The sequence below is a fragment of the Ostrinia nubilalis genome, chromosome 2, assembly GCF_963855985.1.
Source record: "Ostrinia nubilalis chromosome 2, ilOstNubi1.1, whole genome shotgun sequence".
In the NCBI taxonomy this organism is placed as follows: Eukaryota; Metazoa; Arthropoda; class Insecta; order Lepidoptera; family Crambidae; genus Ostrinia; species Ostrinia nubilalis.
Genome location: NC_087089.1, coordinates 306,750 through 367,479, shown reverse-complemented (window position 1 = coordinate 367,479; position 60,730 = coordinate 306,750). Strand labels below are relative to the sequence as shown.

The following is a 60,730-nucleotide window of genomic DNA, read 5'->3' as shown; positions in this document are numbered from 1 at the left end:
CGTCGGAGACTTAAATCACATATTTTTTTACTGTTGCCTATATGATCGTTCCTCTTTTATTAGTTCTCTTTTAGCCATTAAAATTCCTTTTCCTACATCCATCACTTGCCTATTATATACCAATAACATTGATGTTTATAATATCCTAGCCGAATTTATTACCCATAATAATATAAAATTGTAAATAGTAATGTATATTGTACTTATGTAAATATTATTTTATTTTTATTATTTTGTACTTATATCACACCTAAATTGATCCTATGAAAACCATCCTTTGTTCCGTTTCCTTCCGTAATTGATTCGTTTCCCTACCTTTTAACTTTAACCCAATCCCACCCTGTCTAAACGCAATGTCCGCAAAACTTATGGCAAAACTGAACGCAAAAATCAAGAACCCCGTCGTGGCTAAACGCAATCCGCGAGAGCCATAAAGAAGAAAAAAAAAAAAAAAAGTATTGGAATTTATCGACTGAAGTCGCTGTTTGGAAGCAAGTTTGATCGTAGTATGGAAGTTTCCGTACCCTGCCCATGAAGCTAAAGATAAAAATCACAGATTAGAGAGTTGATAAAAATGGAGGCCAGGCCACACCTGGAACAAAAACTTGAGTCAAATACCTACTTATCTTTATCTCGCTTTCTGTGGGCCGACCTCTCTTTTTAGTGTGGACTGTAGTATTGCTATCTCCTTATTTAAATCTCCTAGTAAATTCTTCGAAATAGCCAATTCACTAATCAAATCAGAAGTTAAACTAAATAAATAATTAAATATATGAACTACGATTACCTAGTTAAATTAAAAATCACAAAATTGTCGGCCGTTTAGGCTTAATGTGTTGGTGAATCAGGGAATGAGGATCATTTCGATTTTTAGCTGTGAATGCAGATTTATAGGGCTAAGAAATCCTTAATACACAGTCCAAAAATTTTTGTTCTACGACAAAAATTGACGAAGTTATGGCCAAATTACTAAAAAAGTTCACTGACCGCCCGGCGCGGGGACGATGACGTCATTATATCCGATCCGAACGCTGCCGGCGTACTGCGTGGATAGAAAATATTTTTTTCTAGCCAAACTATCAGTTTTAGAGAAAAACTTTAAGTTTTTGGACATAGCGATACTTATTATTCACAATTTTTATTTTTAAAAATTACTGGTCGATAGGTTACTTTAATCTGATGAATAAATGTTATTAAAAGTTTTTTTCTAAAACGGATAGTTTAGCTGGAAAAAAATATTTTCCATCCAAATAGTACGCCGGCTGCGCTCGATTCGGGTATAATGACGTCACGCGGTCCTGCGTACAGTCTAATTTCTTAGAAATCAGCAGAAATGTCATCAAATATGGCCAACTGACATAAAAATATTTTTAGTCTGTGAACTAGTGATGCGACAAAACCTCTCGTTAATCGCGAAGTGAAATGTTGTAGTACTTGCGTATCATCGCCGGGTGATCGTCAAAATACTAAAAATATGCAACAAAGTCGCAACATTGAATGTGAACTGATTATGAAATTTTCGAGAACAGGAAACTAACTGTATGCACAGATGTAATCAAAAAACACACTGGACAGTAAAACAATCAATGATATCCGTAAAGTTATTAAACTTCTGTTGCTTGCTGCGTGATTGGTGGATTTTGACATATCTGTCAATGTCATGTCAAAAATAACCAATCATGCAGCATTTGGACCTCACGTCTACGTATTGCCATCTGGCGGATTTTTCAATCGCGAAAACCCTCATTGAAAGAAGTTTTTTATTTTCTTAAAAATAAACAATGTAGAGATGGGTTATACTAGGTAAATTTGATACTAGGTGCACCTATTCTTAGTATTAATAAATACTCGATGCACACTTTTGTGGTGAAAATAAAGTTGGTTTCATGGGCTTGTTAAATAATGTGTATGATATTATGAACACGTAAGTGATTATGGTGTAATTGTGTATGAAAGTGTTTGTTTACATCTCTGCTGGATTCTAAAAAATCAAGGTATACGTTGACTTTTAGCGGCAAAAACGGCCTATGTTTATTACTTAATATGTCTTAAAGATTAACGTAGATACTAGTTTTATTGAATTTTCTACAACAGTACTGAGCCCCGATTACGGTAATTTTTAACGTCAACAATCCAGACACGCTTCTCGATTCTGCGATACGATTGGTCGTTCAACAGCGTACGTCAGCTGTTTTGACCAATCGTATCGCAGAATCAGAAACGCGTCTGGATTGTAGACGTTAAAAGTTACCGTAATCGGGGCTCTGATCCTCATTACAATCCCAATTCCTGAGGAATCGGTACCATGTAGCAACATCGGCCCAATCCGGCCCATCATGGCGGTTGTTTACTTTTTTGTTTACTATGCAGTTAATTTCGTTTGAGATTTTTGTACAGGACCTAATCATTGTTTTATCACAATAAATGGTGCAAAATTTTGTGGTTCGTGGTTGCGGTAGTAAGTGGTGTCTCCGGCGCATAAAGTTAATGGAATATTAACTTTATGCTCCGGCGTGCGGCGGCCATGTTCCTTTCCCAAATCGTTTATGTATGTACCATCGGCAACAGTGTTAACTATCCATTGCCTGTCATGACGTCTCGTTCTATCGCAAAGAATCACCATTTGATGAGAGCGAGAGCAAAAACGGAAATGGATAGTTAACATTGTGGCCGTGTGTACTAAACTAAGCACGTATGTTTTTTATGTAAGCACGACCCATAGTATAATAAATGTCAATGCATTTTTTTTATTTGGATCTAGCGCCCCGAAAAAAAGCGCGGGAAACGTCGGTTTCGGTGGACGTCATTTTTTTGGAGAAATTATTTTTTCATTATTTTGCTATTTATAGGATCAGTTAAGTAGTGCAGTGTAGTTTGTTAACTTAATTTTTATTTATATATCATTTAAGTGTATCATATCTCATCACATATTGGGTAAGTTTTAACTTTTTAACTTTCCATCTCGTCCAATGGACGACGATCCTCATGACCCGGGTGGGACAGCCCCCCCGGTTTCTAATTACATTACTATTTCACGTAATAGTTCATGTCTGGACACTGAAGGATCGGTAACCGATAATAATAACAGTGAGTCAAATGTTTCGCATGCAAAACGCAAACGAACTTTAGCTAGAAAAGTTTGCAAACATTGTAACAAAAAAAGGAGGAGTCGTCATAATAAGTCTAATGTGTTCGATTCAACAAACGTTTTTGAATGTCAATGTGTTCCTAGTAGCAGTACTAGTGAATTACAGGATGCGCCCATAGTTTCTTCATTAGATCCATCCCCATCCACTGCGAATTTGTCGGCCAATGAAAACGTATCCAATTCTCCAAGTGCCCCGGTTGCTAGACCTTCTTATGTAGCTTCAGATTTGGCACCATATGTTGTTCACATTCAAAGAGTTCCATCTGACCCCAATGAAAATTGCACCATCCATCCTATTTCATTTGGATTTTTCTTAAAAAAGAATGGCATTAGAAACATCATTGATGGTAGTTTGAAAAGAATTGGACGGAACCGAATATCAATATCTTTTTCCAAATTTGAAGATGCTAATTCATTTCTAGACAACGGGAGCTTAAAGTTTAATAAATATAAAGCGTTCATTCCTTCTTTTAATGTGACACGTATGGGTGTGGTGAGAGGTGTGCCAACAGACTGGACTGAAGAGGAAATTGTAAACAATATTTCAGTACCAATAGGTTGTGGGAAAATTTTAAAAGCTCGGCGACTTAAACGGAAAAACATAGTTAATGGAGAGGCTCAGTTTGTTCCTATAGAAACGGTGGTGTTAACTTTTGACGGTCAAGTCCTCCCTAAGAGAGTGTTTTTATGTTTTAACTCCCTACCCGTTGACCTGTATATCTACCCGACTATTCAATGTTTTAATTGCTGTCGATATGGGCACGTAAAAAGCCAATGCCGCTCAACTCCCAGGTGTTTCAAGTGCGGTCTAGGCCACTCAGGTCATTCATGCTCAGTGGAGGAAGATGATATAAGGTGTTGTTTGTGTTCAGGGCTTCATATGGCCACTAGCAAGATATGTCCTGAATATAATAGGCAAAAGAACATAAAAGAAACTATGGCTAAGGACTGCATTACATATGCTGAGGCACTTAAATTACACCCTCCCTGTTCTAAATCCTATGCAGATGTTTTAGCATCTCCCACCCCTCAGACTCTTTACAATCTTGATTCATCAAATTACTCTAATAAGACTTCATACAAAAAAACTGTTTTCTTAAAGCCAAGATCTCCTCCTAGGTTCTCTAAAGGGTATGACAAATCTGCTCATGATGAAATTACTAAAGGATATAACTCTCCAATATTTCCAAGTAAAAGTATTTTAATTAATAGTGATGAGAAAAACTCAAACTCTTTAAGTAATTTATCATTAAAAGAATTAATTGTAGCTCTGATCAATTCTCTGCAAACTAATTTGTCATCCCTACCGTCCAACGTTGCCCCAATCAAAGATAGAATATTAGAAAAAGTTTCACATACTGAAGAAAGCATCAGCAATTCAGTGGAATTGCCGCAGCATTTTAACTAAAAAAAGTGACCTTTTACATTTAATAAATAAAGAAGATCCTTTTATTATTGCTCTACAGGAAACATGGCTTAAGCCTGTTTCCATTTTCAAAGTACCTAAGTTTTCCTGTGTTAGAGAAGACCGTAGTGATGGGTATGGAGGCGTGGCTATTCTCATTAGTCACTCTACCCCATTTTCCCATGTCCCAATTCCTCAGCACAGTAGTGATTTTTCTATTATTGCAGTTTCAGTAAACCATACAACTTTTGTCTCAGTTTATATCCCGCATCCCTCTTCTCAGATTTATGATGAAATAGATAACATTATTAGCAACCTTCCTTATCCTATTATTATTATGGGTGATTTTAACGCTCAACATGAAGCTTGGGGAAGTAGTAGTTCTAATTATTACGGTAATAGGATTTTAGAAATTTTAGATAACAATCAATTGTGTATCTTAAACTCTGGTGTTGCAACTCGCAGGACTGCGCCTCATGAGGGAGTGAGTGCTCCTGACTTATCTCTTTGTTCTACTAATTTAGCTTCGTCATTATCATGGTCAACATTAACTTCATCGTATGGCAGCGACCATTTCCCAGTTGTCATTGAATTTCCAGATATTAATAGGAATGTAAATAATCGCGATCCTCGAATGAAATACAGACTTGACCGAGCTGATTGGAGCCTATTTAAGGACAAGGTAGAACAGGGTCTTTCATCTCTACCGGTTGTTAGTGAAAACAATCAATCAGCATGTGCTGATGCTTTAGCCTCTTTATTAATCGAATCTGCTAATCAGGTATTTCCTATTAAAAACGGTCGGCATACTAATAAAATCCCCTCACCACCTTGGTGGGATAGCGAATGCTCAGATGCTGTTAGGAGAAGAAAGGAAGCGGAAAGGAATTACTGCGCTTTTTCAACAGAAGCTAATTTTAATTTATTAGTTGAAATAATGTCAAACACCAAAAAATTATTAAAACGTAAGAAGTGGGAAGGTTGGAAAAACTTTTGCTTATCTATCTCGCCAGATGTTTCCCCTTCCTTTGTTTGGACTAACATAAGAAATTTTAGATCTGCCTTTAAAGAATCTCAGCCGCCGTCTCTTAATGATACTTTAATCGAAGAATTTTTAGATAAACTTGCTCCTCCTTCTGTTGCTGAGAATCTTTTTATCCCCAATGATGCCTTATTATTTACTAATATTGAACATTCAGTTCTTAGCGATCCTTTTTCACTTTCTGAGCTTAAAGGAATTTTAACTTATGTTAAAGACTCCGCGCCGGGTGGCGATGGGATCCCCTACTCATTTCTCTGTAACCTTAGTAATTCTAGCTTATTATATTATCTAACTCTTGTAAATTCTATTTTTAATTCTGGTTGCGTTCCACCGTCATGGAAATCTCAGGAAGTAATTCCAATTTTGAAACCCCAAAAGCCTCGAGAAGACCCCAATTCTTACAGACCAATTGCACTCTCATCCATTCTTATGAAAGTAGCTGAGCACTTAATTAAAAATCGGTTGGAATGGTTTATGGAAAGTAAAGGCCTGCTTAGTAAGAGTCAATACGGTTTCAGAAAAGGGAAGAGTTGCGCAGATAGTATAGGCATTTTTTGTACTGATATTAGATTGGCATTTTCATGTGGCACTTCAGTTCTTTCGGCTTTTCTTGATATAACAGCAGCATATGATAATGTGTTGTTAACTGTTCTCAAAAGTAAACTTTTACAACTACAAGTTCCCGGTTTGCTCGTAAATTTCATCCTAAATATCTTATCTATGCGCACTATAAATGTTATTCATGACAACAAAATCGCATCCAGGTTATTAAGCAAGGGCCTTCCTCAAGGATCCGTCTTGAGTCCTTTGTTATTTAACATCTATAGCTATGATTTAGAAGCTTCTATGAATAACAGTGCTCATATTTTACAATATGCTGATGATCTGCTCCTATATGTTAGTGGAAATAATATACAGTTAATGTGTGAGTCTCTTACATATTCTCTCACCCTGTTAAAATCATGGTTAGATCAAAATGGCCTTAGCCTTTCTCCTTCTAAAAGCTCAATAGTTCTGTTTTCTAGAATCCGTTTTCCACCCCCAATTAGTGTTTATTTTGATAATCAACCAATCCCGGTTAAAAATGAAGCCAAATTTCTAGGAATCATTTTAGATTCCAAAATGACAGGTCTTCCACATTTCTATTACATCAGTTCTAAATGTGAGCGACTATTAAATATCCTCAGATGTCTAACTGGTGTCTGGTGGGGCGCTCATCCGTTTTGTTTAAAGCTCTTATATAATGCCCTTATCAGGAGTATACTCGATTACGGAACTTTCTTTCTTGAACCCTGCAGTATAGTTGGACTTCGTAAATTGGATTTAATCCAAAGTAAAGGTCTTCGGTTAGTAACTGGTGCCATGAAGTCGAGCCCTATCATTGCTCTTCAAGTCGAGTGTGTCGATCCACCTCTTAAGCTACGTCGTCAATACTTAAGTGATAGATTTTTATTCCGAGCATTACAGTTTTCGAATCATCCTCTCCATTCAAAACTTCAAAATCTTTTAGAATATGTAGAATCTTCTTCATACTGGTATCACAAATCTCCTCCGTGTCTAGTAATCAGTTATCGTAAATACATATCTCTGCAAGCTCCTACCCATAGTTCCTCTTATCTGCCAATTTTTAGTAGTAAATATGAAGAGTTAATGTTCTCTCCAGAGATTTATTTTGATTTAGGTGTTTACAAAGATGATCGAAATGCCCTCACAAACTTTAATTTTATGATTGACAGAGATTGGTCTAACTGGCATCATATGTATTGTGATGCATCTAAGCATTCTAATAGCCAAGTAGGCGTTGGAGTCTATCATGAACAATTAAAAATAGTTCAAAAAATCAAATTCCCCCCAGAAACATCTGTATTTACAGCTGAATGTTTCGGCCTTTTCAAATCCCTTGAATACATCTTAATTATGAAATTGCAACAAACTATTATCTTCACTGATTCAAAAAGTGCTCTTCAAGCTCTTGTTAAATTCCCTTTTAAGTCAAATACTTTCTATCCTGTAATCATGGATTGTAGACGGCTACTATTCAATTGCTTCTTAAAAGATTTAAAAGTCGTATTTGGTTGGATTCCTGGTCACAGTAATATTCCTGGGAATGAAAAGGCAGATCGCTTAGCTAATGATGCAATTTCTTGTGGTGACATGTTTCCTTATAAAAATTACAGTCATGACTTACTTTCACTTCCCAAACTCTCTCTTATGGAATCCTGGGAAAGTCAATGGACTGACAGCAGTCAAACTAAAGCAAAACACTATAGGAATATTCAACCACATGTTCCTCTCAAACCGTGGTTTTTCAAACTGAAGCTGGATAAGGCAGGGACTAGTAGCCTCATTCGTATGCGACTGGGTCATGTTTGCCTTCCCTTCCATTTGGCTAGATTAAAGATTGTAAACAGCGACAAATGCGACTGTGGAGACGGAAGTGAAGTGGGTGACATAAACCATTGTTTATTTTCCTGTCCTAAATATGATCGCTCCTCTTTTATATCTTCCTTACTTTCCCTCCGTGTCCCTTTTCCTTCTTGCATTAATTCTCTTTTATTCATGAACGACCTAACTATATATAAATGTATCTCTATTTATTTATCTAATAATAATATAAAGATTTAGTTTTTATACATTTGATTGTTTATTGCTGAAGTAATATTTACATTTCAATTTCCTATTTTCCTATAACTACTGCCTGTTCCTACCTATACTGATCCTAGCCCTAAATTCCGAAATTCCGTTTTTTATTGATCCGTTTCCCTACCTTGACATTGGCAAATGCGCAAGCCGCGCGAGCCATTAAAAAAAAAAAAAAAAAAAAAAAAAAAAAAATCTAGCGCCCCCTCTACTGTCACAAACACCTGACGTTGAATCGTGAAAATATGTGATGCCAAAAGTCAAAATGTAAAAAATGTGAGGTTACTTTTGGATTTATAAAAAGATCTAATTTCCTTTATTGTTTTATTCGTAAAAATGGCTAAAAGAACTAATCCTTTTACTGATGACTTCATGCCACAAAGTAAAGTTCATATTGGCGCAAAGCAGTTCAACAACAATGAAGATAGACTTAAAAAAGTGTATGGTGTGTATGTTTACAAATAATAACAAAATCTTTTACATACCTATTAAGTTTTCACTCTGTATTTAAATGTATTTTTTCAGAAAAAACATTGAACTTACTCTTTAAAGGCGCTAAGAAACAGTGCGCAATAGAAGAAAGTTCAGAACTTCCTAACATTGTGCCTGAAAGCAAGGAAAGAATGAAACAGTTGTTTATTGGGAAGGATGGTTCACTCATCCACTCCGGAACAATGGTAAATAAGTTAGTTTAGCAAAAAATATATTTATTTATTGACGTATTTAAAATGATTAATTTATTGGAATGTTTTTGTAGGCACAGAGTAGTTCGCTTGTTTCCCTGGAGTGTGGCTGCGGGGTCGCGGCCGCCGGCGCGTGCTCGTACTGCGACAAGGCGCTGTGCGCGGAGTGCCGCCACTTCTGCGAGTGCTGCGATAAATTCTATTGCTCTTGCTGCTCCTTTACAGGGTGAGTTAGAAAAACTACAAAAAGGGTTCCAGATCAAATAAAGCTATCACATTTTTTTTTGTGATTAATAACATACTTGGTATGTAATGTAATAGTTATTTAATTTATAATATTATTCTAATTTTGCACCATCTAAGATAATAAATAAATCCTTTTAATATTTCCAGATCTGAGGGCTCCAAGATATGTGTCTCCTGCTATGGTTGAGGAAGTGCTCAGCACTGTTTTAAATTGAAATAAAATATAGTATTTATTAGTTAACAAATGTTTGTTGTTACCTTATAAGATTTTACTAAGACTGTTAGCTATTTAAGTTAAATAAGGTTTTCTAAGAAGGCTCAAAATAATTGGTAAATAAAATAAAATATTACACACATCATGTCTTTTATTTATAAAATATAACAAATTGTTTAGCCTGTTCAGTTCTGAAAACATAATATTTCATAGATTAATGCCCAAAATAAATAAAATTATTTAAAAAATGCTCTTTGAAGTACAAATATGTAATAACAGTAATCACAACAATGAGGCCATTCATTTCGTCACTTGCAAGCTGGGACACTTGTACTATTTCCACCATACATTTATACATTATGTGTATGTTCAGCTCCACTACCTACGCCTGTGCTAAAGTATAACTTGACATTTAGACCAAAAACAAAAAAAATACATACTTGTACCATATTAATTAAGAGTGCCATGCCATCAGACATCAAAAAAAAGATTTGTGCTAAAAGTACAAAATATCATATCAACACAATCAAACAATATTATAAGACAGCATAGAATCATAATAATTGACTAACACTCCTGGCGATTTCCACACAAAAGAGCACCTATAATACCCTCATCCAACGTGCAAATGCACGTAAAATATATCTTAAGTCATAAATATGAAATTAACATTAGAAAGTTATTGGGTAGTATAACTAAATTAACAGGTCCGCTTATCTCTACTGGTTATGTAATAGTATACTTCAACTAAGCGCGGCCACGCAAGCGCTGGCGCCGCGAGGCACTTTTCCATCCAGAGGCACCAAGCCACCTACATTTCCAATTTTTCGCTATAGTTTAGTGTAATTATTGCTAAGCAACTCGGCTCTAGCCCTCAAATATTATATAATAATCACAAGTAGTTCATACGGACGTTTAAAAAGTTCAATCACATTTATGCTAACTTTTATTATAAAGGAGAATGATGATGTAGATTGCTACGTCCAGCGCTATCATAAAAATATTAGTTTATTATTTATTAGCATCTCTCCATCAAAATACATGCTAAAGATGTAAAATACAATATTAGAATATCGTCTATGTACGGTGTAAGTACACATACATAGATTAATCTAAAGGTGTACATATAAAATGTCTTGTTTAAAGCAGTATATTGCTGTGTATAATTATTAATTTGGCGACTTCTTTCTTCTATATTTACAAAAACATTACATTATCGGTTAGCTGTAATGGCTCCAAGGAAAAAAGGTAGACTTCAGTAACCAAACCTTTCTGCTTCAGAACTATTCAGCGCTGAGTAGAAGCGAGGCGACTTCGTTTGTCTGCAGGTGGTCGGTCGGGCGCGGACGGCGGGGCGGCGGCGGAGGGCGGGGCACTACGCGAACAGGTACCGGTAGATGATGGTGGCGGCGATGCCCAGCAGCAGCGGCGTCAGCCACGAGCTCCACGCGCTGCGCAAACATAGCCCTTATTACACATAATATCCAGCTACCACACTCTATTATAGGGTATACGTATTATAGGGTGAGGAGCACCCAGTACACACGGCCACACTGTTAACTATCCATTTCCGTTTTTGCTCTTTGCGATAGAACGAGACGACATGACAGGCAATGGATAGTTAACACTGTTGCCGATGGTACACACACACAGTATATTTTTCATTTTTCTTTTGTTGGAATGATGTCGACACATTGTATATGGTAATTATTTCTCAACTGCTAAGTAGCGCTAAAATATACAACTAGTTTTAAAACGAACTCTTATTCCTGATGTTTGTTTGCACTAGTCGGTTCCAGAAGCCCTGTGTATTATTGCAAACATAAAAATGGGCTCGAACCCACGACCTCGATGACTGCAGCTCTTACCACCGATCCATCCACCACGATACTGGTTAGGCTAATGTAACATTTGACCCGGGTTCGTCATTCGATTGGGGTAATAAATAACCCACAGGGCTAACCAATTAGATTATTAGAACATTGGTCATTCACATTACATTTAAAGATAGGTTGAAATAAGGTTGGTTATATTGTGTGCGGAGATTTGCGTGCACTCCACATTACTTGTGACATTACTGCGTGTGTATGTGTGTGTCTCTACAGGCTGTATGTAGGTAATATACACTCGCGAGCAAAACTATGGAATCACTTACATGAAGTTGTTTCCACGCGATCTTGTGTACTAACGAATTTGTTAGTAACAAAAAAAGTGGCACCATTTTAAAGATTAAACTTTTACCTTTAAATTGATATCAAATTCATTTAATTCACACCGGTATTTAAAAAGATATCCCGGCTGATGTGAAGAAGTAAGGAAAAAGACATGTATCAACTGTTTTATGCGTCGCGAGTTGCGGCCTACTTACCTCCTATAAAAACACGTGTTTTCGGATTTTTGCTTTCACACGTTGATCCATACACATCTCCGCTTTTTTGACACTTTACATGGGATTCTACACCTACAGAAGCAGCACAAATCGTTGCACTATTGCAAGAAGGGCTCAGCCAGCGGGCTGTCGTACGTCAGCTCCACATAAGCCAGTCCTGGGTTTCGAAAGTTTTAAGACGCTTTCGGGAGACTGGTGGCTTTATCCCGAGACCAAGTTCTGAACAGCACCGGTGCATATCGCAGAGGGATGACCGTTTTTTCATGTCAACCTCTCTATGAAATCATCATTTGAGTGGTATCGACGTCCAGCAAGAGCTCAGAAATGTTCGTAGGATAGCTGTTAGCGTGTGGACAGATCGTCTAAGATATAAGCAATAGAATCTGACTCCAAAAAGGCCTGCCACAGGTTCGAAACTGAGACGGCAGGTCACCGACAAGCACGCTTTCAATTAACTCGCACTTATTTTGATGGGTAGGCGAGTAATGGAGGCGAGTTTTGTTCTCCGATGAATGCAGACTGTGTTTGCAGTGCAGCAGTTGAAGAGGTAGGGTCTATAGGCAGCCTGGGGAGCGATTTGTGCAGTGCTGGTTCGCAGAAACAGTGGCTTATGGGGGTGGCGTGCTCGACTTCCCATCGAGATGTGTACGAGCAAATTGAAAGCGTGGTTATCGGTGACCTGCCGTCAGTTTCGAGCCTGTGGCAGGCCTGTTTGGAGTCAAATTCTATTGCTTATATCTTAGACGATCTGTCCACACGCTAACAGCTATCCTACGAACATTTCTGAGCTCTTGCTAGACGTCGATACCAGTCAAATGACGATTTCATAGAGAGGTTGACATGAAAAAACGGTCATCCTTCTGCGATGTGCACTGGCGCTGTTCAGAACTTGGTCTCGGGATAAAGCCACCAGTCTCCCGAAAGCGTCTTAAAACTTTCGAAACCCAGGACTGGCTTATGTGGAGCTGACATGCGACAGCCCGCTGGCTGAGCCCTTCTTGCAATAGTGCAAGGATTTGTGCTGCTTCTGAAAGTATAGAATCCCAGGTAAAGTGTCAAAAGAAGCTGAGATGTGTATGGATCAACGTGTGAAAGCAAAAATCCGAAAACACGTGCTTTTATAGGGGGTAAATGGGCCGCAACTCGCGACGTATCAAACAGTTGATACATGTCTTTTTCCATACTTCTTCACATCAGCCGCGATATCTTTTTAAATACTGGTGTGATTTGGTATCAATTTAAAGGTAAAAGTTTAATCTTTAAAATGGTGCCACTTTTTTTGTTACTAACAAATTCGTTAGTACACAAGATCGCGTGGAAACAACTTCATGTAAGTGATTCCATAGTTTTGCTCGCGAGTGTACATAGAGATAGTTATGTAGTCAGCATAAGGAAGGCAAGTTGGCATGTAAATGTCCTGAATATATTCAGGAATATTGAGCATGAATGACATCAGATATGTGCTGTCTATCTACATATGTATATCCTACACATACAGTGAACACGTTATTGACAATATTATGCAAATATTTACGAATTTACATACGTATAGAGCTCGAGACTTTATTGTTATATTGAACGTTCTTAACAAACAACAATTGTTAGGTATTTATTTCAATGAAAAATTAATTACTATGTATGATGTGTGATACTGACACTTCCTCATTACAAAAATAAAACATAAGAAATATTAAATTTTTGTAATGAGTAGTTAGATTTTAACCACAGTGTTAGTTATCGCCACCAACTGGTCACGAGCTCGTACGAGTATTTCACTCGATACCTACTCATTTCAAATTCCTTATCTGGTCAATAAATGTGCTGCATGCGGGTTATCAGTAAAAATAAATATATGAACGTGATTAATATAGGATGGAGAGTACAGGGTGTAAGGGATCACACCTTTCAATGTAGAGTTTGGTAATCTTTATTTATGGAAAAGAGACATTGAATTTATGATCCTATTTAACTATAGGTTAGCACTTAGCGTGTGTATCACTGTGTCCTTTACACCTTATGAAACGATATTTATGTCATACATGACGTGAAAGGAATAAAATAAAAATGGAGGGCGCATGGGTCTGTGTAATGTAAACCAAAAAGGGGTATCGGATAAAATGAGGAATCAATATTTTCAGTAAATGAGATTTATTGATCAACACACAATATACATCGATTAGCGTAAAAATACTTGTTATATAGAAAACAAAGCACCGAAATAGACTAGGCGATATCTCTTATAAGTACTTATTTTTTGGGAAAATATTTTTATAAGTACATCTAATGTATTGCCTGCCAAAAGATTTATATTTTATACTGTTTGTGCTAAAAATAATAAATAAAAATACTTTAATTTACATTAAACAAGATGACAACTGTAGCATAATATAGTTTTAATAAAAATAATTCAAATAATTATGTGCACAAACTAAGAAAATTATGTATTTTTAGCACCAAAACAATTTGTGCATCTATTTTAAGCTTATTATAGTGTACACAAAAATATGAAGGAACAATTTTATTTATAGACCTACCTAATCCAAATATTCATACATAATAGAGATCGTATATTATGTAACTTAATAAACATGTAGAATACATGTGGCTTTTGCTTAAAATAGAATAAGACACAGATCTAAAAGGTAATCACACATATTTTCAATCTAATTTATCATTTAAGCGCTTATTCATTACACAGAGCCATGTGCTTACGTGCAAGTGTTACCTAAACTAAAAGGTGATGCAAAAGTGCAAGAAAAACGATTGATAATAGAGCATAGTAAACAAAACATTAGTCTAATTTGGATTTACTTTTGGAATGCGATATTGAAATGATTCTTTCTTACTTAGACTAATGGAGGAGTGGGCAATGATGAAACTGATGAAAGGTGTTATGTTTGTGAGAAGAACTGTAAGTGTTAAGTACGGCATAGAACCGTAGCACGCCTAATGTAGAACAGTCCTTTGTTATGGGCATCTGATATTCCGATGTCACGGCAGGTGAGCTCAAAAATCGGAAAGAATTGATCATTTCACAAGATCACAAACAGTAAAATTGGTGGTTGGTTGCTTGATTTGTGTGAAACGTTTTCCCATCCTGGGGTTGTCGATCGTATTCAAAGAAATGCACAGAATCTATTGGCTAGCCTAACGACGCCTCAATGTCTGGCACACATCTAATAAAAATTTTAAAACTACACAATAGAAAACAGCCGGTAAATTTTGTTATTATAAAAATTACGCTATCTAATTAATTCAGTCTGGCTCTATTATCAGATAAGAATGTAAATTATTCTTTTTCATTAAAGTTAGCTAAAAACTAAATAAAACATGTAAAATAGCCGATAAAAATATGAAATTCAGGAAACAAGTACCCACCGCAAAATCCTACTCTTAAGCAGTTCCTTATTATAACCTTTTATCTATTAAATATAAGTATAATCAATCAAGTGAATAATCATTATTGTATTGATTGGTTCTGTTCATCGGCAGGACTGAACAAAGCTGTGCCTAGGATTTAGCGCGCTACGACTAGAACGCTACGCTACATGCCGGCCGCACGCTGCACGCTACGTGCCGGCTGCACGCTACGCTACGTGCCAGCCGCACGCTACACGCTACGTGCCGGCCGCACGCTACACGCTACCGGGTTACGCGAGTACGCACTTGCCCTGCTCCTGCGGCTGGTCGTTGCTCCAGGTGGCGTCGTAGCCCGCCTTGCTCTGCGTGCGGTCCGCCTCCACCAGCTCGCCGATTTTGTACTTCTTCATCAAGGCCCTGGAAAAGAGAATAACAGTTATACTTTGTCATAAGAAAAGCACACGTTGTTTGCGCGTATAATGTAGGAGGTTCTGATTAAAAGTTTGGTTTCAACAAATGGGCAAGACAAAGAAAATGAGATAACAGGAAAAGTTCAGGGTAGGTAGGTACAGAAAAGTGTTCTGCTGCCCGTCTTCAAAATCTTTGAGGTTTGAGATTCCACGGTACTCTGGGTGATCACTTTGTGCTCGTTGTGTTTCGTAGTTCCAAGTAACCACGTAGTCTAATCTAATTGAAGATTTCTAGATAGAAAATATGCTATCCAGCTCACCTGGCATCGGAGCTATGGCTGACGTCCTCGAAAGGCTCCGTGGCGTCCTGTCCAGCCTTCTCCAGCAAGACTTCTTCTCCGCCCGGGTGCTGTTGGAGTATAAAAATAACATTAGCTGTTGTTTTCACATAACTAAGCAAGCCAAAGTAAAACCTATTTGGAACTTATTTCGGGTCGGGTTGGCCAACAATTGAATCTTTTCTTTCAGTCTGCGATTTCAATAGCGATTACGCATTGAATCAACAGAAATCAACTACTAAACATAACGTCCTTCAGAACTACTCGTATTTAGGTGACAATTACGCAAACTGAACCAAGTTTGGTTTTTGTCTTTACTGCCACAATAATTATTGTGTTAACTGTAAATCGTCGCGCTATTATCATCAACATCTAATCTAGAGTTCTGTATCTGTGCGGTTCTTGACGAATTGTTTGACTTTGTCAGTGGGCCCAGTGACCTTAGCTTTTTACTTCTTGGCACGGCCACAAATGGTTCGGTTCATCTTTGCGATGTATTTTTCAAGCAATTCGAGATCCAATGCTTGCGAATTTGCGCCATTCGTAAACGATTGAGTATGCGAAATGTCCGTATTACAAAACAACGCTTAAATGTAGACTTAGTCTGTCCTGTGAATGGTCTAAAGGTTGAAATTTCAAAAGCCTCATTAATGCTAGAAAATAATTACGAACGGGATTTTTTTATGTGTCAAAAATTATTCGCCTTTAAGTATCTAAGTGAGTACAGAAGGTGATTGTGAATAGGTACTGAAGTCCACTGGAAAATCATACCAGCAGAGACAAAATCGCAGGCACAGCAACAACATTAAACATCACTCCAATAAAAAATCATTCGAAGGTAAAAAAAAGACACTAACAAGTCACAAGTACCTACAAAGCGACAAAACGAGACAAATTAGATCGCTATCTGACCTCGGGGTGTAAAATGCTTTATCATTGGCAATGACCCGCGACATTGTGATTGCGATTTGCGACCACCTCAAATCTTCTCTGCGGCGCCGCGCCCAAGGCAATTATTAAGGCCGGGTAGCAGTGAAAATGGCGAAAATGAGGTTTTCATTTTTCATTTTTGAGGTACTAAACAGTAAAATTAAAGGCTAAGATTTTATTTGGGCATAGTTGAGGATATTTTCTAGGGCTATTAACGGATGGAAACACGATTTGATGAAGTTGACTCGATAGAATAAATTCCCAAAGTTACCTCTATTCGTTTTCTATTTATGGTTTTATTTTTTAAATAAGCGATTTGAGATTCTAAATCTTTTACTAAACTAAAGTTCAGAAATAACTTGAGGGCTTTTAACGGATGAAATTTTTATATTGGCTCTTATTTAGTTACTATGTTAAAAAATGTGGAAAAAATCGCCCATGACGGCTTGGACAATCTCAATCAGTCGCGCGGTGGCGCTTACGGAGGACGGACGCGTGTCAGTTTTTTGGTCGTGACAGTTCGCGATTTGTCAATATTTTTGACAATGATGACTTTGATGAGTCACAGTATAATAACATCAGTGTTACTGGAGAAAGCTAAAATTTTTGATAATTAAGAATTATGAATTTTGTCTACCTATTGAAATTTAAATCGTTGGCATCCTTTTAAACTAAGACCCTACTCATGATACATAGTACATTCCTCAAATATGAGACAAAACCAATGAGTTAAAATTACATTTTTATAGTACCTACCTACATATAATCGTCTTACACTCTTTAGAAGAGCACAATGACACAAATAAATAATAAAAATTAGGTCAAATATAGGGGCAGCTGCACGTCACTGAAAGACGATTCTGTACTCGGCATCTGGGCTGGAGAACATGAATCCTTGCTTACAGATGCAGATGTAAATAGAGTTATAACTGGACAAATTTTACATGAAATGTTTAACAGAAATCAGTTAAAAGACACATACATGGAATACCAATAAGGTTGCGGAGGGAAAGCTACCTATTATAAACTAGCGGCAGCCCGCGACTTCGTTTTACCCCCGTTAGATATGATGTTTTACTTCGTTGTTGATAGATGGCGTTTCACGGCTTCCCCCGAATGAATATTTACGAACGTCATACCGTAGTTTGTCCAGTGCTGTAGATTTTAACCAATGACGATAGATGGCGCTTTTTAGACACGTCTTATTTATTTATTGAAATTTATTTGCCACATATCGTCATAATGTTAATCTGGGTTATAAACAATAATACTGTGAAGTTTCAACAAAATCCGTTCAGTAGTTTTTGCGTGAAAGAGTAACAAACATCCAGACATCATGACATCTAGACACCCAAACTTTCGCCTTTATAATATTAGTAGGATATTTCACAATCCAAACTAATATTTACTATTTAGCATTTACTTACAGTAAATATTAGTTTGGATTGTGAAATATTTAAAATAAAAAAAAGAATAAAACAAAATAGGGTTTCAAATTACCTATCTATATCTAATATTATAAAGAGGTAAAGTTTGTGTGTTTGTATATTTGTTAAATTGTAAGGGGTAATCTCGGGATCTACTGAACCGATTTTAAAAAAATCTTTCACCAATAGAAAGCCACATTATATCTGAGTGTAATAGGTTATATAAAAACCGAAAAATTCCACGCGGGCGAAGCAGCGGGCGGAAACCTAGTTTATTTATAATTATGTAAGAGCATAATTATTAAAGTCGAAGTCAAACATTATTTATTTGTGTGGACCTATATTAACGAGAGATTACAAGGCGTCAAATATTTCAAGAAAAAAATTAAAAACTATATTATAATGCTAAATTTTGCTCTCATGGAGCCTTTACCTACTCTGACAAATTAAGATTTAGAGAAGAAACTAATAATAAAACCATTTAACTGTCCTGCAATGAAAAGCTTGATCGGGTACAACACCTCAAGTTATTTTAGAACTTGATTTCATTAAAAGACTCCGAATATCAAATCACTTAGGTATCTAAAGTCAAACGATTCTGAAATGTCAAGTGGCATAAAGTTGGGACTAATGAATAACCCATTAAGATAGTAGCGCCCTCCTGTCAATGACATACCTGGAACGATAGAGTATTGGACAACTAATGAAAATGCTTTGTCCTAAATGACTGACGGATATCGTAGAGACCTGAAAGTTGGAAGGTGTGTTCTTTGTATGACGTAGGCATCTCATAAGAAAAGATTTTCCGAAATGGGGTCATGAAATGAAGGGGGTAAAAAAAGGGGGCAAAGTTTGTATGGGACAAGTGATTCCTTGGTTCAATCTACTTGAAATTTAGCTTAACAATTCCTTAATATAATTCATGAAAGACGTGTGGAACGGGTAGAAAGTAATTTTTTTGGCAGTCATTTTCTTCGAAGTTGATATCAATACTACTTAGTGCCTTTGATTTAATTACTTTTTATTTTTACAAGTGTTTGAAAACTCCATGTCAGATTGTGTTCAATGTCAAGTGAAATCTCAAATTGAAATGTCTCAATCTCAATGAGGAGACTCTGTATTTATTCCTAGAATTCCCCTAACACCGTCAAATTGCCTTTTCGAATTCAAGCCAGTGCAGTTTCCCATCAGTCTGCTTCGTAATGACTATAAACAAAGCTCAAAGTCAAACTCTAGGGACCTCTGCTTAAACTCCCATGAGTGCACAGAGGTAAGCAGGTAACCGCGTGTGATGCTCATAGTAATTTTAGATACAGAACCCCGTACATACGTCATACATATTATAGAAAGAAAACACCCAGACCAATACAAACAAATATGTTTCTGCAATTTTAGTATGATATTTTTATTTATTAATAAACAAAGAGACTGAACAAAATTAATGCGTGTACTGATTAATGTTATTAACCACATGCAAAGCTTCGTGAATTGCAACAACTATAATTTATTATCCAAGCTCTAAATAATCGCTACTAAGAGTAACTTATCATAAAATGTTTTTCCAGTCGCTCAAGCTTCCAAGGGCCTACCGATAGGTCGGGTGACGTAATCTTGAAATTCTTTAAGCCGGCGCAGAACTTCCAGAAGGTCAGGCGACGCCACGGCCACTTTGAACCGTGTTTACTTCTGCAGTTATATTTCATATTTATTCGATTCTAGAATATATTCCCAAAAAGTCTGTAAGGTGTTTTAATTTGTATCACTTGGATATGATTTGTATTAGAAAGTGTTGTGAGTGTGACGCTTGAAGGGAAGGAAGTCGACCTAACCTAACCAACTGCGTATTTCTATACTATGTAGCTGGAAATTGTGGCGGGAGCTCTTTGGCGCGCTGTCTTCGGCGAAGAATTGCGCGCGCAGATTTTGACAGCGCGAAATGCCTACTTTAGCAGAAATACCAAGCCTTAAGTCATATTTGTATTTTTTAAATAGTTCTGTTAATCCTTCATAGTAGGCTAAATAAGCTTGTGTAATGAGTGGGTTCACCGCAGTGAATAGAACCAGCCGCGGCGGAATTCAAACACACGCTTCTTCTGTTTTCTTTACACGGCCGAGTGCCCGGCTGGGTCCATATTCCTTACTATTGGATGAAAAACTGCTGTCGGACATCAAAGGAAATATTAAAAACATGTGTTAACATCTTGAAAATGGTGAGGTATGCACATAATTACATAGTATTATTTTGTTGTTGTAGGTACTTGGGTCAAGGTGAAATACACAAAAAGTTGACTTCAGCTAAAGATAAAATGGAGGTTCTCCTGCGTCATTCATGATCTTATCCGCTGTCATTGACGCTGTGTCAGCGGTGGATAAAGAAAACACTAGAAATATGCACCATGTAACCATACGTAACTTTAACTTTGTTGTGCTGTTAGCTTTTCAGTTGTTTTAAGAACGAACTACGATTCTATTCCATTACGTGAATGATGGTAAATCTTAATAAGCTAGTATGAAATCAAAATAATCATAGGTAATTTGGTCAAATCGGCGGTCATGAGGAAATCAGCAGTAAAGTCCGCGCGCTGCGTCACACGAACACGTTTCCGTGTGGTTGACCGCCACGTGTTTGCGCAATCACTCGCGCCCGCTGAGATTTAAACATAAGTTGTCGATTGCACGTGCAAAATGATAAAATTTAATGGTGACAATTTTTTGGCTGTTTTATAAAAGCAATTTTATTTCGGAGAGCAGCCCGAACTGAGCAGAGCGAATGAGATTATAAGTTCGTCATTTTAAATTAAAAACATGTTTAAATTGAACAAAGGATTTACAGATGACTTGGGGAATCACTTCATAACCAGCAACTATCAGTCTCGATTAATACTTATCAGATTGTTTATTAATAGCCTTTGTCGTAATTGATTGGTTTTGTCTATGCAAGACTTCAGCGCAAATGGAGCGATGATTCAACCAACTTTGTATTGTTGTTTTTCTTCGCAGTATACTGATCGCAATTTTGCAAAGCTGTAAAATCAAAATGGACATGGATCATGGACAGAGTTCCGTACCAATGTGTCCATACTCCAGGAGCTCGGTGTCACTCAGCGTTTATCAAACGTAGTACAGTCGCGCATACTGCAATACTTCGGACATGTTTCAAGGCGGGATGACAACTCCATAGAACGACTGGTTGTCCAAGGAAAAGTCGAAGGAACCCGATCGCGTGGCAGGTCACCAATGCGCTGCACCGACCAAGTGAAATCGGCAGTGGGAGACGGTGTATGTGACTGCAGTACTGCACCAGACAGTCTGCCAACAGAGAGAGATGGCGGGAGATCGTGCGGAGAGTTGTATCCGCCTCTACAACCGATGTGAACAACGCCTCAACGTGACCACGACCGCTCTGCCAAGAGCGTAAAGAATAAGAAGAAAATCTAAATAATGTTAAATTTAAATCTTTGGATGACACAGAATGGACCACATAATCTACGTTCATTCGCCGATCATTTATTGATCGGAGGTGGCTATATATGACCTATGACCCAATGTTTTCTTTCTGGACCAAACCCGAACCCATTCAAGTATGAAGTACCTACTTGCATAAAACGAATTTGCTTTTGTCTATTTAGGGCGGGGTCTCATTGAGTTGCGCAAAGTAGCCAAAGTTATGGATGGAGAAATACAACAGTGGCAGTTACTTCTAATTTGAACGAGGGCGTGAGTTGCTGTGAGCTGTGACGCAAACGCAGCGACAATCGCGCCAGAATGCCGGCACTTAGCAGGACTGCATAATTCAATATCTGCCCCCGCCGCTAAATGAGAAATTCCATCCCTCCCCGACCGAGGGGCGCAGTGAATAGACATTCCTTTATAAAACCTGCCAATATCGGATCACAGTCACGATCACAAACAATTCGATCTAATAAGATGCGGATGAAGTTTATGTGTCTTCTTGATTGAGCGTTAAGAAGATGAAAAGTGGGTAATTGCTAGTTAGTTTGATGAACATTAATTCGTCTGATCCAATCAGGCAAAAAGAAAGCTACAACTTCGCGCTAACGACGACGATGCGCCTTACGTTGGCATTAGAAAAAACCTCGGAAACCGATATCTAACGAGTTTACGTAATCTAATATGTAAATTAAATTGTTAAATGAAAAAAAACGTAACTATTAACGCGGTGACCTAAAAGCACATAAACTCTAGCCAAAAATGAAACCTAATAGTGTATCCTCCTACTAAATCCGTCTAAAAGGACTTAATTATAGATCAACTGTCAACGTTCTCAATCACAGGCACAGCCAGAAGTCCGATGTCGACACCGCGGCACCGTTGGGCCGTCGAGGGCTATTAGAATTTAAAACAAATACTTAAACTACCTACTACATATTTTGAAAATGTAAGGGGATAACTCTTGCTTCGGAAATATAAAGTTACGTAATGCATGACTAATCAATCATAGAGCAGCGTAACTAATTAAGTGAAGTGACCGAAGCCCACGGCGGCACCGACCACTAAAGTAAAGAGTATTAACAACTAATTTGTTCAGTCGGTCACCTGGGGGTGGCTAGCAGCTGCTTCACTTCTGCTGGGGGAAAATTTTAATTATCATTCTGATTTTAATTAACATTAACATTCCAATTTATAAATCAATTATTATTCGATTATTTTTAACGATTTTATTATCTACGAATTTAATTGAGTAATTATGGTTGGTTAATTAAGTAATGGTTCACAAATTATGTGTCCTGCTAATGATATTTTAAGTGATTTGTAGTAAGTCGTAAGCTGTAGTATTCTTTGTCTTTCGAATCTCTGGGTTTTTTTTTTCACAATGACGCACGTAGTCTCATCTTTACTGTTGTTCTTGTCAGCCATAGCTTTCAGTGGCGCGTGCGTGTATAGCGCACATGCGGGATGCCGTACTTTGAAGGCACCTTAGGCGCGAGGCAAGCCTGAATTTCGAGCTTCAAAACAGTCAATGGCAGACTCCTATCCTGATTAGATCACAGCCGGTTTAGATAATTCTAATAAGTATTTGTGCCTATCAAAATGGTGGTGGCTCTCAAGACCTCTCAGACCCAAAAATATGTATTACTTGACTATGCTGTTGAACTTGACCTCAATAATGGTAATTGAAGTCTAACAAACATGAGAAAAAAATGTGCTTACACAGTTCATGTACAGACCACAGCACATTAAGCTAAACACTGTAGGATCTTATGCATTTGTAATAGAGGCGATTTTGCAACAAAAATGAATAGTCTAATGTGCTGTCTCTGTACATCTGCTTGCAATTTAAAGATTTCTTACAAAAAGATACAATTCAGAACAAAATTCATATTGTTGTAAAGCAATATGTGTAGGTATAATAATAAAAAATCAATAGAGCAAACAGATCCTAATACTTTGTCTCATAGGGCCTTGATCACTTGTTTAAAATGTGTGTTTACCTTATTTGTAATAAGGCCCATAATGTTTTTATTATCTTTAGATGGATAAATAATTTAATAACTTGATCCTCAAAGTCTATTAGCCCTAATGTCATCTGATGTTTTTTTTATTTTGCAATGTATGCCATAAATGTAAACATTATTATTATCATACATTTAAAAAAAGGATAATAATAAAGATATCAGTGATGGGACATAATAATAAATAGGTATACATAGTTGAATTTTGAAAATATTGGGAAGGTAGTGTTGTTCTCAACTCAAACTTCAACAGGCTTGTATTCTTTAGTTAGAGTGGTTCTTAACCTATAAGTCACGAGGGACCATTTTACCAAATTTCTGTCTTGTCAGGGACCACTATTTTTTTTTTCATAATCCTATGAAAGGGGAGGTCGATTTCTCTCCCACTGTGCGCCGTTTGCGTTGGGTTGATTCAACTCATCACATCACGTCACTTGTTTATTACGATGTCTTCGTGGACCACTTGGAATGCCTCCAGGAACCACCGGTTAAGAACCACTGAGTTAAAACATTGATTAATTCTTATTGCAGCTGATATAAGTTCTATGACAATATTATTATTTGTAACATATTTAAATTAAATTAAAATATTTTACGCAGACAATATGTACCATCCTAGACTTCATCCTTGCCTTGTCCTGCATAAAAAAGGGTGACCTACATTCTAAAACAAATGATTATTTCATTGATATTATAAAATTAAATTATTGTCTTCTTTATTTCATTGTATGTTTTTGCAGAAAGATATTTACATTTCTGTTGAGATGCTTTTGAGAATATGTTTTTCACAAAAGTATATGACATTATTAAGGAAAGTACTATTTATTACTAAAATAACTTTAATAGTAAAGTACTTGCTTCTTATTTCTCACAATATTAACTGAATAATATTAGCATACTATTATTATATTTATTATTATTACTGTATACCATGTTATATGCAAATAAACAATTATTCTATACTATAATTACAATAGGTCCTAAATCAGTGTGTTCAATGAGCACTAAGTGCTCATGTTAATTACTTACTACTCCACAGTTATCTCCATGACCTCTTATCACCAATGTACCTACTTGTAGTGTCGGATTAATAAATTGTGTAATATCTTATGTACAAATCCAACTATTTTAAAAATAACAAGCAACAGAAAAAGAATATTTTTTCCACAATTTATTGTTAATAGCAGTGAATCAAAAGCAATCAGTGTCCATAAGTTATGACTGTGCAAGTTTTGATGTCATTAGATATTAGTTTAGTGTATACTGAATAAGCGGAAACTAACCTCCTCTAGGAACTTGGTGACGTCGTAAACTCCGTTGTGGATGATGAGGATGGCGTCGTCGCCTTTGTTGCGGCACTTCAGCTCCTCGCGCGTGAACAGCTTCACTTGGGCTTGGTCTTCCATCTCTGTAGCTCCTGACTCGCGACCGCGTTGGGCTGGGGCAGGCACCGAACTGCCTCTTCAACTGCACGATAGTACGCACGACACCGCGACGATAACGCGTACAACAAACAATACTTTGTTCTGGATGGAAGTGTTTTATATTTTATGCGTTCACGTTATGCTATCACGTTTTTATTAACACACTGTTTCGATAGGTAATGGTGATAGCCAATATCTCAAGAATTATTGTAAAATAATCAAAAATCTCGCCGCTCCGTCTAAACTTCGAATAAATTTGACAAATCCAGTGTTGCCAGTCGGGTCTTGTCAGAAATTACCAGAAATATAAAAAAAGTAACCTTCACACGGGGGGGGGGGGTGGGGGTGCAGAGCGATCGTGTAAGGTTGTTCATGGATAGAAAATGAATACAATTGATCATCAATCGTGTAACTGAATTTGACCATACCATGAAAAAGTGACCGGTCGTATAAAACCGTTTCATGGATTTGCGTTTTATTATCGAAAAACATTCGCTAGAACTCATTTTCTTTAACAAATAATAAATCAAATTCATGTTTAAATGCAGTTTATGACATAATTTTTAAATTGTCACTATTAATATTTTTTACTGAACCTGTAAAAGTTAATTCTACAATTTCTGAAAAATCACCTAAAAGTAACCTTTTCATTAGTGTAACCTAAAAGTAACCAATGCAGTTCAAAAGTAACCTAAAAGGTTACAAAAGTAACCTTCTGGCAACACTGGACAAATCACGAAGACGAAAGCTGACGTCACTATTGACGATGTCAAATTTGACGTAACCGCTAGTGATGTGTATTCTAATAGAATGGCCATTGGCCATTAATACATTAGAAGGCAATTGAATAATCGATATAAATAAGTTAATGCAAATACCTAGTAATATGTAAAAAATAATTGTATTCTTGATAATTTAGCAATAATTAAGTACTTATACTAATACTTGATAAGTATCACTTTAATATTAAAAAATATAAAAAAATTGAAATATAGCAAACAATCACTTAGGTCATTAATGTCATTATAGGTCACAAATTCCATGATTTCTCCATGTAAGAGCTCAACCGCCTCGTCATATAAGGCTCCAAAACTATAGGCTAATAATTGGTAAACTAAAGTAGGTATCTCATAAATTAGTTTAATATCAGCAGGTAGTACTTGGGGATCTATGACTATGGAGCTTTTAATTTATTTCAAAATTTGAAAGCTTTCTGAACTCCAAAGATTATCCCTTTTTTGTTCAATGCTCAACACAGGCTATATTACTTGCTTTGCTGTTAACACAGGATCCAAATAATATTACAGATGTGTATGTTTAACAATATAATAACAATCTTCACAATATTCTATCTATTTTATAAATTAAGCACTAGGATGATCTTTTAATACATTAGGTCTTAAAAGAAATTCTACTAAATTATGCAATGCATGCTAGCCCACTTTGACATTGGTGGCTTCCTGCACCTCTTTGGACTTGTGTGTGCCGTCACAGAAGGGCCTGTTCTTGGTTTGCTTGCAGTTGCACAGCCAGTACTCTTTTGTCTTCTCCACAGTGAATCTAATTGGTCTGAAAGAAAATATTGCTAGTAAATAATGTGTGGTAAGCGCATAAGTCAACAACACCTGGCCCAATTTTACCAATTCTTTTTTTTAAATGTTTGTTGAAGTTCAAGGATGGTTTTTACAGCGAGAAAAGTTAGCTGGGAAAACCCGAGGCGAAGCCGCGGGCGGAAAGCTAGTATATAAATATTATACCTTTGCGTGACTTTGAGGTAGATATCTTTATGTGTGCCATCACAGAGCGGATTGTTTTTGGAGCGGCCGCACAGGCACCAGCTGTAGGTCTTGCCGGCCTCCAGAGTCACCTTGAACGGCTTCCGGTCATACACGATGCCGTTGCTCGACTGGCTCGACGCCGAGTAAACATCGCGAAGCGGATTCTTCGGAATCTCCGGCTTGGCCGCTTTTGTTACATAGTTAACCTACAACATGAAAACATATTAAAAAATCTAATCTGACCTTTGGAAGCCCCATCATTATTCTACTTATACCATATATATAAACTCAAAAGCTAATATAAGGCTTGAAAATTATCAAAACAATAAAATAATCGAAAAATCACTTTGGAGAGTTTTAACCTTATGTTCATTAAAAACATCAATCAAATACCTTTTGAAGGGAATATGGCTTGAGTGTTGGAATAAGCCTTGTAGTAAACATTACTTTTGTTTTCAAATATTCTTTATTTGTGTAAATAACTTGGAAAATACAAATTTAATAAATCGCTCTTTCGTGACCACATTCGTGACAGTGACAGCTGTCAAGTGAGTGTTTGAGTGTTCCTTTTTTTTTCACGGCTCTAGGTTTACTTTTGATTCCGTGGAGGGTAGTTGAACGGGAAGCATGGTCGATCTATTTTAATGGTTTCAATTTATTATTTAATGGACTTTAGTGTACAAATTTGGTGTTATTTTGTGTTCTAAAGTGCAGTGAAGTGGTAAATTACAAATAACATTAAAATACTTCGAGTTTGAGCGCGCATCGAGTGTCGAGTGGGTTGTCGTATGAACAACCCGCTTTGGACCCGGTGGCGTCTTGAAACCTGCTTACGGGCATACTTAACTCCACGGAATCCATGAAAAATCAATAGAACTGAAACACCCACGTTCTATTGATAACTATGTCAATTTTCACTCGACATTGGCAGAAATAAACCTCCCAGAGAGGTTTAGTTGCCATAAAAAAAAAAAAAAAAAAAAAAATAGGTTTACTTTACTTTTAAAACGTGTGTAGCACAGATATCACTACTTAAGCTTTACATGAAAAAATATAAATTCTATATTCCCCTATGATCCATATCTGTGCCCCTATGCGTTCTTCTTGACGCGTATTGCTTGAAATATCTTAAACCGCCTGTATCTAATCGGTCGGGGATTTCAACATTCTCTTTCTATTCTACCTACTTAGCACTCACAGCGTGGTCATCGGCCAGTTCGAAAGTTCGAATCACGTCGCGGCTGTAGGACTGTTGTTATTGTGAACCCTAATATTTTAAGGGTGATGGTGAACCTTCTCATAATATAGGATAATTAATTACCTTAGCGAGGGGTTCCAAATTACTAATATTCTTAAAAAAACTTATATTTCAAAGTCCAAGGTTTATTTCAACAATAACATAAGATAAAAATATAAATCTAATAACACTTTTTAACTTAATCTAAGTATTTTACAACAACTAATGAAGGCTTTAAAATAAAAGCAATCAAGCAAATTATACTACACTGTGGCGTCGTAAATGGGAGCTTTTTTGCATCAAAATGATGATTTTAAAAATGTTTTTCAACTTATTGGTTCTTAACATTAATTGTTTTATGTGAACCATCACAAAATGGTATATTTTTAGTTTTTCGGCAGGTACACAGAAAATAATCCTTAGACATATCTACTGAGAATTTAATGGGCCTGCAAAAAAAAATTAAATAATCAACAATAAACAGAAAAAATATTATAAAAGCATAATATTATTAAAGTGCTAAGCAAGTTTGAATTTCAGGATATTACAACAATGCTTTTCTTGTAAATAAATTTTAAGCTAAATATTTAGCTTTAAAAAACAAGAAAGTTATCAATATTGATTATAATGACTTATTTAATGAGACAATATTATGAATAAATTAGTAGCTGTTTATCATTTTGTAGTAATTTAAACAAGATGTTATTACCTCTCTTTAATATTGAGGGATTGATCCTTGTGTGTGCCGTCACACAGCGCTGTCTTGGCGTGGCCGCACGCACACCAGCTGTATTTCTTACCCATTTCAAGCATCACCTTGTATGGTTTTGTTTTTGATACAACCTCATTTGGAATGTCCGGCTTAGTCCCATAATTTACCTGAAACTACATAATATTACTATGTTACTCGCTATGGTAAAAACTAGTTAATTACATAATATAATAAGTTTTTATTCGACCATGAGTATAAGTAGGTAAATGATGAGTAGTCATGTAAAAGTAAACGATAGATTGTGGTTATCTATTTACCAAGTTTATTCGTAGAGCTCTAGCCAGCTTTTTGATAAACATCACACTTTGAGGAATTTTACAAATATTTACAAAAATAACGTTATTTTATCAATGGTCTTTACCCTCTGACCCTTAATTTTAATGTTCACAAAACATCGTCACACAGTGTTTTTGTGGTTTTCTGAAAGTAGAACGGAAATATAGTTCCAAAATACTGAACTGTCCTATCGATGACATTGACAGCGGGGCGCCACCGTCAATACCGAATCGCTGGTTCCGATTTTTGCCATGTTGGAAACCATAAAGTTGAACGATGGTAGCGCCCCCCTGTCATTGAGTTTGGCGGGACAGTTCAGCGTGGGTCATCTATATGTCAATGTCAAAATCAGCTGATCAATCAATGAATTTTCAGCTGCTTCTATAATTTCTATGTGAGTGGTTATAAAACAATATATTTCAAGTAATTTCTACATAAAATTAATTATGAATTTTTCATCAGAAATTCAGCTATAATTATAAATTAATTGTATAAATAAAGTTTTGATGAAATCTGAATCTGACTGACGACGTAAACGGAACGCTGAACTGCGTTGAACGAAGTAAAGTGTCACGAGACGAGTGTCACTGTCATTCTTTGTGCTTTGTGTCAGATTGTTGGATTTTTATTGTTTTTTCCTTTTTGCTTTCATGGAGAAAGGTTATGTTATATTTGTAGGCTGACGTAGAAGATGAAATTAATCTAGGAATTTCACAAGGAATGTCTAGAATTAGAGGAATTGAAACTCGGGCGCCAAAAGATGCGCTGCAAACACGTAGTGGATGTAGCGACATCGCCAAGAGAGCTGCCTGCAATGGCGATCAGTCCTCCAGGTCCAAAGATGACATAGAAAGTATGTATTTTAATAAATGCAGCCTTTATTTATAAGTTGGGTTGCTTGCTTAGTCCATCCTGAGTAATGCTAGAATTGTAATATTGTGTAAATTGGCAAAAATAACCTATTTTGTACAACTTTTTCTAAAATAGATTATAACAATTAAGGTATATACTTTTCCAGGACAGCAGATAAGTGATTTACTCTTGAAGCTGCCAAAACTTGATAAAATATTTGAGGTACACCGTAAGATTGGGGAAGGCACATTCAGTTCAGTGTACTTGGGTTCCTTGCGTCAGCATGCCCACTTGGACGATTCGGAGAAGAGATGGTTCGCCATCAAGCACCTGGTACCCACCGCGCATCCCGCCCGGATAGAGCACGAGCTGCGGTGTCTGCAAGACATGGGGTAATTTTTAATAAGTTACTTAATTGAAATTAAAAATTATTTTATTTAGTATTTTCATAATATTATTATGAATTAATAATATGCCTAATATTATGAAAATTAAATATGATTATTGCTTTCAGAGGGAAAGACCATGTCATCAATGTGGAGTTGTGTCTTCGTCATTTGGACACCATCGTTTTTATAATGCCCTACATACCTCATAGAAAGTTTTCCGTAAGTTGACTGCCACAACAACCACTATTTATTGCATGAAACTGGTATGAAAGAGCAAATTTTAGTCTGGCATGTTAAGCAATGTAAGCAAGCCACCAGCGTGACGAGGTGCGTGTGCCGGCAGGAGTACGTGGGCGCGATGGACGCGGCTGAGTTGCAGCGCTACATGCGCGCGCTGCTGACGGCGCTCCGCCGCGTGCACTCCTTCGGCGTCATCCACCGCGACGTCAAGCCCAGCAACTTCCTGTACGAGCGGGAGAAGAACAAGTGAGTACGAGCCGTGAGAAACTGTCGTGTTGCCAACGGTTGGTAATGTGTACGGTTTTGTTTGGCAGCTACTTCCTGGTGGACTTCGGGCTGGCGCAGCGCATATGCACGCGGGAACCCGCCCCTCCCGCGCCGCCGCCCGCGCACTCCAACGGGCTGCGCAAGAGGCCGAGAGAGGACGTGAGTGCTCTTTTACTCTTCAATGTCTCCTGTCTCTTTAAAAATTAAAATTCATAAAATTCATTTATTTTTGCAAATAGGCTTTAAAAAAGCGCTTTTACACGTCCCAATATTAACCCTACCACTGCTTCGGGACAATAAATGGGCCAGTGCTGAGAAGAAGCAGCGCAAGAAACTCAGTCACTATTGTCAGCCTCCTTTTCAAGGTTTTTCATGTCTATAACTTGTCTGTCCCAAACGCTACTTATCATTAAGGTTCGGACAAACCAACGCGATCACAGCGCGATCAGCCGGCGTGCAGCGATGGCGATCAATGCATTTAGGTCTGGTCGCCATCGCTGCACGCCGGCTGATCGCGCTGTGATCGCGTTGGTTTGTCCGAACCCTTACTAGTTTGTAAGTCGTATTCGGCTGTGCCGTGACCGTGTTGTGTCGGCAGCTGGGGTCGCCGCCGTCGGCCAAGCGCTCGGCGCTGGACCTGTCGCTGCGCGCGCCCGCCGCCCGCCGGACCGCCGACAGCGCCGCCAGCGTGGCCGCCGACATCGTCGCCAGCGTGGCCGGCGGCGCCGTGGCTCCCACGCACACCGTGCCCATAGCGAGGGCCACCGCGCCCACCGCTAGGGTCTCCGTGCCGAAGGTAAGTTTTTTTGTAATAATAATAGTCTGACCTACATTTTATTTGAATACAAAACATCAAGATCTAGAACATTATTATTAATTGTTTAAAATTCAATATACCTTTGTTTAACAGTGGACGTTAAAACTAACTATTTTATGTATACAGAATTATGCAAGTTATAAATACATGCAGATATAAAGACGTGTATAAGCAGTGGCGGCGTAGCATGGGTTGGGACCCGGGGCGGTCACCCCCCTCCCCCCGTCATAAGTCCTAAGGCACCCCCTGGTACCCCCCAGGATTTTGGGGTTACCTACCGATTCAAAGATCGATAGACAATCGCACCCCCCCCCCCCCCCCCCCCCATATCCATGGACATAGACCGCAGATTTGCCATACAGATGCGCCAGTGAGTACTAATCTGCGCGATTTGTGTCACCCTCTGATGCTTGGCACCCGGGGCGGACCGCCCCCCCCCCTTACGCCGCTACTGTGTATAAGTGCCCTGGAAAGGGCCTATGTACTGAACAAACTGTTTGTATTTGTAGAGGAACATGGCGGCGACGATTGCGGGGGCGGCGGGCGGGGCGGGGGCGCCGGGCGCGGCGTGCGCCTGCTGGGGCGCGGGCGCGGTGTGCGCGGGCTGCAGCGCGCGCCCCGCGGCCCGGGCCCCGCGCGCCGGCACGCAGGGCTTCAGGCCCCCGGAGGTATGGTCGCGGGCGGGGCGGGCGCGTGCTGGGGCGCGGGCGCGGTGTGCGCGGGCTGCAGCGCGCGCCCCGCGGCCCGGGCCCCGCGCGCCGGCACGCAGGGCTTCAGGCCCCCGGAGGTATGGTCGCGGGCGGGGCGGGCGCCTGCTGGGGCGCGGGCGCGGTGTGCGCGGGCTGCAGCGCGCGCCCCGCGGCCCGGGCCCCGCGCGCCGGCACGCAGGGCTTCAGGCCCCCGGAGGTATGGTCGCGGGCGGGGCGGGCGCGTGCTGGGGCGCGGGCGCGGTGTGCGCGGGCTGCAGCGCGCGCCCCGCGGCCCGGGCCCCGCGCGCCGGCACGCAGGGCTTCAGGCCCCCGGAGGTATGGTCGCGGGCGGGGCGGGCGCGTGCTGGGGCGCGGGCGCGGTGTGCGCGGGCTGCAGCGCGCGCCCCGCGGCCCGGGCCCCGCGCGCCGGCACGCAGGGCTTCAGGCCCCCGGAGGTATGGTCGCGGGCGGGGCGGGCGCGTGCTGGGGCGCGGGCGCGGTGTGCGCGGGCTGCAGCGCGCGCCCCGCGGCCCGGGCCCCGCGCGCCGGCACGCAGGGCTTCAGGCCCCCGGAGGTATGGTCGCGGGCGGGGCGGGCGCGTGCTGGGGCGCGGGCGCGGTGTGCGCGGGCTGCAGCGCGCGCCCCGCGGCCCGGGCCCCGCGCGCCGGCACGCAGGGCTTCAGGCCCCCGGAGGTATAACATAATAATATTCGTTCTTTTTACTATTGCCCGTTTTGAGCTGAGACGGAAGTGTGATAAGTGAAATGTAGATCGTTTCATCCATGAAGATGCGCTACCATTCTTTCGCTAATGTTTGAGTGTTATCAGTACACGCTAAATCATCCATGAGTGTACATGCACACTACAATGTTCAGATTACTTATTTATTTATTTATTTATATTAGGAAGACCAGGGTTTACATAATTGATTATTTTACAGTTAATAACACTTGATAACCACTTATAGGTCCCCACAGATAGAATTGTGGTGGATATTTAAAGAAATTATAAAAACAGATAAAATTTATACGATACACGATACACCTAATGTTGTAACAAAGAGATAGCAATTTTACCATATTAGAGTTCCCGTTACCTCATATTTATAATAAACAACATGATAAAAAAAAAAAAAAACTTACATGATAGGCTTGAAAAAACGCTCGCTCAGCAGCCGCCTAAGCGCTGGTATGCTAGTATAGAATAAATCAATATCTAGTTCCTTACTCAGTCTGTTAAATCTGTCGCCAGCACGCCATATAAAGCTATTCTGTCTATAGTTAGTGGTCGCCTTCGGAAGAAAAATAAGTGGATTAAATCTCATGGGCCTTAGAGGCGCCCTCAGAGATATTTTGGCTAGTAGGTGTGGGCAGTCAATTACACCTGTGGCAATCTTTTGCAAATATGTGACGTCCGCTATCTCGCGCCTCAGTTCCAAAGGAAGAAGGTGGTGTTTTCTGCAGAGGGGTAGGTATTCTGAGGAATTATAAGATTCTTTCATGCGAAAGCAGAGAAATTTCACAAACTTCCTCTGAATACTCTCCAGTCGAGATATGTACACCTGATATCTAGGGTTCCAAACCTGTGACGCATATTCTAAGTGGCTACGGACAAAGGTGCAGTACAAAATCTTCAGTGTTTTAGCCTTAGTAAAGCCAACAGAGCTACGCATCACAAATCCGAGGGCCTGACAGGCTTTGGTTGCGATATTATCGATATGAGAGTCAAATAATAGCTTCATGTCATGCGTTACACCGAGATCTTTAATACTGGTTTTGCGTTCAAGTGAAGTCCCTTTGAGTGTATATGTGGACAAATGAATGGCTTGTTTACGGGAAAAAGTGACCGCAAAACATTTAGAGGGATTAAGATCAAGTTGGTTGCAAAAGCAGTAATATTCCAAGCGCAACAGATCGGCCTGGAGAGCATCAGCATCTTCTTTTGACGAAATTGTAGTAAAAATTTTCATATCGTCAGCGAAGCAAAGAAGACGAGATGAGTGGAGGCACGAGTTTATGTCATTTACGAAGATTAAAAATAATAAAGGGCCCAGTAGCGATCCTTGGGGCACACCACTGGGTATGGGCACCCAACTGGATATATAGTTGCTGACTACCACAGCCTGAGTACGATTTGAGATATATGAGGTTAACCACCTGAGTAAATCACCTCTAATGCCGATTTTTTGTAATTTCGATAAAAGGATACCGTGGTTTATACGATCAAAACATTTGCTGTAATCTGTATATATGACATCGATCTGTTTCCCGTTGTCCATTGCCTCGGTAATATAGTCATTAAGAACGACCAAATTCGATACTGTCGATCGTCCCCTCAGAAAGCCGTGTTGATAATCACTAAATGCGGTCTTAAGTGAAGCATAGATTTGGTCGTACACTATTTTTTCAAAGGGTACTATTTAAACGAGTGACTGTAAATTTATGTTGTAAGTGTCAAAAATAATTAATGTGGGCTAAAGAATTACTAAGTGAGCGACTGAGTGCGAGTGACGAAAAATCAAAAGAACAGCAACTTACAAAAAAATATTGAGTTCCTTAAAATACAAAATGAGAAGCTTCATAATATTTGAGCGACCTAACGTAAATGCGCCTATTACCGCCAGTTTAAGCTGACTTTGGATAAACGTTAGAAAAATAGATGTAAGACGTGGTGATAGAAAAGACACTTTAATTTATTTATAACAATGATGAAGTAATCTTTGAATTCAAGTAGTAACAATGAGTATTCAATCACACAATAATTAATAAATAGCAATTTAATCTGAAAAAGCAGTTGTTTCTATTACCGACCTATAGACGAGGTGTGTTTCTATTAACGTTTTTTCTGTTTCTATTACCGACCGCTAAGAATATTGCTCTTCAATTGGGTATATTCCAAAGGGCACGGGTTCGAATCCCGCTCAGAGGCTTGGGAACCACTAGATTTTTTCAAGTTAAATTTGTTTTGCTTTTAGTTTTAGTTAAATTTGATTTTTTTTTTCAAGTTATTTTCTTTTATTTATTTTTTTATTATTAAAAGAGAAAAGACACGCTTCTCGAAAATAAATAAATAATCAAGCAAAAATAGTAGAATAATAAATTCCTCTATTATACACTGATTACGCGGTAACCCGGTGTCCTAGTGAGTGTAGTGGGGGTCATTATCTATACTTATAATAAATCTGTAGAGAGGTCAATTCTGTACATGAAATATATTTTCAAAATAACTATCAGGGGGTGATTAGTGATCAATACTGATGCCAAAAATGAAATCAGTAAAAATTTTGTCTGTCTGTCTGTCTGTCTGTCTGTCTGTCTGTCTGTCTGTCTGTATGTTCCTTATAGAAACAAAAACTACTCGACGGATTTTAACGAAACTTGGTACAATTATTCTTCATACTCCTGGGCAGGTTATAGGATACTTAGGAATTCCCACGGGAACGGGCATTAGCGGGAAAATCCTTTTGTATGAAAAATCTAAACCGCTTAAGTTAGACGCTTAAAATTTGGCATGCAGGTACCTTAGTAAATTTAAAGCTTAGTTACAACAGGATATTGCAAAATTCCCACGGGAACTGGAATTAGCGGGAAATTCCTTTTGTATGACTGACTCACTGACATACCCACGCACAGCCTAAACGGCTCAACGTAGGCACTTGAAATTTATAAGGGACGTAGCTTAGGTACCGTAGAGGTGCACTAAGAAAGGAATTCCCGAAATTCCCACAGGAACAGGAATTACCGGGAAAATCCTTTTGTATGAAAAATCTAAACCGCTTAAGTTAGACGCTTGAAATTTGGCATGCAGGTCCCTTAGTAAACTTAAAGCTTAGTTAAACAGGATATTGCGAAATTCCAACGGGAACGGGAGTTAGCGGGAAAAAACATTTTTATGAAAAAATCTAAACCGCGTAAGATAGATGAAGGGGGTAAAACGGGATCCACGCGTACGAAGTCGCGGGCGGCCGCTAGTTTAAACTATATTTGAGTTTTAATAAAATTTAATTTTCATTTAATATTTTATTTTTATTAGTTTTTGACTTAAATGTTTTTGATTTTAATTATTGTGTGTAATTGTGTATTTTAATTTAAACTATGGACACTGTCTGTATAATTATTTTAAATTATTTTTTTATTATTCAAAAGATCTTAAAAAGTTACATAGCAGTTGTGATAACGCATGATTGGTTTGGTGTCATGTCATAAATGTTATAGTCCAGTCAATAAAGCATTATAGATGGAAAACTGTAGAACACAATTTCTGACTTCAGGACTTTATTTAGACTAGTTAGGAGGTGAACATAGCAAAAGTCCCCGCCCTTAGCCCTTGAGCCGGCGGGGAGAGGGGGGTTTAAAGGTGCCACTTTTCGGTTTTTCGCTTAATCCTCGGAAACTATGCGTCCTAGTGACATGACTACTTTCAACCAAAAAAAGCATATTCAATTTGCTACAGATGAGATCGACAAGTTTTTCTATAAATTGTATAGTATTCGTGGCATCTGCTCTAGAAGGTCTGTAATATTGGAAATTTTATTTTTGTCTTACATGTTCCCATCAGGAGAAAATCGACTAAATCAACATTGAGCAATCATTCTAGACATGCGGGAGCATGTTAAGCCTAGTTCCAGCGAGGGGACTACACCGTGCGTATATTTAGACGAATCACTTTGAGCCACTTTTGAATCCTCATCACTCAAAAACTACTGTGCATTAACACTTCAAATTTGGCTCATGTGTTGAGACTTACAAGATATACATCAGTTTCAAATTTCATAAATATGCCTCAAACGGTTCTTTAGATATTGACGTCCAAAAATCTACATGTCTGACCTATAGACCAAATTCTAACCACTTCCAGATGACCTCGAAGGTTCAAATTTGGCATCCAGAAAGGTAGTTATGTAAATACAAAGGAACAAATAAAAAACCAGTAAATTTTAACATTTCACATGTGATAGATAGATAGTAGTGCTCTAAATATCGATTTTTGAACGTCAATACCTAAATAACCGTTTGAGGTATATTTATGAAATTTGAAGCTGATGTACATCTTGCAAGTCTCAATACATGAGCCAAATTTGAAGTGTTAATGCACAGTAGTTTTTGAATGATGAGGAGTCAAAAGTGGCTCTAATTGGTTCGTCTAAATATACGCACGGTGCAGTCCCCTCCATGGAACTAGGCTTAACATGCTCCCGCATGTCTATAGTGTTTGCTCAATGTTGATTTAGTCGATTTTCTCCTGAAAGGAACATGTAAGACAACAATAAAATTTCCAGTTTTACAGACCTTCTAGAGCAGATGCCGCAAAAACTATACACGATATAGAAAAACTTGACGGTCTCACCTGTAGCAAATTAAATAGGCTTTTTTTGGTTCATAGTAGTCATGTCACTAGGACGCATAGTTTCCGAGGATTAAGCGAAAAACCGAAAAGTGGTACCTTTAAACCCCCCTCTCCCCGCCGGCTCAAGGGCTAAGGGCGGGGACTTTTGCTTTGTTCACCACCTAACTAGGCTAAATAAAGTCCCGAGGTCAGAAATTGTGTTCCACGGATTTCTCTCTACACCGTCGTTAAGGCATTCATTGACTGGACTATAGTTATACAGGGTGACTTTGTTATCAGTATCCAAATTTTTTTAATAAGCTCGTTAGAACAATTTGACAATACAACTTTATCGTAATTATTTTTAATTGTGGTATTTTTCGCAAAAAAAAAATTGAAAGTCTAATTCGCGGGTGCCCATATCTTAAGTTTTAAAAGTTATTGCTTATTTTCGCTCACCATTATGTCTATTAAGATTTGCAGTTAACTGTGTGTACATTTTTTTCCATGAACGAAGCAAATTTTTCACGTGAGTCAATTTGGGAACCGCGCGCAGCGGATGATAATAATTAAATATGGAGAAAAAAGTTTTGTTTTCTTTACGTAAATCAATTAAGTTACTGATTCTGAGTCGATCCTGAAAATTTGGATACTGATACAAAAATCACCCTGTATACAAAATAAAGGCTTATAAATCTTCGCAGGTGGCGTTATAGTTATGAGGCGGTAATAGAATTAAGTATGAATATTACTTTATTCTATTAGCGACCGTAAAAAAAAACAGTAACCAGCTAAAATATCTACTTTAATGAAGACATGATCAGTGAAGTATCATGTTTATAAGGTTGTATTTTATATCAAATAGGTACTAATTAGAATTTAACAGGTTTTTATAAAATCTATTGTCATACATTATTAGAGATATTCTTTAATGTTCATTGCAGTTTTATGCCAAACCTATGACAATTAACGTATGGCGTTAATTGATTTAACTATGTGAAATATTATTATGAATCGATCAAGACAACAAAATAGAGGTTAAATGCGTAATTAAAGATATAAATACTAAAATAAAAAAACTTTATCAAAATTCTAACAACGCCATGGGTCGTTATTAGGAACCAAATTATGAAAAGTGTTTCTATTACCGCCCTTATTTAAAATTGTATTTAAGCCACAAAAATACAGCGAGAGGGCTATATTGAGGGTTTATTAAGGAAACTAAAGTACGAATTAATATTTTTATGCAAAAACATGTTGGTATACTCATTTTAAATGTGTTAAAATCGCTAATTAATAACAAGGTGCACCTTAAGTAGCTGGGAGCGCGTCAGTATGGAAAGTGCGTCCGTTGCGGGTGCGTCCCATTTAATGTCAAATAACTCCGTTTACTGGTTATTTACGAACACAAACTTTAATCGTTTTGATAGTCAATAGACATATCTAGATATTTTTTAGGTAACGTGTTTTCTGGAACCTGTTATTATGTCTTTTATGAAAGAAAGAAAAATAGGGCGGTAATAGGATACAAATTTTGGGGGGTCGTTAATAGGCGCACTTACGTTAATATTTCATTGAGTGTCAACGTTAGGTCCTGCATTTTTTTCAATATTTGGCAAATGCTTTTTTTATACTGAGCGGTATTTTTAACTTTAATGAAGTGTTTCGAATGCAAAAACTACTTTGAAAAATACTATTATGAGCAGCGTATTATGAGCCCACATTTAAATAAAAAATGATCTTATGAAATAAATATTTGACGGAACACTATTCTAGTAGCGAAAAAAATAAATCATTAAATTTAAGGGTAGGTAATCAAATGAAACAATGTATGTATTACGAAAAATGAAATAAATTTGTATTTTCTTAAATCGAATCAACAAAAAAAAAACAAAATAAAATAAGTCGCTTCTGTCAACCCAAAAAAAAGTAATCTTATTAATAAGGTTCATTGATTGGTACCTATGAGGATTGAGGAGCTCTACTAACTCATCGTCACTGTAAGATAAGTGCTGGCTTGGACTTAGCGGGCCGACCTCGTTTTCTTTTTTGTCCAATAGGTATCAGTTTTGCTCTTGGTTTGCTTCCAGTGGCGGTGTTGTTAGTTTGAGCCGAATTGCTAGACTCAAAACGTGTTTGCATACATATATTTTGTTAAAAATTCGGGACAATCGCCCCGCCCCCATTCGAATACGCGCGCTGTAACAATCTGTAGTTTTCATTAATAAAGCGTATCAAAATAAAAAACATGAGACCTCAAATATAATATCAGTAACCAATAATCATTAATAAAGCAGCTCACAAAACTTTGCTTAGAATTAACTTTTTTGTAGTTCGTTCAATAAAACCTCAATTAGAAAAATCTAATGTATCTTCATATTAAAGTTGCCCTCTCTGTATTTCTAGTCGCTCACTTAGTAATTTAGTCGCCCGGATAGTATTTTTATGTCTGAAATGTAATAATCAAAACCCACATTTTGTAAGCTTGTTCTGGATTTTATTATTGATCAATATTCGTCGTTAGTTTGGTAAATTTTTCGCTTACTCAAATTCATACCGCTCAAGGTATTAAAACAGTATGCCATCATCAGTCGCAAAGTTATTTTTTAGTCGCTCGTTTTATAATTCCCCTTTTTCAAATACCTTTGAAATTATACAGAGTTTAGAGATCGGCCTGTAATTTAAGACGTCAACCTTGGACCCCTTTTTATGAACTGGTGTGATGAAAGCTGATTTCCAAATCCCAGGCACTGAGCACTCGAGGAGAGATTTTTGAAAGAGGAGACAAATTGGTAAAGATAATGCCTCGGCACAGTTAATTAAGATCGGTGCGGACAGAAGATCAGGGCCAGCCGATTTGGAGGGATCCAGTTTTGAGAGTAGCTTCTGAACTACGGTTTGGTCGATCTCTATTGAGGAGACATCGCACGCACTACCGCCAGATAGGTCATTTGGGGACATTACATGTTGGTCTAGCGGTGACAAAGGAATGTTGGGGTCTAAAAAAGTAGATTTGAAATAATCCGAGAATGCATTACAGATATTTTCACCTGTGTCGACCATGGCATCCTCATACTTCATGCTGCTGGGCATGGAGTTACAGTTGCGGCGCGACTTAATGTAAGACCAAAAATGTTTGGGATTGGTTCTAATAGAATCTTCTACAGATGAAATGTAATTATTATAACAAAGCGATTCGATGGTTTTTACTCTTTTACATAATACTTTATAGGATTCAAGGTCGCATCTGTTTTTATAAATTTTGTATTTATGTTGATACTTGCGCTTTTCTTTAATGGCTTTAATTAGTGATGGGGAGTACCATTTAGGGTTTGAGTTGCTATAGACCAACTTGTGAGGGATATATTTATCCCGTAGGGCATTTAGAATCGAGTAAAAAGAACTAACTGCACTCTCAAGCGACACATCCAGAAACTTACCAGACCAATCAATGCCAGATATCTCCTCATTCATGGAATCATAATCAGCTTTATCATACCTGTAGCGTATTGATGGCGATGTCTTAAGAGGGTCATAGGCTGAAAAACATAAAGAAACCGTCAAGGCGCTGTGGTGGGGATCTATAGGTACCAAGGGGTCGTCACATTCACTAACTATTACTTCTTCATTCGACAATACTAAGTCTAGAATTCTTCCGTACGAATTAATAATACCATTATATTGTCGGAGGTGACACGTATTGAGTTCGTCGATTAATAGTTGTTCATCCGGAGTACGATAGTTGTTAGGGGAAAAAGAACCCATGGCATCGGGGAGCCAAGCTATACCACTAAGATTAAAATCACCAATAATAAGAAAAGTGTCGAACGGGTGAGCTAAAATAATGTCACTTAATTTAGTTAAAAAATTAGATAGTTGCAGAGAGAAGGTGTTGCCACGGTTTTGATTACACAAATATAATACACATAGGTGAATTCTATTAACTTTTTTGGTATTTTTACATTTAACCGTTAATGTTATCCACAAATCCTCAGCGGAGGACTGGAATTGCTGTTGTGTAACAACAGATAACTCTTTACGCGTTGCCACCAACACACCACCGCCGCGACCCTGTCCCGTAAGGGCATAGTCCCGGTCCCGCCTCCAGACCACATACCTACTATCGAATAACTCCGTGTCATTACACGGATAAAACTCCCCGCTTCCCTCGACCAAAAACGGTGGGGCGCGTCTTCTTGGATGAAACGAACAATAGTTAATTAGTGTTTTGAATATTTGTTTATTGTTTGCCACACTTCAACCACTTCAACTTTGCACTGGAACAAATGAATTCTGAACTTCATAACTGTGATACCTCGAGAAGAGAGTGGATCTTTCCGCCCGAACTGTCCGCCCACCGTTCAGACTGTGTTAGCTGGATGTAAGAGCTCTTGCCCACGGCGACTTTTTGTCGCGCGTTTCGTAAACGAGCGACAGCATCGCTACTAATGCGCGTTAGTCACTACAGTAGTGATGCCAACGCGCCACAGCGGCGCGACTGCATCGCTACAAAAAGTCGCCGTGAGCGAGGGCCCTAAGACTGTTTATGTGCGTCAGGTGCTGCTGAAGTCGCCGGCGCAGAGCACGGCGGTGGACATGTGGGCGGCGGGCGTGGTGCTGGCGAGCGCGCTGACGGCGCGGTACCCGTTCTTCCGCGCGCCCGACGACGTGGCCGCGCTGGCCGAGCTGGCCGACCTGCTCGGCACCGACGCGCTGCAGGCCGCCGCCGCCAAGCTGGGTCAGTGTACTCCACACACCGATTCAAGCAATGTGTACACACTTTAGGGACTCCCACTAGTGTCGCCGCGACGCCAATGCTGGGCGCCTGTCGAACGTTGGACGCGGCGCTGGCGTCACGTTATTTAGTTTAAAGAAAGTTGGTGCGCCGCGTCTACGCTAGCAAATTGGCGACGTTCGTGAAACGCTAGTGTAGGGAAGGCCTTAACCCGTTCGGCTACTGCTACGTACGAATCCGCTCATACACAGTGAACGGACGTTTTAACTTAAGACCATCCTAACGATACATCGTAATATGACGAAGGAGCATAATTACTTGGTAAAAAAAATATTGAATTTGGATTGTTGGTATCCGACTTTTAAATAATTGGTTTTAATTACAAATTTTATTTTATTTTACAAGCAGCTGGATTTGAAGACAGTATGTATGAAGTATTATTCTTTCTTTTAATATCTAGTTCTAGAACTTCCATTGTTTATTTATTCACCACATTATTTTATCTGTACTTCTTCCCAGCACCGTCCCATTCCCATAATGTTGTCTCGAAGTGGTGGTAGGGCGAGCTACATTTGGGACGCGTATAAGTGCCCCGAAAAGGGCCTAAGTACTGAATAAAAATGTCGACTGACTAGAAAACTGAAGATGCATCGCTTTTCTCCGCATACGATTTTGGAATTTATAAAAGAGTATCGAGTACCATTATCGACGAGCGCAGTAACAGAAGGTCGTGGGTTCGAGTCCCGCCTTAGGCAGTTCGATTTTTTCAAGTTGTTTATTTAAAATTTAGTTTTCAATAGATAATTTCTAGTTACTTCAGTCGCCAAGTCTTCACTCCACGGTTCCGTTATTCCAGGCCGGCGCATCATCGCGTCGAGCACGCGGCGCGGGCTGTGCCTGCGCAAGCTGTGCCAGCGGCTGCGCGGCGGAGCGAGCGCGCCGGCGGCGGCGGGCGCGGGCGGCGAGCGCTGCGGGCCGTGCCAGGCGCCGCGCGCCGCCTGCCTGTGCCGGGACGACGGGAAAAAAGTATGCACTCTACAACTATGTAACTACACTCGACATCAAATAAATCGCACCTCCCGCGACAAGCATTTTCAAACGTATGCATCCCCACTTCCCACCAATATTGGCACCATTTAAAAGCCTAGTTCTAACCTTCATTTCATTAAATGAAAGGTTTTTACCCCAAAAATGTGTCTAGGGAAGGATCCAGAGTCACTTCTTAAAAAAATAGGTAGTTACGCTAAAGCCAACTTTTATGGCTATAAAACTGTTAAGTTGGGATTAATCGCTATCAATCTGTTAAAGAGGACACGTGAGATCATTATTTGGTTTTATAACCATAAAAATTGGTCTAATTGATCCCATAGGTGGGCCCAAAGTGAGGTATTTTTTCAAGTCACATTTATGGTATATGTTAATCATTTATAAAGAAATTAAATGTGTTTTTCTTTAAGGATATTTATTGGGCTTTCAAATAACACCAATATTGTTGGGGCACCATGATTGTGTCAGAAGAAAATCGTTAAAGTTCGCGTCGCGGAAGGTGCGGTTTATTTGATGTTGAGTATATGTCTAAAGCCTGGTCTGTGAGCACGTAGAATTTTGTCTAATGACCCCAACCCCAAGCTACCCATCCTTATCGCTCGCGCGTAATTATATTGCTGTCGCGACTGTGCGACGGGCGCGGGCGCCCGCAGTGAGTGTGCGAACGCGACATCAACATACTTAATTACGCGCGAGCGATAAGGATGGGTAGCTTGGGGTCATTGGCCAAATTCTACGTGCTCACAGACCAGATTATACCTTTATCTGCCTTTGGGGTTCGTCTTCAAACTTAGGCCTCCTCTTCAACCTTCCACCGACTTCTGGTCTCACATGCATCTAGTTTATTCCAGCTTGTTGCCGGACATCATCTGTCCATCTTTTAGGCAGCCTTCCTCTGCCGCGGGTGTAATTGCGGGGTCTTCGCTTCAAGGATTTTCTGGCCCAGCGATCGTGGTTCATCTGTGCAATTAATGTGTCCTACCCGTCCCCGTGGCTCTCGATCTCTTCCACCGCGTATATTTTTAAAATCAAATAATACTTCCTAGCTTTTACCCGTCAAGTGGTTCGTTCAACAATAACGTTGCAACATTGTGGTGCGTCCGGCAGGCGTGGGAATTCGAGGAGGGCCGCTGGGTGTGCGGGTTCCCGGACGCGGCGTTCGCGCTGGCCGCCAGCCTGCTGCAGCCGCTGCCGGCCGCGCGGCCCTCCGCTGCTGCCGCGCTGCAGCACCCATTCCTAGCGCGCGACTGGGGCCGCCCGCCCGCCGCCGACCGCTAGCCCCAGCCTGCTGCAGCCGCTGCCGGCCGCTAGTCCCAGCCTGCTGCAGCCGCTGCCGGCCGCGCGGCCCTCCGCTGCTGCCGCGCTGCAGCACCCATTCCTAGCGCGCGACTGGGGCCGCCCGCCCGCCGCCGACCGCTAGCCCCAGCCTGCTGCAGCCGCTGCCGGCCGCGCGGCCCTCCGCTGCTGCCGCGCTGCAGCACCCATTCCTAGCGCGCGACTGGGGCCGCCCGCCCGCCGCCGACACACGCTAGCCGCCTCTGTCTCTCCTTCACACAACAAAAGAGACGTAAAACATGACTCTGACCGCTTCGATACGATTGTAGGATCGCGTTCGACGACTTCTGTGCTTGACTCGATTAAGAGGACCAGTGTCATATTTATGGTTCGTCGATCGAACTTGGACCCTGTGCTTTTAAGCTTGCGCTGCAGATAGAAAAGTGACGCGACGCGATGTGCTGCCTTAACCAGGCTCTGGTATCCACAGAGCCCACATCAATTTGAACTTTATGCCGTGAAGATACAATTGAAAATCAATAACTTTTTTTAGGCCTGGTTAAGGGTTAAATCATCATCACACCTTCAATAACTACAGAGTTGGTGATGCTGAGTACATCAATGAAATTTTATGCTGTGGTAAATTAAGATCTATATTAATAATAATAAGCAACATTATCGGTCTTCCATGCCACTCTACAGTCTAATGCAAATGAGGTATTTGAAACATCTTATTTTATTTAATCATTTACGTACAGTCACCATTCATTAATTCGAATGTTTAATTTCAAAATATTGATGAATTGGTCATGTCATGATTGAGACAGCACATGAATTTAGTATAAAAATGATATATGCAAGTTTGCTTCTTCTTGTCGGTATAATTTACACACAGCTGCCACTCAGCTTTGATTTTTTGGTTACCCCGTTAGTCTTAGTTAAAGAGTATTATTCTATTTATCACATATCGCCCTAGTGTAGTAATACTATACATTTAAATAAAGAGCTCGCCTAAATCTTACAAACTGAACAATGAACAAGTGTTGCCAAAGTAAGTTAATATTTTAGGGTGTAACTTAATTCTGTGATCTGTTGTCTCTTTTTCTCGTTCATAAATGAAAGGGACAGTGTTATTTTCATTTTACAATTTTATAAATGCTTTGTGTAATGTTTTTTAAAGACTAACAGTAATAATACACATTGGATCCAATTCTGTGAAGCCAATCTTATTTAAATATATTGAACTTAACAACGCATTGTAGACTGCTCTACATGGTTGTATTGTAACATTTGTAACCAATGTGCATTTTATTGTGCAGCTCTAGTCGGGCTCCTCACTGAAGGGACGCTCGACCTACGCGTCCACTCTTGCGCATAGGATCTCAATTATTTATTGTAAAGAGTACAAAGTAGTTTAGTAACCGAGCCTGTAGCATGAGTAAATTGCACCAACAGTAAACCTAAGGTAAATTTTATCAGCGCTACTCCTGTTTTAGGAAATAATGAGAATTTATAAACAAGTGTACAGAAGCTTGATTTCAAAATTATTCCTGCTACAGGCCAAGACTTTATCTTAAGCCGCCCGGCACTAGCTGACCTTATTGTTATTAAGTGCCTTCAAGCTGTGTTCAGAATTAAGAACTTTTGTTACCATTGTTAACCAATAAATAAATAACATACCTGTTATTTTTGCAACCAAGTCTTTAATTTCATGTTATTCTATCTTCTACCTCACAATATTGTATAAAAACTCCAAGAGAGACAAACATATAATTTGTTTATGTCCCAGGAGGCGATTTATCATCATAAATACAATTCTAAATAGACTACTAGGTTCTATTTCTGGTGTTCATGACTGGGATGGATGGATGAATAGATCCTTGGATGGAGCATTAGGGGAGTGGTATTACATTTGTAATATGCATAGGTAAGTAATTTAAACCCAGTTTAAAAATCTTAACGATTTATTTTAATAATTTGGTTTAAAATATAAGCAGTCTTTAACATTTATAAATATAACCAAAAATGTCATAATGTCACAAATTCGAAAAAAATGTTGAAAGCTTAATGTATTCTTCTCTGTAGAAACACTAGCGAAGAGTAATTATAAACTAGTTCATGTGCGTTCCCTTCGAGAGGCCACTGTGGAAAACGAAGGTTTCGTATACATAAAGATTTAGCAGGACCTCTAAAACAAATGTAGCCAGAATGATAAATTTGTAGGTGTTGTAAGTTGGACGCTACAACCTGCCGAATGTGGTCCCTCAGATGAACTATGTCAAATACGAAATTACTGAATCTGACCAAATAAGATGATTTTGATGAATGGTAATATTTAGGAGGTAAATCGTAGGGCTACATACGAAAATAAGAGCTCTGGATAGTTACTGCTAATAAAGAAAATCCAATCAAACGATGGGCCCTCAGTTCTCCAGTGCACAAATTTTACTTTAATGCTACAAATTGGAACTTAAGACTAAGTTTCTTTGGTAAGGTTTTAATTTTAGCAGAAGTAGCCACAATGCTACCCTGAGAGTACAGGGTTTATATATTCTACTAGTACAGAATAAAAGCTCTAGTAAAGTGAGCCCTCGGGCCACACGTTTTAGAAAAAAGTTATCATATTTAGAGACAAGGTGGAAGGTGTAATAATATAAAATAATATTATAAAAAACGTAGTCATTTCGTAGTACAAACTTAAGTATCTGTATGGTGTGTAAATATTTCCTTTCTTGAAATAAAAGTGACTCATTTATGTGTGAACAAAATATTCGTATTAGGGTAACCACACATCAGAAAATTAATGGATAACTAGAAAAAGTGTCCCTACACAAGTTATACCACGATTAAAAAAATTCTAGTTCTAAACTTCGTTTCATTATAGGAAAGGTTTTTACCCCAAAAATGTCGCACGTTCATAATCAAACTGTCACTATACAAAAAAGTCGATTTTTCAGGAAAAGCATTTAAAATACTCAAATTTTAAGACCTTTGCAAAGTGTGCAAAATGTTCTTAAATGTTTTGTTTTTTGTTAAATACCAGTAGTGGCTTGTTTGGCTTTTACGGGAATATAATTATCTTTCAAATTATCATAATGGTTTATTTAATATTTAATTTTTTCCCTAAAAATAGTGTCACTTTTCCACTAAAATTGAGACAGTGACAGTTTTCAATTAAAAACATGTTAATGTTGTATTATTAATTCCGGTAGAAATGTCACTATTTTCATATACATTTGACGATGAAAGATTAAAAAATGATTATTATTAAATAAAACTAACATAGAAAAATCAGTAATTTTAATGAACTTAAAACTTTATAATTTGGATTAAGTGGTACCTATGGTAACAGTAATAAATGTAAATTCTCGATCAGAAATAAATACGTTACACACATGAAATTACTATAAAATTACATCACATAAATCAACTTCTTAGAAAATAAGGTACTCTTTTGTTCAGGCAGCCTTTAAACAACAAGAACTTGATGACCTCGATGAACTTGACGAACTAGATAGTGATTTTTCATGGGAAAAGGGCTCAGAGAAGTAGGTTTAAATTCTGGATCATTATCCAGCGACCATTACCTCTGCGAGCTATGTGCCCCGGCCACTGCCACTTGATTTTAGCGATTCTGCGGGCTATGTCGGTCACTTTGGTTCTCCTGTGGATCTCCTCATTTCTGATTCAATCACATAGGGAAACTAACTGAGCATCGCACGCTCCATCACCTTTTTTGTGACCTCTCAGATCCATAAAATATCACTGGCAACACACACTGATCAAAGACTTTTGTCTTGAGGCACTACGGTATTTCGGACGTGAGAATATCACTAAGCTTCCCGAACGCTGCCCAGCCGAGTTGGATTGACGATTGACCTTTTTCTCGATGTTGGACCTACGTAACTGGACTGTTTGTCCCAGGTATACATAAATTGTCAACAAACTTTCGAGTGTAGTCTCCAGATGAGTGGATACTACATGGACATTTGACATGTTTTTTGTCTTGTCCATATTCATTTTCAGGCCCACTTGTTGAGAGGCTCTACTTAGGCCATCGAGCATTATGCCTAGATCTTCCACAGTCTCAGCCATGATTACGACATCGTCCGCAAATCGAAGGTGGATGATGTACTCGTTGATATTTATGCTGAATCCGCTCCAGTCCAGAAGCTTGAAAACATCTTCCAGGGCGGTGTTGAACAGTATCGGAGATATTATGACGTCTCCCTGTCTCACCCCTTGCTGCAACTGGATGAGTTTCGAGTCCTGATCCTGGAGACGAACCGACATTGTGGCGTTTTCGTACAAGCCTTTCAACACTTCGATGTACCTATAGTCAATTTGGCACCGTTGGAGAGACTGTAGCACTGCTCAGATCTCGATCGAATCCAAGGCATTTTCATTTCTTTATAGTTACTTTTGTGAAGCCTCAATGTAACCTTGTTAGTGATCGAATAAATAAATAAATAAATAAATAGTCCACAAACGCTAGATAAAGTAGTAATTACCTTGATAATTTCTTTGATTTTACTAGTGTTTGGATTGACTGGTGGCATTTTTGTTAGCTGTTAAAAAAAATTATAACTACTTAATCATTTAAAAATCTTTCTTGTTGTTTTAATATTACACAATTTGGATAAACACAATATTCTACGAAGTGATGGAACAATTTTCTTAAAAATGTAAGAGAAATATTGTCACTTTTTGTTTTAAGGCGTTTTTCGTATTACTTTATTGTGACTTATCTTAATGATTTGGAGTAAAAGCGTCTTTATGCTAAAAATGACGTTTTTCAACACAGAGTCCACATAACTATCACGGCGTCCCGTCCAGTTCCCGTCACTACTAAAAACGTGTCACTGTTACTCACAACATATGCCGGTTTCCCCATTAAACTCCATAACGACACTAGTGATATATGCCGAACTATTTGAGTTTTAAGCGTGGGATTTTTACAGCATGCACTTTTCGCGGAGCTCTGATTGATGGCGTTGTTAACTCAATTTCTGCCAATTTCGTATAGTGACGGTTTGATTATGAACGTGCGATGTGTCTTTAGAAGGATCCAGAGTCACTTCTTCAAAAAATGGCCAACTTTTATGGCTATAAAACTGTTAAGTTGGGATTAATCGCTACAGTAGGGAATTTAGTGCAATGATTTGTATGGAGACCCCTCCACTTTGGTATAGAAGGCTCATTTTGGCAACAGTGGTTCTTTGGATGCTCCTGAGTGGATTTCCGTCGGTAGACATCGGGAGCCCCCCCTGTGGTAGCAGGGGGAGGGGGGGAAAGTTTCCTTCCGCCGCGCTTCACTTTAAGGCCCATATCTTCAAAACTATGGCTATTAGGGCAAGTGTGGTATCATTTTCAGATAATAAAAGTTCGAGTCGCCGAAGGTGCGGTTTATTTGATGTTGAGTGTATTTCTATAGATAAAGCATAATAAAAAAAAGTGTAGGTACTGATAACAAAATCACCATACAGAGCGATTTTCACTCAATCGTCGAATTCAACTCGGCTGGGCAGCGTCCGCCGGGAAGCTTCGCGATATTCTCACGTCCGAAATACCGCAGTGTCTTAAGACTGACCAGTGTGTGTTGCCAGTGATGGTATACGGATCTGAAACGTGGTCGTTTACTATGGGCCTCATGAAGGCTCAAGGTCACCCAAAGGGCGATGGAGCGAGCTATGCTCGGAGTTTCCCTACGTGATCGAATCAGAAATGAGGAGATTCGTAGGAGAACCCAAGTGACTGACATAGCCCGCAGAATCGCTAAAATCAAGTGGCAGCTTGGCTGAGGCACATAGCTCGTAGAGCTGATGGCCGCTGGGGCAGGAAAGGTCTTGAGTGGCGACGACGAGCTGGAGGACGTAGCGTGGCCAGGCCTCCCACTGGACCGACGATTTGGTGAAGGTAGCGGGAGGTACCTGGATGCGAGCGGCACAGGACCGGCCATTGTGGAAATCCTTGGGGGAGGCCTTTGACCAGCAGTGGACGTTTGGCTGAAACGAACGAACGATTCACTGCTATTGATTAATGAACCGCGGCAATAATCGATTTTGTTGTATCACAGCTCTAAATCTATTCCGTATCACACAATGCGTAGGCACTTTAAATAAAATAATTTTTACTTACGTCGTATTTAATTAAAATTAAAATAATCAATAGACTCGGATTTATCTCAAAATACCTCTTAGGCAATCGTACAGAATCTAGGTATTCTCGTACTTATACTTTTGTTTTGAGTTTCCTAAAAAATCGACAATGTGGTTAACATACACAAAATCATTACGGAGAATTTAAGAAGCAAGATATTTCTTTAAATACTTTATATAGCAATAATATTTGAATACAATTTTAAACTGCAAATTTTGTACATATTAATGCTGTAAACTATTTTTATTAAACAATGAGTTGGGCGAGATATTTCTCATGGAATTGTTTTTTAGCGTGTGTTCCGAGGGCTCACTTTACTAGAGCTTTTATTCTGTACTAGTAGAATATATAAACCCTGTACTCTCAGGGTAGCATTGTGGCTACTTCTGCTAAAATTAAAACCTTACCAAAGAAACTTAGTCTTAAGTTCCAATTTGTAGCATTAAAGTAAAATTTGTGCACTGAAGAACTGATGGCCCATCGTTTGATTAGATTTTCTTTATTTGCAGTAACTATCCAGAGCTCTTTATTTTCGTATGTAGCCCTACGATTTACCTCCTAAATATTACCATTCATCAAAATCATCTTATTTGGTCAGATTCAGTAATTTCGTATTTGACATAGTTCATCTGAGGGACCACATTCGGCAGGTTGTAGCGTCCAACTTACAACACCTACAAATTTATCATTCTGGCTACATTTGTTTTAGAGGTCCTGCTAAATCTTTATGTATACGAAACCTTCGTTTTCCACAGTGGCCTCTCGAAGGGAACGCACATACTAGTTCTTAGTTTAGTTTGAAGTATTATGCACAAAAGATTCATCCATGAAATCAAATCAGACTTATGGATACAATTTACCTACACAAAATCAATACTATACATAAGCACAAGTATGGCCCTGTATTTAATTAATGAGGCCATAATTCATAGAGATGACATTGAAATATTTTTGTCTTGCTAGCAAATAAAAGCTTGTGACCTTAAATGGTACAATCAAGACAAAAGTGAAAAATCCATTATCTCCTGCTGAAAAGATTCATAGAGTCTACAATTATTTTTCCCTGAGCAGTAGCAGATGGTGAAAATTTCTTCCAGACAAGGCATTACTTTTTAAGATAGGTTGCAATGCTGATGGAAGCAGCATGTTAAAAAATATTATGTATAAAGAAATTTGAAGTTCAAATATTTCCTCTCGGGATACAAAACGAGGAATGTAACTAGTCTATTGATGGAACTGTGTGGATCGTAACAAGGTCACAACCCTGGAAACTTATAAACTGTTTATCACATCACAATGAGGGTATTATTTGTGAAAAATAATTTAGGGAAAACATTTCATTCTTAAAAATAAGCTTAATTCAACTTTAAAACATCTTACATTACAAACTAGTTAGTCTTTCCAGAAGTTGGGATTCTGCTGCAGCCGTCGCTCAAAGTTCTGGTACCACGTGTGCAGCGTGTTGAGGGGGATGTACGACACGCCGGGGGTCGGGGTCATCTGGTCTTGTGTCACGGAGAACGAGGCTACGTAGTTTACTAAGCTCTCTAACATTTTTTGTGCAAATGTTATATTAGAGTTTGTTTGAATTGCCTGAAAAGAAGAGTAGACAGGTCAATAAACTTTTACAGATATTGAAAACAGATATTACAGGTTGGTGTCCTTTTGATATGCAAATACTTACAATTGAAGAAGCTAATAATTGTATATTGTCTTCTGGTTCTATGGAGATGCCAATCTGGGCATTATGACAAATCTTCTGTGCTCCAAATGTACTGCTGAATTTGTTTTCCTCTGAAATTACAAAAGAAAAAGATTATAAAAAGTCTATGCAAAGAAAGAGCAATTTCTGTAGACTATACAGTGTGTCCGGGCTTGTAGTGATCAAACTTTAAGGGCGTAATCTATGGACAATTTAATCGATGAAAATACTTCAAATTTGGGGCTTGACCCATTTCTCGCAAAATTACGAGGATTTAAGTTTTTAATTTTTAGTTTTCACCTCTTCCTTCAAAAACAAGTGAAAGCGTGGGTAGCTTAACACTAATAAGCAAAAATTTTATATCATGCGATAGCCAATAAAATTATCTATTAGCAGAAGTAGAAAACAGATACAAGTTTCATACATTTTAAGGGAGTAAGAATGGATTTAATTAGAAAAAAACATGACTTTTTTCACTTCTTTTTTAGTTATTTTCCAACACAAGAAAAACCAGGTCGTTAAGGTATATTTTATTTGCATTGTATTATTAGTATTTGAGCTATTCTACAAAACGAATGTAAATTTATTAGTCTACGTCTATTAGTTTTGACGTAATTGTTGAACAAAGATACCCCTTCCCAGCGGTTTCCATAGTAATCGGAATAGGTTGTGTGATTCTTTCAGGCAGTGCATTTTCGCATGTCGCGTGCGCTATGGAAACCGCTGGGAAGGGGTATCTTTATTCAACAATTACGTCGAAACTAATAGACGTAGACTAATAAATTTACATTCGTTTTGTAGAATAGCTCAAATACTAATAATACAATGCAAATAAAACATACCTCAACGACCTGGTTTTTCTTGTGTTGGAAAATAACTGAAAAAGAAGTAAAAAAAGACATGTTTTTTTCTAATTAAATCCATTCTTACTCCCATAAAATGTATGAAACTTGTATCTGTTTTCTACTTCTGCTAATAGATAATTTTATTGGCTATCGCATGATATAAAATTTTTGCTTATTAGTGTTAAGCTACCCACGCTTTCACTTGTTTTTGAAGGAAGAGGTGAAAACTAAAAATTAAAAACTTAACTCCTCGTAATTTTGCGAGAAATGGGTCAAGCCCCAAATTTGAAGTATTTTCATCGATAAAATTGTCCATAGATTACGCCCTTAAAGTTTGATCACTACAAGCCCGGACACACTGTATAATATTAAATTTCGACTATTGATTCGAGCCTTCGAGCTAGATTCGTAAGTACAAAGTAAGGAATCGGCATTTACTCTGTAAGAGGCACGGGACCTTACCTGAGAGTTCATGTAACTTTTTCAGGCTTCCTATCTTAAATATAGCAGAGGGCTTCGAGTTGGATATGTGCCCGAGGAGCTGCCAGTTGGGCGGCGCCGAGGGGTCGGGCCAGCTCCAGTACACCATGCCCGCCGTGCCCAGCGGCAGCGGCGACACGCCCGTCAGGAACACGGCCGCGTGGTTGATCGCGTCCGCCTCCGGGATCGTCACCAGGAACTGCGTCTCCGATATCTGCGTGAAGTCCGTCTGCACCTGATCACCAAAAATGCAACTCACTAACACCGGACACCGGACCTTCGACCGCAACCACAGATATACCGCAACGAATACGAAAAACATCACTGAAATCTGCCAAATCTAAACACTTACCAGTCTCCCAGACACTAGCAAACCGAATACGTTCGACATGATTAGATTATTTATAAGAAAACACTACGTTTACCCAAAGAAAATACAAAAGATATAAACATAACCTCCGGCCTGCCTGTTTTGTCGAGAATATTCTAGTATCTTCAAATTTGTTTTATAACTCTTATACTTGCGCATAGAATGTTCACAATTTTAGTATAATTATGAAACATTTACTGCTTTGATATTGAAGGTATCAACTTTGGGACAGGGTCGGAGAATAAGAACACGATCACATTTATTGACTTTTTCTTTTTTCAAATTTCAATCAAGATAAAAAAACCCTTGCACAAAGCCATATAGCCAATCGCCATTGTCAAGTAAAAAGATAAAAAAGAGACTAATGCCCGTTTTCACCATCAATACCTAATTTTTAAGTGACCCCTTCGTCTCAGCCAAATGACGTCCACTGCTGGACAAAGTGACCTCTATGCAAACTACATTCCTGTTATGTGTTGCCATTGCCATAGGAGTCACTTAAAAATTAGGGATTGATGGTGAAAACGCGCATAAAAGTCTCTTTAGCTTACGTGTTGCATTATTTTAAGAAGAGAAAAACGGTAAATTGTTTGTCTCCTAACTCCTTTTAAATGGCTGGACCGATTTAGTTGAAACTTGTATGGTTTAAAAACAATGTAGGTGGCGCTGCTGTCGGTATCTTTTTCTTTGGACGATTTTCACACAGCGCCAGATAGCTCCACTTCAACAACCAAAGCTGCAAAGTAAGCAACATAGAAGCACACATAGAAGCTTGTGTTATGGGTGCTAGCTTACGGATATACTACTTATATATTTTTTAAATAGATACTTACATAGTAACACCCAGACCTTGATATTTTCCCTCGAGTTTCAGTAAAGATGTCATACACCTTACAACAAGACGACCAAGTAGAATTTTTGAGTTAATTTGAAATGAACGCTACAGTGTTAATATTTACCTGACGATTTACTGGCCGCGACGCTTTGAAATGCAATAATACAGCTAAATCAGCTAATTTATTTGATGCATCTTTTTCTAATGTTATTTTTTTATTCAAAAAAGTAATTTGTATTCTGTTGCTGTACCTAAATAAATAAATTAATAAATAAGTATACACTCAGTTTAATTATCCTAACTTAAACTTAATCACTCATCAAATTACGAATTACGATGGTGAGTCCACGTTTGTATAGAGAGATTTACCAGAGAGGTTTTACGCAGAAACATCGATCCGAAGTTTATTTTGTATTTCTGATTTTTCTTTAATGTTCTTCGTTACGTAACTGTTCCACTGCACAATCACAATAATCACCCAGAAAAACTAATTGATCCACAAACACAAAGCTAAAGCCCTTTTACTTTTGCTTCCCGCGCCAAACTCCTCCCTCCCGCCAAGATTCTTTTTTTTTTGGCTTTCGCGCCAAGATTCTTTCTATGCAGAATACGAATAAACTCGTAACTGTAAACTTAATTTCCACCGTTATTAAAAAAAATGTAGATATTTAGGAAAGATAGTTGATAGTTCAGTACACAGATTAGAGAGTATGTCTTCAGTAACTCCTTATTTTCTGATCATCCCGATAGTTTCCATGCAGATATTATTTTTATTTATTATTAACAAGGCGTCTGTGCTAGACGAGGTACAGAAATGTGGGTAGAGTAGTCCACAGATGAGAGAGTATGTCCAGTATGTGGAATTGTGTTTATTGTGTAGTCCCATTAAGATCAATTCCATCACTCACTACTGTGTTCATCACAAAAATCAAACAGAAAATATAAATTATAAGCTTCTATTTCTCTAACTAATCTATGAATTATGATTTGAGGACTTATCCATCTGCTCGAAGTCGCATTCCAGAGATATTGCCTCCACGGAAGGGGCTGTTTTAATTTGATAAGCCGTAAATAAAAGACGAATCAATTTAATAACTTATTTTATTATTAATAATGGAATTTAAATATGATTGTCAGTCAGACTAACATAATACAAACATAAAAGTTAAACACTTGAAAAGTATGATAAGATATTGCGCTCAATACGAGATAAACTTATAAACATAACGTGTTAAAATATAGGCTTAAATGCAGCAAGTTGTCTCAGAGAGCAGGCCGGCCAGACAGAGCGCGCGGCAGATAAGGGCGGGCGTTGATAAGCGGGAAGCAAATACCAGATAAGTGCTAGTATTGGACTGAGGGGCAGAGGACACGCCAGTTACCATATTACAAATTAAAATAAATTCCATAACAACAGTATTCATCACGATTGTGACTACATCATCCTAGGCGTACCTACCCTATCGCTTCAAGGTAAATAACATCTCACAACATACAACTACATAAATTATTGTTACTACAACATAGGTAATCCATTTGACTTGGTTATCTATTATTAAATTTATGCTTATTCAGTGATTTTACACATCATTTTAAATTTTAACAACTAGCTATTTACCAAGTCATTAATGTCATTGAATTTTTAATCTACCTTATTGTTTACAACAAGAAATAATTATTATGTTTTTGAGTTCAATAAATATTTTTTATGATTTTCTAACATTAATAATAATAGTAATGTAGAAATCTCTTCAAAATCCAATGGTGGAGCCTGAACTCCACTGAACTCAAAATGTCTAACATTTTTTAAATCCTATCTGTACAAAGAAGCAAACTTATACATAAAATCACAAAAATATAATAAAGTTACATTATTGTGACTATCATAACTAATTATACTACTTACAAGTAGATATTATCTTAACAAGCATTACTTCAATTCTTTATTGGTGACATACATTATGAATTATCTATTATTGTACTGATATATTGTTAGTGTGATGTTATTTCAAGGAACTAACTCCCAGCAACAGTGACCAATTTAATCTCTCATGTATGGGTAGTCAATGTCCCTCAGCGGTACAAATGTTTCTTTGATGGACTGGGGCGAGGTCCACCGCATGACGTAGTTGGGGCCGCCAGCCTTGTCGTTGGTGCCCGACATGCGGCCTCCGCCGAAGGGCTGCTGCCCCACCACTGACCCAGTGGACTTATCATTTAGGTAAAAGTTACCCGCTGTCATCTTAAGTTCCTCTAAAGCTGTCTCAAGGAACTGCTTATCCTGAGAGAAAACTGCACCAGTTAATGCAAATTTGGTTGATGAACCAACCAGGGAGAGTGCCTTTAAGAGATCTCGGTCTTCATAGACATAGATAGTGAGCACCGGTCCGAAAATCTCCTCTGTCATCAGCTTGTCATGAGGGTCTGATGTTTCAATTATTGTCGGCTGTACAAAGTAGCCCTTGCTGTCATCACATTCACCTCCTCCTAAGATCTTATTCTTAGGATTATTTTTGGCATTTTTAATGTAACCAGAGATTCTTGCAAAAGCTTTATCGTCAATCACCGCACCAGCAAAAACACTAAAATCAGTAGGATTACCAATTTTCAGTTTAGCCCTCTCTGCCAGCAAGCCTTGTTTGATTGGTTCGTACAGTGATTTAGGAACATACATTCTTGAGCAGGCTGAGCATTTTTGACCACAATATTCAAAGGCTGAGCGAATTGTTGACGTTACAACAGATTGTACATCAGCAGAAGGATGAATGAAATGGTAATTTTTACCTCCACATTCTCCTATCAGCCTTGGGTAGTTGCGGTACTTGTCAAGGTTCTTACCCACAGCATTCCAAATCCAATTGAATGTTGGAACTGAACCAGTGAAGTTAACACCTGCCAAGTGAGGGGAGGTTGTTATAGTGCGGCCGAACGTCGGACCATCGGCAGGGACGAAGTTGACCACGCCGGCCGGCAGACCAGCTTCTCGCATGATGTTGAAAATGCGCCAGTTTGAAAGAAGAGCAGTGTCAGATGGTTTCCACACAACACCATTTCCCATCAGCGCAGGAGTATAAGCTAAGTTGCCTCCTATGGCCGTAAAGTTGAAAGGACTTATAGCTGCAATGAAGCCATCTATTCCACGGAATCTCAGCGAGTTTCTCGTGACTGATGGGTCTTCTGAAATAGGTTGGTACTTGGCGTTTTCCTTCAAAAAGAAGACATTGAATCTGAAGAAATCGATGAGTTCGGCGGCGGAGTCGATTTCTGCCTGAATGACGGACTTGGACTGGCCGAGCATGGTGGCGGCGTTGAGGCGCTGGCGGTGCTCGCCCGCCATGAGCTCGGCGGCGCGCTGCCACACGCGCACGCGCTCCTCCAGCGACGTGCGGTCCCAGCGCGCCTGCGCCTCCACGGACACTGCGATCGCCTTCTGGATGGTCTTCTCGCTGGCGTAGTAGAACTTGGCCAGCTTGCGCGAGTGGTCGTGCGGCATGACCTGGTAGCGCACGTCGCCCTCCTTGATGAGCTGGTCGCCGATGACGATGGGCACGTCCTCGGTGACGGCGGCGGTGCGCTTGAGCTCCTCGGCCAGCTCGCGGCGCTCCTGGCTGCCTTCGCGGTAGCCGAGGATGGGCTCGTTCTGGACGCCGAAGTCCTGGAACTTCGGCAGCTCCACGATGCTCGACGCGGCCCGTTCCAGCGAGCGCGCCCCGCGGAGGGTCTTCGTACATACGGACAACATCTTCGGGAACTTTTCACTGGTATTCGATCGAGTTTTTCAAAAGTGCGTTTCGCTTTCGGGTTACGTAAATATTCGGACCTAGAGATGCGAGTAAATACCTCTTGGTAACTGACGGCCCTATCGTATCGGTAATTGGCAACGGAGCGGCGAGTTTGACCTTCACACTGATTCACATTTTGTGACGAAACGAAATGGCACCGAATTATTGCTTTATTGTGATGTAAATCGTTAACACTGCACTACAGTGCTTTTGCTGGAAAATTCCGCTAATCTTTACTTGATCGATTAACACTGTCTCGTAGATTCTGCAGTTCTAATTGATATGCACAATTTTTTTGGATCTCCGGTTATTTTCCAATATTTTTGTTAGCTTTCATGCTCAGCTGACTGGCGTCTGACATAACTTCCGCTGTGCAGAATAAAAAAGTTAACCATAGACATTTTAAGTCTCGTTTCCGTAGCGGCGGCTTTTAATTTTGATTTCTCGAAATATTTTTTATTATTTATTGGAATTACGGAAACCACCATTTGTAAATTGAAAAACAAACAATTTAGACTTTCTAGGATCAGTAGGTTCTCAACGAGAGTCATCATATCACACAAGCGAATAATTTTGTATCTTTTTACGCTTGACGCACGGACATAACGTCTTGCGTATTTAAATTAATTTAAACAGGTTTTAACGCGATACGCGAATAGGTAACATTGAAAATATTACCTGTAAGTATTTGCCTGACGCTTCGACCAAGTTGCACCGGCCGTGGTCACAGGTAATAAAAAACGGATATAAGGTGTCGCCACACCTACTGAAACCGTCGACAAAGACACAAAAAAGTCCAGAGCCCCGATTACGGTAACTTTTATAACGTCTACAATCCAGACGCGTTTCTGATTCTGCGATACGATTGGTCAAAACAGCTGACGTACGCTGTTGAACGACCAATCGTATCGCAGAATCGAGAAGCGTGTCTGGATTGTTGACGTTAAAAATTACCGTAATCGGGGCTCAGATGTGGGTAGACAGCCCGCATTTTTACCCTATGTCAAAGGAGTGACGGATAAGGTTGGTTCCATAATTATGAGGTATTCTATCCCAACCATCTATGCTCCGGTGACAAAAGTAAACGGTTTGATGGGGTCACCTAAATGTACTTTTGCCTCTACAAACACCAGGGCGTCTACAAAATAGATAGCAGCTGCGGTAGTTCATACATAGGCCAAACAAAACGTACCACTTATTGCAGAGAGGGTCAAGGAACATATTGCCGCTGTAAAAAATCGCCAAATAACGAAGTCAGCCATTGCAGAACACCTACTCGAATCAGGCACTAATCACTGGATTGAATTTCACAAAACGTAAGTTCTTTCTACAGATCGCCACTTTTATTCAAGAGTTGTGAGTGAAGCCATTGACATTAAAAACTACAAGAATTTCAATCGGGAAGATGGTTTCAAACTCTCTGCCACTTGGAATCCAGTGATTAATAGTTTTCAGTCTCGCTTGACTTCGCAGTGGAATCGAAATACGACGGTACCACAGAATAGGGACACAACTTTATTTAATCTAAGGGGCAGTGGCGGCCCTAGGGCGGTGCGAGCGGTGCGACTGCACCGGGCGCCGGTTATGGGGGGCGCCGAAATCAATCGAAACGCGCCCGCTTTCGCCACACGTCACCGAAACGATTATTAAAAAAAATCGTTATTGACCGACGATCCATCTGGAGCGCAAACGGGCGGCGGCAGCGTGCAGGGCGGCTTTCTTTGATAA

General features: G+C 39.0%; 6 protein-coding genes and 2 long non-coding RNA genes across 8 annotated transcripts; 4 read left to right on the top strand and 4 right to left on the bottom strand.

Annotated features, from left to right (window-relative positions):
* Positions 1 to 8,456: 8,456 nt before the first annotated feature.
* LOC135079119 (apoptosis regulatory protein Siva) lies at positions 8,457 to 10,174 on the top strand. Its single transcript, XM_063973718.1, has 4 exons — positions 8,457 to 8,680; positions 8,761 to 8,912; positions 8,993 to 9,144; positions 9,312 to 10,174. Exons 1-4 carry the CDS (start codon positions 8,572 to 8,574, stop codon positions 9,349 to 9,351), a joined length of 453 nt encoding a protein of 150 aa, XP_063829788.1. The 5' UTR covers positions 8,457 to 8,571; the 3' UTR covers positions 9,352 to 10,174.
* A 313-nt stretch (positions 10,175 to 10,487) lies between these two features.
* LOC135079130 (cytochrome b5-like) lies at positions 10,488 to 25,394 on the bottom strand. Its single transcript, XM_063973726.1, has 4 exons — positions 24,990 to 25,394; positions 15,858 to 15,946; positions 15,434 to 15,544; positions 10,488 to 10,829 (listed from the first exon to the last, which is right to left on the bottom strand). The coding sequence occupies exons 1-4, from the start codon at positions 25,110 to 25,112 to the stop codon at positions 10,754 to 10,756; spliced, it is 399 nt and encodes a 132-aa protein (XP_063829796.1). The 5' UTR covers positions 25,113 to 25,394; the 3' UTR covers positions 10,488 to 10,753.
* LOC135079142 (uncharacterized) lies at positions 19,412 to 19,970 on the top strand. Its single transcript, XR_010258747.1, has 2 exons — positions 19,412 to 19,502; positions 19,798 to 19,970. It is a non-coding gene; the product is annotated as an uncharacterized LOC135079142 (long non-coding RNA).
* Positions 25,395 to 26,440: 1,046 nt separating the features above from the next.
* LOC135079101 (CDGSH iron-sulfur domain-containing protein 3, mitochondrial) lies at positions 26,441 to 27,452 on the bottom strand. The gene is made up of 3 exons (XM_063973702.1): positions 27,302 to 27,452; positions 26,888 to 27,114; positions 26,441 to 26,699 (listed from the first exon to the last, which is right to left on the bottom strand). The coding sequence occupies exons 1-3, from the start codon at positions 27,350 to 27,352 to the stop codon at positions 26,564 to 26,566; spliced, it is 414 nt and encodes a 137-aa protein (XP_063829772.1). The 5' UTR covers positions 27,353 to 27,452; the 3' UTR covers positions 26,441 to 26,563.
* Positions 27,453 to 29,759: 2,307 nt separating this feature from the next.
* Positions 29,760 to 42,557, top strand: LOC135085768 (cell division cycle 7-related protein kinase-like). Its single transcript, XM_063980572.1, has 7 exons — positions 29,760 to 30,046; positions 30,212 to 30,437; positions 30,560 to 30,653; positions 30,778 to 30,920; positions 30,989 to 31,100; positions 31,540 to 31,737; positions 42,330 to 42,557. The coding sequence occupies exons 1-7, from the start codon at positions 29,914 to 29,916 to the stop codon at positions 42,555 to 42,557; spliced, it is 1,134 nt and encodes a 377-aa protein (XP_063836642.1). The 5' UTR covers positions 29,760 to 29,913.
* A 911-nt stretch (positions 42,558 to 43,468) lies between these two features.
* Positions 43,469 to 46,524, top strand: LOC135079111 (uncharacterized). The gene is made up of 2 exons (XR_010258737.1): positions 43,469 to 43,533; positions 44,662 to 46,524. It is a non-coding gene; the product is annotated as an uncharacterized LOC135079111 (long non-coding RNA).
* A 3,685-nt stretch (positions 46,525 to 50,209) lies between these two features.
* LOC135079149 (protein OPI10 homolog) lies at positions 50,210 to 54,658 on the bottom strand. Its single transcript, XM_063973740.1, has 4 exons — positions 54,368 to 54,658; positions 53,998 to 54,250; positions 52,673 to 52,782; positions 50,210 to 52,581 (listed from the first exon to the last, which is right to left on the bottom strand). The coding sequence occupies exons 1-4, from the start codon at positions 54,404 to 54,406 to the stop codon at positions 52,381 to 52,383; spliced, it is 603 nt and encodes a 200-aa protein (XP_063829810.1). The 5' UTR covers positions 54,407 to 54,658; the 3' UTR covers positions 50,210 to 52,380.
* A 1,645-nt stretch (positions 54,659 to 56,303) lies between these two features.
* On the bottom strand, positions 56,304 to 59,384 carry LOC135079087 (delta-1-pyrroline-5-carboxylate dehydrogenase, mitochondrial). The gene has a single exon (XM_063973695.1). The coding sequence runs from the start codon at positions 58,960 to 58,962 to the stop codon at positions 57,262 to 57,264; it is 1,701 nt and encodes a 566-aa protein (XP_063829765.1). The 5' UTR covers positions 58,963 to 59,384; the 3' UTR covers positions 56,304 to 57,261.
* Positions 59,385 to 60,730: the final 1,346 nt, after the last annotated feature.

Excerpts from the sequence above, each read along its gene's own strand:
- LOC135079119 (XM_063973718.1), top strand. The coding sequence starts at position 8,572 with ATGGCTAAAAGAACTAATCCTTTTACTGATGACTTCATGCCACAAAGT. Across the intron at positions 8,681-8,760 it reads TAGACTTAAAAAAGTGTATG|AAAAAACATTGAACTTACTC; the intron begins GTGTGTATGTTT and ends GTATTTTTTCAG. Across the intron at positions 9,145-9,311 it reads TCTTGCTGCTCCTTTACAGG|ATCTGAGGGCTCCAAGATAT; the intron begins GTGAGTTAGAAA and ends TAATATTTCCAG.
- LOC135079130 (XM_063973726.1), bottom strand. The coding sequence starts at position 25,112 with ATGGAAGACCAAGCCCAAGTGAAGCTGTTCACGCGCGAGGAGCTGAAG. Across the intron at positions 15,947-24,989 it reads TCACCAAGTTCCTAGAGGAG|CACCCGGGCGGAGAAGAAGT; the intron begins GTTAGTTTCCGC and ends ATACTCCAACAG. Across the intron at positions 10,830-15,433 it reads CAGCCGCAGGAGCAGGGCAA|CGCGTGGAGCTCGTGGCTGA; the intron begins GTGCGTACTCGC and ends ATGTTTGCGCAG.
- LOC135079101 (XM_063973702.1), bottom strand. The coding sequence starts at position 27,352 with ATGTTTACTACAAGGCTTATTCCAACACTCAAGCCATATTCCCTTCAA. Across the intron at positions 27,115-27,301 it reads AGCCATATTCCCTTCAAAAG|GTTAACTATGTAACAAAAGC; the intron begins GTATTTGATTGA and ends TTCATGTTGTAG. Across the intron at positions 26,700-26,887 it reads TACCTCAAAGTCACGCAAAG|ACCAATTAGATTCACTGTGG; the intron begins GTATAATATTTA and ends ATTTTCTTTCAG.
- LOC135085768 (XM_063980572.1), top strand. The coding sequence starts at position 29,914 with ATGTCTAGAATTAGAGGAATTGAAACTCGGGCGCCAAAAGATGCGCTG. Across the intron at positions 30,438-30,559 it reads CGGTGTCTGCAAGACATGGG|AGGGAAAGACCATGTCATCA; the intron begins GTAATTTTTAAT and ends TATTGCTTTCAG. Across the intron at positions 30,654-30,777 it reads TACCTCATAGAAAGTTTTCC|GAGTACGTGGGCGCGATGGA; the intron begins GTAAGTTGACTG and ends GTGTGCCGGCAG.
- LOC135079149 (XM_063973740.1), bottom strand. The coding sequence starts at position 54,406 with ATGTCGAACGTATTCGGTTTGCTAGTGTCTGGGAGACTG. Across the intron at positions 52,783-53,997 it reads AAAGTTACATGAACTCTCAG|AGGAAAACAAATTCAGCAGT; the intron begins GTAAGGTCCCGT and ends TTGTAATTTCAG. Across the intron at positions 52,582-52,672 it reads AATTATTAGCTTCTTCAATT|GCAATTCAAACAAACTCTAA; the intron begins GTAAGTATTTGC and ends TCTTCTTTTCAG.
- LOC135079087 (XM_063973695.1), bottom strand. The coding sequence starts at position 58,962 with ATGTTGTCCGTATGTACGAAGACCCTCCGCGGGGCGCGCTCGCTGGAA.